General features: G+C 32.9%; 3 protein-coding genes across 5 annotated transcripts; 1 reads left to right on the top strand and 2 right to left on the bottom strand.

Moving 5' to 3' along the window:
- Positions 1-19,812: 19,812 nt before the first annotated feature.
- LOC112292046 (uncharacterized) lies at positions 19,813-24,342 on the bottom strand. The gene is made up of 11 exons (XM_024540144.3): positions 23,550-24,342; positions 23,002-23,162; positions 22,705-22,779; positions 22,424-22,477; positions 22,149-22,227; positions 21,813-21,946; positions 21,563-21,646; positions 21,221-21,304; positions 20,907-21,058; positions 20,603-20,753; positions 19,813-20,435 (listed from the first exon to the last, which is right to left on the bottom strand). Exons 1-11 carry the CDS (start codon positions 23,941-23,943, stop codon positions 19,875-19,877), a joined length of 1,929 nt encoding a protein of 642 aa, XP_024395912.1. The 5' UTR covers positions 23,944-24,342; the 3' UTR covers positions 19,813-19,874.
- Positions 24,343-31,124: 6,782 nt separating this feature from the next.
- Positions 31,125-42,912, bottom strand: LOC112292872 (kinesin-like protein KIN-12D). 3 transcript variants are annotated; one of them, XM_024541793.3, is made up of 27 exons: positions 41,492-42,912; positions 41,129-41,368; positions 40,819-40,938; positions 40,510-40,716; positions 40,268-40,357; positions 40,092-40,162; positions 39,891-39,965; positions 39,695-39,782; positions 39,536-39,594; positions 39,362-39,425; positions 39,211-39,276; positions 38,923-39,105; positions 38,672-38,809; positions 38,424-38,566; positions 38,248-38,329; positions 38,011-38,097; positions 37,805-37,906; positions 36,748-37,677; positions 36,005-36,628; positions 33,842-35,815; positions 33,465-33,748; positions 32,963-33,341; positions 32,807-32,869; positions 32,587-32,645; positions 32,265-32,487; positions 31,800-32,156; positions 31,125-31,661 (listed from the first exon to the last, which is right to left on the bottom strand). In XM_024541793.3, exons 1-27 carry the CDS (start codon positions 42,281-42,283, stop codon positions 31,566-31,568), a joined length of 7,596 nt encoding a protein of 2,531 aa, XP_024397561.1. In that variant the 5' UTR covers positions 42,284-42,912; the 3' UTR covers positions 31,125-31,565. The 3 variants fall into 3 exon arrangements, with proteins under 3 accessions (XP_024397561.1, XP_024397559.1, XP_024397560.1); XM_024541791.3 differs by having other exon boundaries at positions 33,842-36,628; XM_024541792.3 differs by having other exon boundaries at positions 33,842-36,628; positions 38,424-38,563.
- Positions 42,913-43,599: 687 nt separating this feature from the next.
- LOC141046307 (uncharacterized) lies at positions 43,600-44,154 on the top strand. The gene is made up of 2 exons (XM_073539407.2): positions 43,600-43,736; positions 43,930-44,154. The coding sequence occupies exons 1-2, from the start codon at positions 43,659-43,661 to the stop codon at positions 44,152-44,154; spliced, it is 303 nt and encodes a 100-aa protein (XP_073395508.1). The 5' UTR covers positions 43,600-43,658.
- Positions 44,155-72,089: the final 27,935 nt, after the last annotated feature.

Genomic DNA, 72,089 nt, shown 5'->3' with positions numbered 1-72,089 from the left:
ATCACTCCATAGATCCTGAACCCATGCAAATTGATGCGGTACGTTTCAAACCCCTCACAGCTGAGGAAAGGAAGCGACGGTTTGAACAAAACTTGTGTTTATATTGCGGAGAAGCGGGCCATAAAGCTGTAGATTGTCGGAAGAAACAAAAGCCTCAAACAACAAGACTCAGGAGTACAAGCATGCAAGAAAACAAGGACGCCCAGCCGCAATAGGGATCGTGCGGCTGGACATCTCAACATCCAAAATTAATCAAGGTCCCTTTCTCTCAGCTCAACCTTCAGATTGTTTTATGGTACCTTTACATCTGGGTATTCAAGAACTACAAGTCGATGCTTTATTAGACTCGGGTGCATCTGCTTGCTTTATAGATGAAGAGTTTGCCAACCTTCACAATATTTCTCTTGTAAAGAAACTTAAGCCTGTCCATGTAGAAGTCATAGACGGACGATCATTGTCTTCGGGCAATGTTATCCATGAAACTAAACCATTGAAGATTCTCTAGCCCTTGATATCAAGCAACATGCTAGTGATGATAAATTCAAGATGGAAGGAGATCTAGTATATTTCGAAGAGCGGTTGTATATCCCAAAAGGGCCAACACGACTCCGAGTTCTTCAATCTCGTCATGACTTTCCAGCTGCGGGACATTTTGGATTCAATAAGACCTTGGAACTTATTTCCCGCGATTTCTGGTGGCCTCAAATGTGGAAGGATGTGAAAGATTTTGTTGTATCTTGTGACATTTGTTCAAGATCCAAAAACCCTCGACATCGGCCTTATGGACTTCTACAGCCATTGCCTATTCCGTGCCGACCATGGTCTTCGGTTTCCATGGACTTTATTACGGATCTACCACCATCGAATTCATTTGACAGCATTTTTGTTGTCGTAGACCGGCTTACAAAGATGGCACATTTTGTCCCTTGTAAAAAGACATCGTCAAGCGAAGACACAGCAAGACTCTTTCTTGATAATATGTATCGATATCATGGTCTACCAGATGATATCGTATCGGATCGAGGAACCCAGTTTGTGTCAAAGTTTTGGAAATCTCTTTTTGAAATATTGAAGGTGGATATCAAGCTTTCTTCGGCATTTCATCCTCAAACGGACGGCCAAACAGAACGGATGAATCAAGTTTTAGAGCAATATTTACGTTGCACCATCAACTATCAACAAGATGATTGGGTCGCATATCTACCGCTAGCCGAGTTTGCATATAACAACACCCTTCATGCGTCAACTCAACAAACGCCATTCTTTTCCAATTATGGATACCATCCGAAGCTTGACTTATGGAGTTCGTCAACGATTAATAATCCGGCAGCTGAAGGATTGGTGAAGGAGCTTTCGCAGCTTCAAACTACATTGAAGCTTTCAATTGCAAACTGCCCAAGAATCTTACAAGGCGTCCGCGGACAAATTTTAGAATCAGGCACCTAAATTCACGATTAGAGATAAAGTTTGGCTACTTCGACGAAATATTAAGACCAAGCGGCCATGTGACAAATTGGACTATCGGAGATTGGGACCATTTGTTATCCAGAAGCAGATCAATCCTGTAGCGTATCGTTTGGAGTTACCAGCTACTATGAAGGTACATCCTGTCTTTCATGTTTCTTTGTTGGAGCCTTATCGAGAATCGTCTTTTCCTGGAAGAGTACAATGTCCACCACCTAGCATAGAAATAGAGAACCACGAAGAATACGAGGTGGAAAAGGTCCTGGATTCACGGCAAAGACGGGATAAATTAGAATACTTTGTGCATTGGAGCGGTTACGATATTAATGAACGAACATGGGAGCCGGCCGAAAATCTCGCGAATGCGCCGCAAAAGGTACAGGAGTTTCATCGACGATATCCTGAGAAACCCAAGCCGGTTCGACGAAAGCTTCTTATTGAAGCTTGCTCATCCAGAAAACAGAAAAGAGGAGAGAGTACCACCAAAATCCATAGTCGATGTAGTCATTCTCTCCAAGATAGCGTAGAACTTTGTTAGTAGCCCAAGTTTGTTCTTATTGTTTTAGCCTTTGAATATGGATAGCCAAGATACTACACTTGTCATGTCATCTCAAGCAACTAGCTCACAAAGACGACCGCGACATGAAGAACCGCTTGCACCACGACGACGTCGAAGGATTCTGAGCAACAGATCGCTGGTGATTGTATTTGAGGTCGAGCCTGCCTACAATGGTCAGCCAGAAGGAGTGTTTGTAGGACAATTTCACAATGAAGACACGGAGGTTCATGCTTGGTCAGAAGTTGAAGGCGTGGGCCACTACCGTTGGCTTCAAGGACCATTGAATCACTTGCCTCGTGAACAACAATTGGAATTCATAGCAGAGGTTATGCGACAGATCTTCATTTTCTTACGTTGGTATTGACTGACGATAACATTGCTTCTCGGAGACCTCGAAGCTAAAGGAGGAGGTGATGTTAGGGACATAGTCCTTAGACCTTTCTAGAGACAAGTTTCTAGAACCTTCTAAAAAGAAGTCTCTAGAAACTTCCAGAAGATTCCTTGAATATTCTCTTAGAATATTCTTTAAAGATTCCCTAAAGATTCTTTGAAAATTCCCTAAAGATTCCCTTAGAAGGCTCTAGAAGATTCTTAGAATATTCTAGTAGATTCTACGAAGTTACTTGAGAAGCTTCCTAGCTCTTGGGTAGTTGCTCGAGAAGCTTCATAGTTCTTGGGAAGCTTCTTGATGCGCTTCCTTAGAACCATAGGCCAGTAGTATATATAGGAGTTGAGGCTGAAGAGTTCTTCAGTCTCGACAACACATCTCTTGAAGCTCTAGCTCAATTCTCTTGGCATTGCTCTTGTACTCATCTGATAATGTAGTTCTTGTCATTTCTTCTTGAACTTCTTGTTTAGATTTCTTGTTTGTATTTTTGGTCCGTGACACAATGTTTCACACAAAAAATTAGACTCATTCTCTCTGCTGAACCACAATCAGATTTCAGCATTCAATCTTTCTTCTTTCCATTTAATAACAATCATACTTCCATTCCATAATTCACTTTCACAATATTCAGAAACTCTTAATCTTCTTATTCAAAGAAAATAACAAACAAAAGAAAAGAGATAGCACCAAACTTACCCCGGTTCACACTATCACAGTCTAGCCCTTACTTCCTCTCTCCCATCCTCCTTATGCTACCACGAGATACCAACTGCTACATCTCTAATGAAAACTGCTTTTCCTAACTATTCATCCATTTTACCTACTGAACTACCTTTTCAATAGTCATCTATCCTTGTTTACACTATAAACTAAGTATCTACAATTCAACAAATAACTACTTATTCTACATAGCCCCACTTCCATCTGTGCAGCATCCTCGCAAACATAGAACCGATACATAACTAAAAAAAACTTCTCCAAAATTTCTATTTATTTGATACACTCAATTGATCAATTTCTACATTATCCGTTATTAGTTCCACCGATTTTGGCTCTAGTGGTATGTCTTCATCCTCTTTCAATATTTCAAGTGACTCCTTTCTCAACTCGGCTAAAAGATCTTCATTGTATTCTTCCAATTCACGGACCTGAGCTTCCAGTTTCAGGATCTGGGCATCGCGAAGTTCCAACTGATGTTGCTACGGACTCATCCTTTCTGGGACATCTTCAATCGACACTTGAGATTGGCTCCTCATAGTTAACTCTTCCGTCAGTTTTGACACCTCATTTTATAAAACTTCAATTTCAGACCTCATTTTTCCCGTTTCACATCTCAATTGGTCACACAATAACGCTTTCTTTGTCGCTGATAACTCTGTCTTATCCACTTCCGCTTGCAACTGGCATTTGAACTTCTACCATTCCAAATCCCATGACTTCCTATTCTGAATCAATTCGTCCCGTTGTCCTTCCACAATCCGTGAAATCTGTTCTTTTTCCTTTGTCCAAGCCTCATATTGGAGAACCAATTTCCGCTCCAAGACCAACTTGGCTTCTTCAATTTCTTAAATCCTCAGTTCTTGTTCTCTAATTTTTTGATTTTGATCCGATATCCCTTTTTTACTATCCTCCCAATCCCGTTTACTTCTATCTTCTATATCCAATGCTCGTACCATGCAATGTATTTGAGAAATGTGCTTCAATACGATATTTTTAAGAGATACTCCTTCAGGTAATCGACCTTTTGGAAATGCCAATTGATTGATATCTATCAATAATGGGACTTGATTCTCCTCTTCCACCGCAACACCACTTGGAACTCGTCTCGCTTCGATAATCGGAGCTACCCCTTGAACCACTGTATGACTTGATTCTCCAATTTTGTGTATTACATCCGCTGCATTGTGATTCTGTGCCAACAAATTTTGTTCTCTCTGCAAAGGTGCTGACACAGGTATAGGATTTTCCTCGTCTGACGGTGGTTGACGCAATGTGTGCACGATGACAACATACACATAATTTGAACAAAACAACGATGTGAACTTTCTCAATTTGAACTTCGCTCCTATCTCTGCATGAATACGAGTAGCTACGTAAGCCACCCAGTTGAACACCATCCCTTCAAACGCCTTTACTGCTGCATACAATAATCGTTTTGACACATATGTGGGGTGTTGGTACAATCCTAAGCGCCTTAGCATAAACTGCAACCATTCCACATATTCTGGTGTAATCGCCTCCTGAGTCCGCCATCCTTGGCTCTTTTCAAAGGATGACATTCCTCTCTTGAAATATCTACCTGGGCTGAAATCGCTTGACTCATCAGTCCCTATTGCCACCTCTACAATGGGAAGAAACAATACCTTTTCCAGGATTATTTCATCAATCCAAATAATTCGCCCTTGAACGACACTCGATCCATCCTCGGGGTCGTAATTCTCAATATATTCTTCCACTAATGACACATTGATTGATGGTAAACGCTCTGAATGGTGCAAAAATTGGAATAGCTTCGCAGTCCAAAAATCCCTTATTTTTCTCTGTGTCCAACAGATTTCTAACTTCATCGGCTCCATATTGATAACGATTATCATAGCCGATGGTTTTGCTGTACGTTTAGCTCTCACATTCTGGCCACTTTCATCTCTGTCTATAGCTCTCTTGGTACTTTCAATCGCCATGACTCAAACGCTTACAGGTCCTAACCGTCAATGCGACTCTTCAGTATGCCTGAAACACTAAAATGAAACACAAATAAGCAACAACAGAATATAACACGACAGAATAACCCTTAATAGGAGCCCCACTCTTATTCTATTACCTAGTGATGAGAACGATAACATGGTACCCATACTGTCCATTTCTCACTTCCTTTGCATTTGACACAATAGTGATAACTAAATATCCTTGCAGCCGCCTCTACGCCTTATACCATAATTAGGTCCCTCCTGAGTCCATTCGAAGTCCCCTTCCCTCAAATGAAATAAAACCCGTCCCGGGTTTTAGGTATTATATAACCATAAATGATTCCCATTAATGCGAGTACTAAAACGATGGCTCGTGAAATCTTCCAATTGAACAGACCCATTGGAAAATCCTTCAATTACGCGATATGGCCCATGCCAGCGAACTTGAAATTTTTTCGGAAAATGATTGAATCGGCTGTCATACAGCAATACCAAATCATTGGGCATAAAACACTTTGGTCGTAGTTTACTATCATAGTAACTCTTCCTCCATTTTTGAGTGGCTTCCATGTGGAATAGAGCGACAGCCCGTATTTCATTCAATTCCTCCAATTTCATCAATCGAGAGTGTAATGACTCGGTGTCATTGAGACGTTCATCTAAGGCAATACGTAAACTGGGAACCTCCAATTTGATAGATAAAATTGTCTCTTGACCGTAAACTAATTGAAACGGAGTAGAATGGGTAGTTACTTTATAGGCGGTATGATAAGCCCACAAAGCTGCAAAGAGTTTGGTCTCCCAATCAGTACCGGCCCCTGAAATTGTTTTAGTCAAGACTTTGCACAAAATGTCGTTGGTCTTTTCCGTTTGCCCATTGGCACGAGGATGATAGGGAGTGGTCTTACGATGCTTGATCTCATATGTGGTCGTCAAGGCGGCGATGGTAGCATTGATGAAATGGGTGCCTCGATCGCTGACCAATTCCTTGGAACACCCAAAGCGAGTGATAATATTCTCATACAGAAAAGTTGCCACCGTACTGGCATTATCGGTGTGAGTAGCAATCGCCTCTGCCCATTTGGTGACATAATCTGTGGCGACTAAGATATACCGCTTTTGACCAGGTTTTGACGCAGGTGCAATGGGACCAACAAAATCAAGAACCCCATTTTTCAAACGGGACCTGGGCCAAGATTGGTACTAACGGCATGGCAAAAATACCCGTAGGTCGACCAATTCGTTGACAAGGATCACAACGACGAACAAACTGGTGGGCATCAGAAAACATTGTGGGCCACCAATATCCGGCCATTAAAGCCTTGCGAGCAGTACTGTCTCCTGCAAAATGACCACCACAACTATCTAAATTACAACCTATAAGTATCGACTGTACTTCACTGGGAAAGATATAGCGCAGTAAAAGACCATCTCGGCATTGTTTATACAAAGCATCACGAATCATCATGTATGGGGCACTCTTCAGAATAAGGTGCTTCTTAAGCTTGTCCGTGAAAGTCGGAGGAAAAGTATGGAAGGTCAGAAACTGAATAATTTCGATATACTCGGGGGATATCACATCCACTACAAATAATGCGGCATCAGAGAGATCATCCGGAAAAAGCTTATTGCCGAGAATATTAGACAACCGCGATAAATGATCCGCGTTCGCATGTTGCTTCCCAGGTCTGACAACCACCATAAAATTGAACTCCTGGAAGAGTAAGACCCAGCGATGTCGTACTGTAATTACTTACAGTATGTAAAAATTAGTGAAAACATGTAATATGTTTATAAGTCTTAATGTGAGTTAGAATAGTTAGTATGTTAATTTAAAATGAATTGAAATAAGAAAAACTATTTGGAAGTTAATCTAGTTTGATCATAGAGTTTATATTATATAGGATTTAGATAGTTAGTATAAAGATTAAGGGAAGGGAGGAGTTAAAAGATGAAAATATAACTAGAAGGAGGCTTATTGGGAAGGATGAAAGTAAGGCATGGTTGGATGAAGGCAAGGGGTGAAGAACTTCATCCCTATTGGTCGAATACCATGCCCAATGGGCTTTGAGGAGGCTGCCCGAGGCCATATTAGGAATTAGGGTTCCTTTTTCGAGGCCATTCGAGCTTTTGAGGCTAGGGTCAGAAGGTTTTGGGTTTTGGGTATAATTTGGGTGAAGATTTTGTGTGATTTCGAGTTTTTATGGAAAAGATATGAATGTTCAAAGATAAGGTGTCAATTTCGTACCTACTGTCACTTCTTTTGGGCATCACATACGAATACGGAGAGCAACGGAAGATCAGCGACTGGATTTGGAGGGAGCATTTTCTCGGCTACACATTCTATTTACTGTATAGTGAATTCTAAGATTGGGTGAAGGAGTTATGAGGCGTTGAAGACAGCACTTGTAATTTGAAGGCAGTAAGTATATCGTTTTGTTGCTAGTTATGGATGAAGCCATATCTTGAGTTTCTGGACGAATTTTTAGCTCAAAATTTCCACAAGTGTGTGTAATTGGGTTCAAAAGCTTTAGATTAAAGTTTCATAGTATTTGAATAATTACTTTGTGAGATATGAAGGAAGTTCTACACGGGTGTAAAAAAGCTAGGGTTTGAAGCTATAGTTAGGGTTTTCAAGATATCACAAGATCCAAGACGAATTTACGGTTGAATTTTGGTGTGGTAGTTGCTAAAGATATATCAGTACTCCATGTAAAATTTGGAGTTGTTTAGACGGTTAGATCGTAAGTTATGAGCTGTTGAACTTCGGGAAAAATTCCTCATAAGGATATATAAGTTTTTTATAACACCTTATCAAGTATTTTGGTGTTCTTTGGATTTTAAGGCTTGTATATTGATGTAATTGCTCCAAAGGAGAGGAGTTTATATATATAAAATTTTTACCCTTATATTTCAAACTTGATTGAGTATTTAGTGACAGCTAGAAGCCCAGCGCTTTCTTGAAGCAAACTCTCTCTACCCCGACAGCGAGCAATGCGTCCATTCAATTGAGGCTTATTAATCAGATATTTGAGAGCATCATGATCCACATAAAATAAAAACGGATACCCAAGCAAATAGTGTCGAAATTTTTGAACCGAGTATATCATACCCAACGCCTCTCGTTCAGTAGTAGTATAGTTGTATTCGGCAGCCACCAATTGTCGACTGGCATAATATATAGAGTGATCTAATCTCTTATCATCCTTCTGGCTTAACATCGAGCCAATAGCAGCATTGGATGCATCAACATACACATGAAATGGCTTTATCCAACAAGGACCCACCAATATTGGTGCAGAGACCAATTTTGACTTTAAGACCTCAAAGGCTACGGTACACTCCTTAGTCCAGAGGGGACTAGTACCATCGGACGGAGGTTTCTTTAGTAAGTTCATTAAAGGTTGACAAATAACCGCAAACAAACTTATAAATCTTCGATAATAACTGACATGACCAACGAATCCTCAAACATCGGAGACTGTCTCCGATCTGGGCAAGTTCATGATATGCTGCACTTTGTCAAGATCCGTAGTAATACCACGACTGAAAACAATATGGCCCAATAATTTTCTAGACGGAACAGTAAATTGGTACTTCTCCGAATTCATCAATATCCCAAATTTGGCACATTGAGCCAAACATTTGCCTAAACAATGAAGATGATCTTGTTTGGTACTGAATGTACAAAAACCATCTAAAAAGATCTCCATAAACATCCGGAGATAGTCTTGAAAAGCCTGAGTCATCACGCGTTGGAACATGGCTGGGGCGTTACATAACCCAAAAGGCATCACATGATAAGCAAATGTGCCCCAATCCGTAGTGAAGGTTGTCTTGAGCTGGTCTTCTTTTGCAATTTGAACTTGATTATACCCGGAGAAACCATCGAGAAATGAATAGCATTCGTGATCGGCGATGGCGTTCAATATACTATCCGTGAATGGTAACGAAAAGTAATCTTTCTTAGTGGCTGCATTAAGTTTCCAGAAATCTTGACAAATTCGGATTTTTTCATTCTTTTTCGGCACCATCACAATTGGAGAAACCCACTCACTATTCGATACCGGGTAAATGAAATCCACCGCAAGAAGCTTGTCTAATTCTTCCTTCACCATAAGGGAATATTTAGGATTAAGGCGATGTTGCCTCTGGGGTACCGGTTTAGCGTTTTCTTTCAATATGATACGATGTTCACAGACATCAGCGGAGATACTTTGTAGATCATCATAAGTCCAAGCAAAAGCGGATTTATAATGTAAGAAAAAGTCTGTCCAACAGGTCAACTCTTATTCCTTAATACCTTCGTAGATCTTAATTAGCCGAGGTTCGGCCGTGGTCGCTAAGTTAATAGTTTGACATACAGGTTCAGCAACAATACTTTGTTTCAATTCTCGCAATGATTTAAAGTTACTCGATATGTCCGACATATGCAAAGTAACGAATGCCGTCTCGAGGGCAGTAACATGGTGCACATCGTGCGGAGGTTTCCAGTCAATATTAACATAAGCAGAGTTTTCCAAAACCTTCGGGTATATCAAGTACTCCTCCGGACCTCCACATTAGTACACCACCTCAGGGTGCTATGTTGCCTCCACATTGGCCTCCGTACTCGGTGCTTCTGTGTCATCCTTGGAGCTAAGCTCTTCGTCCGATGTCAATTCAGATACTGGTAACTGAGACTCCCCGTGATAGTGTACTGGGTACATTTGTAACACCAATTTATCTACGCCCTTACCAATTGTCAAAGTACCCCGACCCCAATCGTTCTTGGCCTTTGCTTGATACAGCCAAGGTCGTCCCAATAAAATAGGGTACGATAAAGTCGAACGTTGTAAGCGAAAGACAATGTAGTCAATTTCATATGCAATACCTGTAATTATAGTTTGAACACTCCGTAAAATATCCATTGGCTTAACTCGGCTATGATCTACCATCCGTAATACCAATGTCGTGGGGACTAATTGTTCTAGATCTAAAGCATCCATTGTATCAGCGTTCATTAAATTGATGCTGGAACCTCCATCTACCTGGACGCCAGAGATCAGAACACCATCAATCGAAACATCAATGGTTGGTGCACCTGGATCAGGGTTCAAACTAACTTCACAAACTTCCATATTACGATGTCGATGTCTTGTTAGGGATGAATTCAAGGTGGAACGATACTCTGGTGCGACTGCTAGAAGTTGCTTCATAGAAATTGAAGGCCAAATAGCATCCAAATCCTTTAAAATGTCATAGGGTTCCATATTTAGGATAATTCTCAATGCCCTCTTCCGTTTCATGGGTTTGAGTTTAACTCCATGAGGTAAATTATTCTGCCGCCCTGGACTTGGAATTGGAACAGCAGCTTGAGCTTCCTTGGGACTACCTTTCCCAAGGGGATCTTTCAATGAGTATGATGCTTCTTAGAACTGCGATAGGAATAGACCGGCTCGAGACAGAACTGAAGACTCCGTAATTGGGACCTCATTGGGCTTCGCAATCAAATCAGGGCTCAAGACTTTTCTAGTGTCAGGACCTGAATGGGATGGATCCGTAATTGGGTGTGATTGGCCCTTCCCTTTTTGCTGACTCCTAGTAAGAATGGTATGGATACATTCCACCTGATTTACTGGAGAGTCTTGAGGACCTCGATTTATCCCCTCCATTTTTCCTGGACTCTGGATCTGCTGATCTCGATTATTGAAATTGAATGGAGCATTACATTGCTGATACATATGCCCTGACTGCTTGCAATTCCCACAAACTGGTGCATAATCGTCACTGGCTCTTGGATTGGGACATTCATTGGCATAATGATCAATCTGTCTACAACGGAAACAATGCAATGGCCTTTTTGTACCCCCATCAGGCATATTGGGTGTCTCCACTGGTATATACCTACTAGGTTTGTTCCATGTAGGTTGAGAAAATGATCCTAGTTGTCCCGATTGTACTTGGTTCAATGGCATCGATGGAGCATATGGCTGATACCCATGCTGCTCTTTACCATAGTTCTGAGGATTTGATATAAACCCCTGATTATAAGTGGAATTCTGAAAATGATTGACTGCTCGATTTTGTCAGTTAGATCGATTTCCATGCCATCCAAACATATTTCCTATTTGAACTTGATTGACATCCCATGGAGTTGGTGGAATCATGGTCGGATTACTGAATTGTTGTTGTCTTTGCAAATTCCAACAATTAGCGGTAAGTGCTTGCCTCCACAAAATGTACATTTACCCAACACTTGTGAAGGTGACGGGCATTCCGTTACCAAATGATAGTGGCCCTGATAATTACTGCACCATACATTGGTCCTAGTATTGGTTGGCTTTTGCCTCTTCTCCTTATCTTTGGCCATATTAACGGCCATTTTCTCCATTTTCTTCGTCAAGTTCAATAACAAGGCTTCATTGGAATCTTTTGAAGCTGGTATTATTTTTTTTTCTGCCAAAGTTGACTCTTATGTTTGATATGGAAAATATGGAGCATACGCTGTTGTGACTTGCGGTGGTAAAGCTTGCAATGGGGTAACATTAACTAGCCCCTGAGTATTGGCACTTGAATAGGCCACTGTTTCGATCATCTGTGGATAACTACCCACTGATCCGTTCAAAGCCGGATATTGATAATTGCTTTGAAGTGGTATCATCGTAGCACTCACAGTTAAAAACTGATCATAATGGCATTCCTCCCAAACCTTGGCTCTATCAAGGGATACAGATATCGTAACTGGTTGAGCTTCTTTTACAAAAAAATTTAGCTCTGGTGGATGCAAACCATTTATTAATATAGATAATATAAATGCCTCCGGCATTTGGTGGTTCGGCCACTTACTAAGTATATCAGCCACTCGGCCATAGTACGATTCCATCGCCTCTCCTAGGATCATTTTGCTGTTCACTAACCTTCCTCAAAGACGGTCTTCAAAACCAATTGGTCAAAAATGGGTCAAAAATGTATTCTTCAATGCTTAACAGTTCGAAAATTGACCAACTGGTTGACGATTATACCATTCAAACGTCGTATCCTTTAAGGTTGTTGGCAACCATCGTAACCAAATATCCTCGGTTCTCTCATTATTGGCGACACATGCTGTCAAAAACTGCGACAAATGTTGATCTGGATCCGCACCCGGAAAGCCCTTAAAGGTAGGTAATAGAACCACGCTAGTTGTGCGATCACTCATAGTACCCATTTGTACTGCTATGGGAACCGCTGGACCTCTCGTCATCATTGAATTTGACAATGTGATACTTAATCGTTTGTTAATATAGTCTGCGTCTCTCCTAAATATATTTTCTGAACTTTCCATCCTGCTCAATTTATTATTATTATCCTTGAACAAGTTTATTGGTTGAATAGGAGGTGAGAATGACGGATTTTGAAACACACTGAATTGGCCCTTATTGACCAATAATTTATGCCACTCTATGGAACCAGTTTTGACGGAATCGACAGTTTCTGCTATTGGAAACGTACCCAATGGAGTACCCAACTCTTCTGTGATTCCCCCACTCTTAGTTAATGGTCTCAGAAGAAACCGTGGCCTATTGACCAAATTTTTCGCAAGTGCTCTTGGCAATTTTTCTAACGGTATATACTTCTGAAATATTAGATGTCAATTAGCTTCTGGGTATGCTTGAATATGACGACAGGCATGCAACCATGGCTTAATCCAGCTTTGTCTATGATTCTTTTTTAACTTTCTTTGTTGCTCGTTTCGCAACAAATTTCTTGCTTGCGATCTCTCTATTCTTTTTCTTGACTGTCGTATTTTCTTTACTGTTAAGTTCTCATTCTTAATAACCATACTCTTTCATTATATTCTTCTGCGACTGCTACCTATTTCCCATCTACTTCAACCGACAGTTAATACCTAATACTCCATGCTATTATCAATTTCCCCGGCAACGGCGCCAAAATGTGATTGTCATTTTACTTACTCTAACTAATCTAATCAGAGTAAACCTATATAGGGGAATTTGAACACAGGAAAAGAATACCGCATGAGCTTACACGTTAGGGTCATACAATTAACTATATTCCGCACTACTTAAAACACCCAGAAAACACTACAATGCTTTCCACTTCCTAATAATATTCCACCATCACTGATAACAACAACGTGTAATCCCGTACTATCCTAAATGACAGGACATAATCATACTATAATCCAAACTCTAGAGTTCTTCACCATTAACTGCCTTCACATTACAGTGTTTCACACAAACACAGACTCATTCTCTCTGCTGAACTACAATCAGATTTCAGCATTCAATCTTTCTTCTTTCCTTTTAATAACAATCATACTTCCATTCCATAATTCACTTTCACAATATTCAGAAACTCTTAATCTTCTTATTCAAAGAAAATAACAAACAAAAGAAAAGAGGTAGCACCAAGCTTACCCCAGTTAACACTATCACAGTCTGGCCCTTACTTCCTCTCTCCCATCCTCCTTATGCTACCACGAGATACCAACTGCTACATCTCTAATGAAAACTGCTTTTCCTAACTATTCATCTATTTTACCTACTGAACTACCTTTTCAACAGTCATCTATCCTTGTTTACACTATAAACTAAGTATCTACAATTCAGCAAATAACTACTTATTCTACAACTTCACACACACAAAATCTGTTGATTTGGTTGTGTCTCGTATACAAGAAGAGAGAAGATAAGAGGATGAACAATACTTCTCTACTAGATTCTAAATACTGTAGCTATGGTAATTACTATAGTCTACAGTAAATATTATGGAGAGCGTCGGCTACATTTAATGATCTCAATACTCCTCCTCGCTTATCATAATATTTACATAATATAAAATTTATATAGATTTATGATCTATACTTTTCTGTAATCTTGCAAGATCAAGAATTGTTGCCTCATTAAAACCTTATCTAGGAAAACCTTATTTCATTTAAGGACAAAACCATAGATGAAGGAAAAAGAGTACAACATCATTTTCTTTAATTATTTAAAGAGCTCATTAACTTTCTTATTCAAGAAAAGTAAGTTGCCGCATACCAATGCCATAGGTAAGTCGACGATGATTGCTTAATGGGAGAGCTTTGGTGAAGAGATCAGCAAGATTATTTATAGATTCAATTTTCTTAATTATAAGTGCTTGATCAGTAATCAAGTCATGAGTATAATTAAAATACTTTGGATCAATATGCTTTGTCCTGTCACTTTAAATCAAACCAACTTGCATCTGTGTAATATAAGCACTATTATCTTCATGCAAGATAGTTGGAGAATCATCATATGAAAATCCTCAGGTTGTTTAAATGAATTTATCAATTGATTGCAACTAAATACATTCTCGAGATGCTTCATGTAAGGCAATAATTTTTGCATAGTTAGATGAAGTTCCAGTTATTGTTTGTTTCACTGATTTTTATGATATTGCAGCTCTATGTCTTAAAAATACATATCTTGTTTGAGATTTAGCTATTGCAATATCAGATTTATATCTTGCGTTACAATATCCAACTAATTTTGGATGTGCAGATTTTGTATAATATAATCCCAAGTCTTCAATATTTTTTAAATAACGTAATAAATATTTGATGCCATTCCAATGTCATAGTGTTGGACGTGTACTATGTCTTGCAAGAACACTAACTACAAATGCAATATCTAGTCTTATAGATGTAGCTAAATACAAAAGTGCTCCAACCGCTGCGAGGTATGGATATTGGTCTCCCAATATTTCCTCTTCCTCCTCGCATGGACGGTATGGATCATGACCATCACGACCACGTCCAACTATTGGAGTGGACAATGGATAAGCATCATTCATATTAAATCTTTGCAAAATTCGTCTAATATACGTTAGTTGGTAGAGAAAAATGCTACCATCTGTAAGATGCATAATCTGAAAACCAATGCAGAAAGTTATTTTTCCTAGCATTTTCATCTCAAATTCATATATAAGTAGGTTTATAGCTGTAACACATGCAGATGTAGTGCCCACTAGGTTAAGATCATCAACATATACAGCGATGATCACAAAACCAGTTTTATCTCATTTGATAAACAAACAAGGGATTAGTGGATCACTTATAAAATTATTTGTAATTAAATAATCTCGAAGACATTGATACCACATTTTTTCGGATTATTTTAAACCATATAAGGCCTTACATAATTTAATATTATGATATTTTCTTGGAGCGGGTTGATTTGGAGTTCCTATTTCTAAGCCAGGTGGAACTTTCATAAAAATATGTGCATCAAGAGAACCATATAGATATGCAGTAACTACATCCATCAGATGCATCTCAAGGGTGGCATGAACTATCAATCCAATAATATATCAAAATATAATTGAATCCATGACTAGAGAATATGTAGATTCATAATCAATGCCAAATCGTTGAGTAAATCCTTAAGCAATAAGATGAGCTTTATAGTGGGTTTTTTGGCCTTAAGCATCTCGCTTGCATATTAATATCATTTTATATCCCACATGGCGAGATATAAGAGTGTCTATAATTGGACCAAAGACTTTCCTCTTATGCAAAGAGGCATACTCCTCTTCAATAGCAATTTTCTATTTTGACCAATCAAAGCGATGCATCGCCTCTTCGATGGTTTGAGGTTCAAGATCGTCTTCGTCGCAAAAAAGGGCTTCTATAATCATATATGCAAATGATTCATCTACCGTAATAGATGGTCTATCCCAAATATCATCTGTAGCACAATATAGAATAGATAATTCTTTACTCAACTTGTTCTTATTCCTTCCAATTCCAAGATTATTTTTCATAGGAATTGAAGGTACATTATGCATGGATATATCATCATGAATTGATAGTCTTGCAAGATGAGTGGCAATTTCTTGAGAAATAATACCAGGATTAGTTAATTTTATAGCTTTCTTCTTACGTAGTTGCTTACCTAGTCCACGAGTTCTTTTAGTTGTTGTTGTTATAACTTGAGGTATTATAGTCAATAGCACTGCAATCTGAGCAGGTGCATTCTGAGCCTCATTAATAGGAACTCTTATAATTCTAGGTGCATCATTGAAGCCATTACGTATTTCATCCGCGATCCATTTTAAATGCAAAATCTTAGCAACTTCAGTTTCTGCCAAAGATGTCCTAGGATCGGGATTCATTGTAAACGTTTCTTGTGCTTCAAATATGAGTACTTTATTTCTTTGTTGATTGGATACTCTTCCTTGAAGAGATGGGAATACAGTTTCTTCAAAACGGCAATTTTGCAAACGTGCACATAATAATGTGCAAGTTGATGGATCAACAATACGAATAATGCTTGATAAATCAAAACCAACATATATGCCTTCTTGTCGATGAGCTCCAATGGTACGCTGTTGAGGTTCTGGTACTGGAATCCAAGTATGGCAACCAAATATTCGTAAGTGAGATACATTTGAAACATGACCCGAAATGAGCTCATGTGGTGAAACAATTTCAAGAGAAGAAGGGTGGAGGCATATTAATGTTGTAGCATGTAAAAGTACATGAACCCACATAGATGCAGGTAGATTTGCATGGAGGAGGAGTGGCCGTGTAATGAATTGTATACGCTTTATAAATGACTCTACAAGTCCATTTTGAGTATGTTCATATGGAACACAATATGTCAACTCGATTCTTGTTGGAGTACAATAGTCTTCAAAAGACTTTGATGCAAATTATTTTGCATTATCCATACGCAATGTTTTTATAGGATAATCAGGAAAATGTACCCGAAAGCGAATAAGCATAAATATAAGATTGGCAAACACCATGTTTCGAGTTGATAATAATGAAACATGTGATTGTTTACCTGATGCATCAACAAGGACCAAAAAATAATGAAATGGTCCTGATATTGGATTAATAGGACCACAAATATTACCATGCAATCTTTCAAGCATTGGTGGTAATTCTTGTGGAAGTTTCCAAATTGAAGGTCGAGTAATCATTTTATCTTGTACGCATGCACGACATAATTCCATAGAATCTACATCTGCAGGCTTTAAATTATGCCCAATTATATATGGAATGATTTTTTTAAATAATGTGGATCCTAAATATCCCAATCGTCCATGCCAGAGAGAAACACGACTCTCTGAGATAGATGATGCAAAATTAAATATAATGGGAGGCCGAATCACAATTTGGTATAAACCATTTTTTGTAGCAAAAGCTTTTTCAACAACTTTATGGTTCTTCGTAAGAACCAAAACTTATTTTCTATTTAAAGTAGCGGTCGAGAGGTGATAACCATTAATATGTACATCTCGGTAGTTGATCAGACTCCAAGGTGTTGAGGGTGCAAACATCGCATGTTTACATTTTATGATGGAACTCGCAAGTAATTTTACCATCGTTGTGCCCTCTTAGAAACAAAATGCATTTGCTCGAGCCATGGTCATCATATTTTTAGTTTGCCAAGTTGAAGATTTTTCAATAAAAAATCATCTATCTCGCAAGATAATATGTGTTATTGCAGAATCAATGAGCGCATCATTTGATTCATCATTAGAGGTTCTATCATTCATATAAGCCTCTAAGTCATCAACACCAATTGAATCCATGGATGCATCCATGGTATGAACTTCACGAGCCTCAGTTCGTAATTTCTTATATTCTTGGAATATTTTAATAAAATATTCTGAAGTACGGCATGCATGTGCTAAATGTCCAATCATTCCACACTTATGGCAAGAATGCATCTCTGATTTTTATTTTCTACTATAATTAATAGTAGAACGTTTATTCTTTCCATATAGGTAGAAATGGTCTTGACTATGACTACCCTGATACTTATGAGCACGTTTCTCATATTTATATAATTTCCGCTTAGACTTTGAAATATTAAGTGCATGAGATTCTGGAATTGTAGTTCCAATAAGACGAGCTTCTGCATTGTGCAAGAGTAGCTCATTTTCCTTCTCCGTAAGAAGTAGATAGGACATGAGATCAGAATGACTCTGAAATTTCATGTTCCTATATTGTTGTGCAAGCACATTAGATGCAGGAGGAAATGTAGAGAGAGTTTTCTCAATCATTTCTTCTTCAGAAATACTTTGTCCACATAATCGTAATTGTGAGACAATACTATACATTTCACTATTGAAAGCATTTAAATTTAGAAAATCCAAGACACGTAAATGTGTCCAATTATGACGTGCACGTGGAAGAAAAATAGTCTTTTGATGATCAAACCTAGATTTAAGATTCTTCCAAAGTTCTGCAGGGTCTTCCATTTCCAAATATTGATGTTGTAATATGGCTACAAGATGACGACAAAGAAGAAGAAGTGTTTTCCAACGAATAGCAAGAAATATAGAAATACTTATTGTAAGAGATTCTTCAAACATAATGGCATCCGAGAGTTATTTTGCAAATAAATTTGCTTTTGCCATTTTTGCCCATAATAGATAATTGTTTCCATCCACAGTCAATGGTGGAAATAAAAGAACTTGAAAATGTTGGGATGCATTGGTAATAGTTGGAACCATAGTAGAAGCAATTGAAGATGTTGAAGCACTCATTATAAATAAATTTGTAAAGAAAATACAAGATCAAGTAGAAAAGTTGAGTAAAACGTACCTTAAAATATAAAGTCAAATAAAATGATAAACTTGAACTTGAAAAAACTAAAATATATAATTTTTTATTTTTTTTTATTTTATTTTTTTTAAGGAGAAAGAGTTGTTGATTAAGGCAGCAAAACAGCAATAAGATGGCAGTAGCAGGCAGCAGTAGGACAGTAGGGTAGCAGCGGCGGGCAGCAGCGGACAGCAGCGACATGGTGGCAACGGCGGATTTGGCGGCAGTTCGGCATGTGTTCGGCGGTAGTTTGGGGCGTAGCAGGGAGCAGGGAGCGAGTAGAGGGTGGAGTTGGGTTGGATCAAGTATTCAGAGCAAGCAAGGCAGAGAGTGGAACAAGTGCTCTAAACAAGCAACTAATGTGTGAGGGGCCAGCAAGAAGAACAAGATCATGACCCAGACACTAAACAAGGGTAGCAACAGGTTTGAAGAGTCAAAGACTAGAGCAAAAAAAAAAAAAAAAAAAAAAAAAAATTGTGATAGCGTGTAGAAGAGAATCGTGCTGATAACGTGTTGAGAATGTTTAGAAAGACATAAGAGTAATAGTAAGTCATACACACACACAAGAGTAGTAGTAAGTCATACACACACAAGAGTAGTAGTAAGTCATACACACAAGAGGGTTTCTAAGGAGAGAGACCTTCACACACACAAAATTTGTTGATCTGGTTGTGTCTCGTATACAAGAAGAGAGAAGATAAGAGGATGAACAGTACTTCTCCACTAGACTCTAAATACTGTAGCTACAATAATTACTATAGTCTACAGTAAATATTATGGAGAGCGTCGGCTACATTTAATGATCTCAACAGAAGTAAATAAATAAATTATTAGCCACTACTATTGCTTAACACCAAACTATCGTGTCAATTTGTGTGAGTGCAGCCAAGGCTGCACCTAATAACTCCCTTTATCTCAACCCTCCAGATCCGAGAATCCCGAATCACCCTCCATTGCCCAAGTCGGCAGTCCACCCAAGTGGGTCCAATTGATAACAATTCAGAAGGCCAACTTATTCAGATATCTTGAACTTGATGTGTTTATCCAGATAGGTGGAGATTGATCCAGACACAGGAGTTCATGATAAGTTGTGAGGTGGAGATAGCACAACAAAGAACAATTCAAAATTTGGCAAATGAAAGAATAAGAGCAAATCGATATCATTACTGATTTTTTTTTCGCTGTTTGCAAAAAAAAGAACTGTAGTTATGGAATCCTCTTCAACAGGTCTGCAAAAAATCGTCTAAAATCTAGAAAACCGTGGCTATTTGGCTCAGCTGGATTTCTACGATCCACTCCTGGACTTGCAGGAGCGTTATCATGGTTCTCCACTGCTGTAGTTACTTGCGTCTTTGAAGTCTGGTTGTGTGATTCAATCAATGGACCACTACTTTTCGATTCAGTGTTCGATTCACCAGTACGGATGTTTGGTTTGCTTGAGCTGCTTACCCTAAGAGAGTTACTTATTTTTGGTCTGGACTTTTTGTACGCCTCAACATCAAAAGGTTGTTGGGCAATTCCCAAGGCTTTTGCAGAAACGTTCGAGTTGACAGCACCCCCTAACGTCTCAGTTATGACAGCAGATCCTAAACAAACACCATTTTGATAAAACGCGGCATACTGTCCAGGTGCCAATCCTTGATCATCTTCATTTAGATTCACTACCGCTGAAGTGAGAGATTTACTCTCCTTGGTTACTGCTTCAGAATCTGTCGAATCTGTCTGTATGTCCAGACTACAAGTATAAAATCTCGGACCATGTCGCACCTGCATCAACGCTCCTTCGAACGAGGTAAGTGATGATCATGATCCCACAAGTTACACGCAAGACCATGAGAGCATTTTGAAAGAGTTAGAGCTAAAACAGTACTGATCAAGGATTAAGCTTATGCAAGCTAAAATCCTACGAACATACATGGACAGGAGAACCAGACCTTGCATTGTAGACCAGAATTGTCTGCAGGGGGAAATCCTGAAAACCAGTTGAACGAGTCCACACGGAACGATCGCCTGCGTTTATCCTCTGAAAAGTAATGCCGTGATACGAAAACTACATTGTTCACGATGTCTTTTGCAACAACAAACCTGGTATTCATCAACGATTAACATGTCAGACACCAAAACTAGAATGTGCTGAAGCTTCCAAAAACAAAGAAATATAAGAGGTAGATTTACAGGGCTTCCCAGCGGAATACAGTAATGTTTGCAAGCAACAGAAAACATCAAAAGTATACATACCAGGGTCCGTTAGAGAAGCGAAGGCCTTTACGCTGCCCCATTGTGTAAAACCAGAATCCTTTGTGGAGGCCAAGAAGTTCCCCTGTCTCAGCCTCCAACATACGACCTTCACTCTCGCCAAGGTGTTTCGCAATAAAATCACTGAACTTGACCTGTTGCAGAATACCTTCTGAGTACTAGGTTCCCAAGTTTTCCACATTTTACAAGTTGTAATATTGATAAGTCAGGAATACGCTCACTGTTGTCCTAGCACAATAATTTACTAACACAATAATTTACTGAAAAATACTTTACGTGCATACGAATTGGAGCACCTTGCCAAGAAAGCAAATGCCTTGAGAGTCTTTTCGATTTTTGTTGTACAGCCCCATAACCTCTGCCAGCTGTCGCACCTCTGCCTGCTCAACCACAAATTACTTCTAGAAATTAATAGTCAAGAGTACTACACGTAACAAAGCATTAGTGGTTCAATTGTAATCTACTAGAAACTTCCACAGTTGGACAGGAGATTGTAAAAGGTTAAGGACATCAAACATCACTTCTAACAAGCGTTACATATAAAATCAACAGAACAGCTACGTCAAATTTCTACTTCGTCTGTGTAAACATATAATTCCTTTGTGTACTGTGCATAAGGATTCAACTGAAACACTAACCTTGGTAAAGCCACCAAGAGGAAAGATCAGACGTGACAGCTGTTCCTGCGTCAAATGTGATAGAAAATAGGTCTGGTCTTTCACCTGTTCGCACATCACAGATGTATGACATGAGCCTTACAAGAAGCAATACAATCAAAGCAATTCCACCCAAAAAAGAAGAGAAAGTATACAGATTTTCACATCTGGTATTACAAGTATTCAAAGACTCAAGTGCTCTTGCAGAGGGGACAGAATAAGACAGAAATACCTCATCTGGGCACAATAACAATTCAGTCCTCTCTTCTGCTCCAGTATCACAGTTGTAAATTTTCCTGATCCTTGCATAATGTCCAGAAGCCACCCTATCAAATTGTTCATCCTTAATGTGGTCTAGAAAAGCTCCTGCAACATTCCACTTGTAAACCATTGTGAGAACACTCTGACATAGAGGCAGCAAAGAACAGTATACGACACTCCTAGTCGAGAGTACTTGCTAGAAGACTTTCTCAACCAAGTAGAAAGATGCATTTCTTAATCCTAGCTACCGGTAGTATATTCCTACCCTAAAAATTATCAACCTGGTGTCATTTACCAGGCGACTCACCAAATTTTACACACGTGTTGCACAGAATATCCGGGTTTGGTGTGCGACCTGCCTGGATCTCAGAAATACTATGAGACACCTGCAACATGCAACGAACTTACCCTGCAAGTTAATGTCCAGAACAACTAAAACCAAAGCAATTGCACATCTGAATAACAAAATAGATCCGCTGCTTTTTTACGAAATTCTCAATTGTATGATCAAAACAATGGTGAATTTGCCCTGTAACATTGAACAAAATATTGTTACCTACAAGGACCTCGTTGGAAACTCACCACAAGATTCCAGTACTCATCTGTGAAATGCACCACCCGGAGCTCCACTCCGACCTGACCTAACAACATCACAAGGTCCATGGGATCAGACATATTCTCACTCCATTGTATTCACGAGAAAAAAACTTCAGCAACAATGCCTGACAATGCGATGTAATCCTGTGCTTACCGCCGATTAAACAAAAGAGTCAGGGGCAGGACTAGTGGGGAGGTACTATTGACATCAAAACAACGATACATCCACGCTAAGAAGGGACACAAGAAAGAAAAGAAACATTCACCTCATCACACACTGCTTGGGCGTTCTTCAAATCATCTTCCCAAGGACACTCTGACCAGAAATTCTCAAAATCCTCCTGCAGTAAAATTAGATAAATATGTTACGAGTTTCTCAGGAACTGATTAATCCTGTACCCGAGACAGCGCCAATAAATTCCAGAACATTCTAAAATCATTCCAGCTTAAACCATGATACTAATTACCTGTTTTATAATAGGTTACAATCCTTTGAAACATCCTAGAGTACTTTCAACCTAATCAGCACATCCTTGAGAACATCAGGCAGTGCGATATCAGACCTGGAACCAGATTTTAAGGTAATATGCAGTACAAGAATGGCCAGCTGCACATAACAACCGCAATGCTACGCTGCTGTCCACACCTCCGCTCAGCAGCACTGCTATGTTCAACTTATTGCCAGCTTCGCAGCACTCTAGAACCCTTTCATTACTCTGCCAATCTGCACAAACAATATTTCAGGATGCTGCATCAGAATAGTCACATAAGACTTAGTTACTGAATGGCAACCACTAACTCTCATCAAATCCGTAATCAAAGCCATAACCATGCAAGAGTTTGAATCGTTATGGATTACGCGTGAGAAACCCACTTAAACCCTGAACCCTGAATCATTGATTTGAAATTGATAGCTCAATTGGCCAAAGCAATCTTTACCCACACAACTCGCGATAAACAATTATCTTTCTGGTGTCCTACGACGATATGCTAGTGATGAGGTTTTTGCTAGAAATGCAAAACCAGTTCACAATTACCAATTCCATATTCGAAACAATGTGGGCAGTAACCGAAACGTAGAATTCCGAGGACGGAGGAAGACAAAGCTCACCAGCTGCAGTAGAGGGACCCAAATTTTCATCAGCCTCATCGTCACGTGCATCAAGGCGGTTGAGCGTGCGGCTATTGCCAAGCACCTCGAGCGCCCGCTCAAATCTCAATTCGCCGCTCGCAGCCTCATCTCCTCCAGGAGCAACTGAGGCTTCGGCCTCTTCAACTGAAGCTCCCGCTCGCAAAACACGCTGAGAAGCATCGCCTCGGACGCAACACCCATTGAAGTAAATCTCGCCATGAGATTTTAAACACCTAAGTTGATGCGAATTGTGCAAATTGATCCTCGAGGAAGGAGTGACAGGGAAAGGGATCAGCTGGCGCGGCAGAAACGCCATGGGTATAGCGGAGCCGGAACCAGCCATGGCCGCCATAGTCACAGCAGGACATAGCATCAAACAACAAAATCAACAGCACACTCTGGGCACCTTTAGTATTCCAAACACATACTTAAAATAAGCATCCACTAGTGCTAACTATCACTAATCTGGCGTTAATAATGTATTATCAAAAACTGACAAACCCAACAAGACCAAAAGAATTTCTGTCTCTTCAGCGGGCGGCGTGAAGAAGAATTCTTCATGGGATCATGCAAACTCTTTGCATCAAATTGCAACTAGGTTACAAGAGACGGCATGAAACCCCCTTGTGAGAATCAGTCTGACAGCAAATTGTCAAACAATTTGTTTACAGCTGCATGAGACATGTAGGACTGCGAAAATCAGGCAAAATTCGCTCTACAACATGAGGCGGTGTGTGTTAGCTAGCATTTGTACTTGTTGCCTCTCAATTCTTACTTGCCCGCGTTTGAATGCGGTGGAATGGATGAGAACAACAAGTTTTGTCTTTGGATTCAACACCGAAGGATTAAACACAAGACTTTTTAAGGATCTCGTATTTATTTTGTTATTTTCTTTCGTTTTTCACTTCAGGGCGACGAGTGTGGTGTTCTTGCCGATGCCATCTTCGAGGCCAAGCTATTCATCAATACACACCCCTCTCGAAAACAAATGGAATTGACATTGAGAATCCAGATTTGAAATTTAGGGCTTAATTACATCGAAGTGGTGCTGTGAAACCACGTTGTCCACGGATTTAAGACAACCAATTGGGTGTGTCTGGCTTGCAGTTGTCCCAAGTGATAGAAGGATTAGGATGAGCTCTCCAAACCACCTCAAGCATGTTCTCTTATGTATTTTACAAAGCTTGTGCTACAGAGATAACAAGCACTATACTTGACGAGAAATTTTTATATCATAATTTCAGAATAAAATAATAAATTTTAAAGAAGATATATATATATATATATATATATATATGTATATATTAACTTTTTTCAAATAACAACTTGACCAATAACAAAAAAATATTACCAAATTATATAATAAAACTAGCCAAACTAGCAAAATATGAATTTATTTATAGGAGAATAACAAATAAAATATATATTTATACAATAAAAAATTATAGTTTGTTAAGAAACTATTGTTTAACAGAATATCAGGTAATGATGTAAGAAGTTATTTTACTTTTTTAAATGCACAACTATATTTATGTCAAAGAATATAATATATCTTAATCTTTTTTTAATGAATTTAAAATGTATGTCAAATAATATCAAATTAATGAAAAAAATACATAAATATAGATTTGTACTTCTTTTATAGGAATTGTATACTAAATAATATGCCATATTATTGAATATTTTATTGAATATAAAAGAAAATAAAAAATTGGTGCATATTGTAAATTTACTTATTTTAGAATTATAAATATTTGAAATTTCATAGTTTAATACATGAAATCTACACATAATGTATGTTTAATAATTTGAACATTTTAATATACAATTTGTAAACAACTTATTAAACTTGTATATGTAGTATTTTTTTAATTATTATTTCTATATTAATGATTATTATTAAAATTAATTATTATTTTATTAAATACAATTATACTATAAATCATAATATATAAAATTCTTTTGTAATTAATTTAATAATATCTTTATTTATAACTCAAAATTAAATATTTTTTGAAGATCTTATATATTTTTGTTATTTAAAATTTTATTATATTCTTGATATAATATTTATTAAATTTTTATGGATACAATGCTTAATGTTTTTATACATGTCTTAAAATAAAATTGCACTACCTTTTTTTTTGAAATGTTTGAATTTTTGTTATTGAGTCAATGAATCCATAAATTTTAATATATATATATATATATATATATATATTGTATTGATTGGAAGTCATAATATTTTGGAGAAAATCAAAGATAAGACTATTTTATGTTAAAAAACCTTTATTTTAGTCCTATTAATTACAATGAGTTAATTTATACTATTCAAATGATGTAAAATAATTATTTCATCGTCTACTATAGTAATTATAATATTTTATATTTTAGAGAATAAAATTATTGATGATTAGTATTAGTGATGAAAGATGGATCTCATATTTCAAATATAATTGAAGTTATTGTCAAGGAAAATTTAATTAAAAATATTTTACAACTAAATTCATCAATAGTATAAATATTTTATTGCTTTTACAAAATTTGTGAATATTATTATCAATACTATTATTTATTAAAATTAAAAATAATAAAATTTTTAATTTATCAAATTAAGTGTTTTAATATTAATAAATTTTATAAATAATAAATTAAATAATGAGCCATATAATTAACTATATTTTAAGAAATATTCTTTGCTTCATGTATAAATATTATTGTACAATTAGACCAAATAATTAGAAAAAATATTATTTTGAATATAATATTTTAAAATAGAGATGCCTTATAAGATTAAAAATTTCATAATTAATATTGTATTATTATACTATTAAGATAATATACTATTACAAATTATATATTATAAATATATTCTAAAACTAATAGAATCATTATAGATAGATTTATAAATGATTATTTCAAAGAAAAATAATAAATTTTATTTATGTTTCTTTATAGAAAATATGTATATATATTTTTATATATACAAACTTATATTTGAAGTGGTTTATTATCAAAAAAAAAAAAAAAATGAAAAAAGAATATAATCAAATAATTGAATTAAAATAAAATTTATTTATTAGTAATATTTTAATCTTGAATTACATTAAATACTACCAAAATTAAAATATTTAATTCATAATATAGATAAATAAATATTCATTAAAAAATAATACTAAAAATAGTATGGAAAAGTTTTAATTTATTATTTTTAAAATTATGATGTCAAATTTATTGTATATTTTATTATTTATGTTTAATCTCCATAAAAAATTAAAATGCTTTTAAAATGTTTTATTATACTTTGTTGCCAACTATAGCATGTGCACATATGTTTAAAAATCTTAAAAACATAGTTGCTATGTGGGACACAATCTTAGATGTGTTAAAATCAAATTGGTAGATTTGGTAACTAAGACTTGTTGAGATTGCATATATTTTAAATATAATTAATCTGTTTTAAAGTCATTTGTGTATATAGTATATTTAAAAAGTAGTCTAAATATGATATATTTGAACCACAAAATATAAATATAATTATATAAGCCACCAATTTCATTGTCATAGTATATAAAAGTCTATAGTTGTTGTTATTGTTGTGTTTTTATTTTAATTTTTTTATACATATTTTATAAAATGGTATTTAGAAATTTTTAAAATCTTATATTTTTTAAAATATAGAATTATTAAAGATTTTAAATATACCATTAGAATCAACAACATCACAAATAGGAGGTAGATCTAGTAATTTTTTTAAAAAGACAAAGTAAATTAAAAGTCAACAAAAGAAATCAAATCAAAGGTTCTATATCTGAAACTTAAAAAACTTGTAGAGCATTCTAAGCCTACGATTAGCTTGAGGACCTCTAAAATAGAAGAATAGATCAAATTAAAAGTTACCAAAGTCTACCTATTTGAAAAATTAATTAAAATTTTAAAATAATCAAACCTTCGATATCTATAAATCTATGCATTTTTAGAAAAATTAAATGATATATTTAGAATTAAAAATTTACAAATGTATCTATTAATATTTTCAAACTTCTAAAAAAAAATTCTATTATTAAAGTCAAAATCCTAAAAACCAAGATAAAATTACTATACCTTATAAATTAATAACTCCTAGAGCAAGTTATTTAGATAATTCAAATTATAGACAACAAAAATAGGGAGATAAATTAAGTTGAAATCCAAAAATAAGAAGGTCAAAAAAATCAAGGACACTCATTGTAGAGTGGTACTTATAAATTATACAATAGTCTTGCCAATGTGATACAAAAGATTTGTCCCAAGGATGAACAATAGTCAAATTATGCTTGAAAATGTGGATTTATTTGCAAAATAGCTCTAATTGTCAAAACATACTAAGTTCAAAGGTACAACCTTTGAAAGCTATGATTCAGGAAGTGGCTTCTTTGGGACTACCCTCTCAACTTATCTTTTCTTTTTTAGTAATTAGTAATGTTGGGATCAAATTGGAGTCATAATTTCTCCCTTAAGACAAAGTGGAGGTGCTTTTGGATGTACTATAATGTAGGCAAGCTCCTACTTAGCTAGGCTTTCAATTTAATCAGGCCTATATGGTTGTAGTAACCTTTCAAGGGCAAATCCCTCAATCTGCAAAGGCTAAGCAAAATAAAGCAAACAACAAAAAAATACCAAAATCTGCTTCTAAAGTATCTTCACTATGCCTAAGTTTAAATTTACATATTAACTTTAGATTAAGATCTCTAATAAGACTCTTGTAACTCATAAATCCTTCTAAATTCTAATAAATATTCTAAAAATAAAACAGAGTATCTAGTACTAATATCTTTTTATCTAAATGACTTAAAATCTTATTTTTAAAAATTCTATTAATTAAGATATATTGGTGGACTTACATTTTTATAGTTGCTTAGAACTCCTATCAAAATAATCAAGTACATTGGTATTATAACCAATATTTATACTTTATATTCATCACAAAAACTAACATTAGTTTGTGTAGGAAAGCTTTTTCCATATAATATTTTGAATTGGATTAAATTATTATTAAAGATTTAATTTGATAATATATGGTTATGTCTAAAGAACATCAAATTTGGCTAGAAATTTTAGTTTTCTAGCATCTTGGACTATCACCCACATCTTTGAAGTAACAATATATATATATATATATATATATATATATATAAATTTTGTTTATTATTATCAAAGATTTTCTTTGTTTTCCACATATTAGATGTAAATCCCACCAATACATTTTAATTCGTAGAATTATTAAAAGTAGGAATTTAAATTATTTAGATACAAAAATATTAAAACAAAAAAATCTTTTTTATTTCTTGAGTATTTATTAGACTTTAAAAGAATATATGAGTTACAAGAATCTTATTATAAAAAAATAATTTTATTAAGACTTGGAGGCAATTATCTAGTTAATCTAGTATATTTTCTTAATAGTGAGAATAATTATTTAGTTACTAAAATTAATATCTATTATGGCCAACTATTTACATATATTATTCATTCAAAAGGTATAAATATTAATTTGTAGGTAGAAAAAGCATAAAAAATAAACTTATGTCTTTATGGCAAAAATTAAAGATGTGGATAAATAGTCTATAAACTATAATTTTTTTTTTTAAAAAAAAATCACCATATTTTTCTAGTCTACACTCTAACCATTGTAATTTCTAATGCTTTACAACAGCATTTAAGCTTTTAATATATAGCTTCTTGTAAAGTAGAAGCTTTGACATAGCATCCTCTTGAACTTACTAAGCATAGTTGTTTACCATTGTAATGCCATACTCACACCAAATGTTGTTTACAATCTCTTTTGATAAATACCTAGGAGTATTACACCAAAGCTTTGATGTGATTAGTTACCTTTGTAACAAATAATACAAATACATATTTGTTGTGAAGATGCTCAATGCTTGTACTAGTATGATGTGCTCATATGATTTTGAATATACATACATGCACAACATGGCTCTACATTACTATTTTTCAAAGATGCATGCAAGTATTACAAACATTTTTTTATAAAAACAAGCAATAAAAAATTATGTTGAATCTATTGCAGTAGCATATATTTCATAGTTGCAAGAAATTTCTACACTTAGCACATGGTTGCAAAAATCTTACAATAAACCAAATTTGATATTTATGAAAAGTGCAACACAGTGTTCCATGTAGCAATGTGAAAGGAAGGAGAGATGAGGGCAACTAAGAAAGGATGAGGAAAAAAAAGAGTGATATTAAGAAGAAGGCAGCAAAAGAGAAGGTGTATATGTCTAAGCTCTCTAAAATCCTTGCCTACACTTTCAAGGATATTTGTGCAATTTTTAAAAATCAAGGATATTCATCAAAACATTGCAAAATATAAGGGTATCTATTAAAAAAATCTATTTAAAAATATATGTTAAAAGGAATATAAAAAAAAATATATTTTAGATCTACTTAGTTGTAGATAGTTATAATTATGTTATATTATGTATAAGAATCCATAGATATAATACAGCTTACATTCATGCCAACAGATGGCTCTAACTAGTAGCCACTCTATATTCATCAATAGAACATGTTTGTTTAATATAAAATATTTTTATTATTGTTTATGTGATAAAAACTATAGTTCTGACTAAAATTAGGTTTAGTAAATAATTGAAGCGCTTATTTTTAGTAGTAATTAATGTTAAGTGTTGTATCTTAAATTCAACTTCTTGTATATTTGATACTCATCGTATTTATTATTATTATTATTATTATTATTATATAATTTATTAAAATAGCCAGTTGCAATACTACAAGTTTTGAAAAAAATAATTAAAGTACTAAATTAAAATTGACTTGGATTTTTTTATTTTTTATTTTTTTTGTATATTTAAGTTAAATTTTATTTTTATTTTTGTAGAAATACAGCTTTATATTTTAATAATTATTGACAAAATTATAAATAATTGTCAAACAATTGTTTAATAAATTTATAAAACAAAACTTAGTAACATTGGAATAAATTGGTTTCTTAAGCATTTGTTAACTTTACAAACAAGTTGCTATTTAAACCAAAATTGAAAACATGTTAGATTGAGTGCACACAAAAGTAAACATGTTTATGTAAAAGAAATTTTATGCAGATTACGAAATCAATTGCTATTAATAAATTCTTAAACTCTTAACAATTTTTAACTTTATTTAACTTATATCTAGTATACCTAATTATTTTCGGTGCAGTATTTTCAAAACACATCATTTTCATTCACTCACATATAATAGGAATCTTTGTTCCAAGAACGCTTTTTTGAAATAATTTTAATTACATTAATAAAAAATCATTAAAAAAACATGATATACTAGCATGTATAGACATAAACTAGTGTACAAACCCCAGAGGATAAGCATTGTTTTAAACATGTTGAATTATCAAAGTACATAATAAAAATTGAATATAACATGCCTACTCATTGCAACAAATATTTCATAACATGTAAATTTTTGAAATAATGCTTAAATGAAAGCTCACATTTAAGACCTCCAATCACGAAGGTTGTTGAATACTCAACATTGCCAATAAATCTTGGAAAAAATTGTCCAAGTATAAAATGAATTAAACAAATTCAACAGGTGCAGCACAAGATCATCTTTCTCACTTGGGATCACGCAATCAGCGTCGATCCAAACAAAATCAGGAAATATAACTTGACTGCAAAAATAATGTAAGATACTCCACTAGCTTTAAGCTTTTAGGGTTTAGGAAAAAGTGCGAGCTCTAGAAGCGGAAAGTCCCTCACAAATGGGGGACGAGAGGGCTCCGACGCCGGGCAAACCATCGCATCGAGGCTGGTTAAAAAATAAGGGTCATATCGATGATCCAGCAAAAAAATACGAGACTGATGTACATTCTATAACATCGGCAATTATGCTAAGCTCCCTAGTGCGGTGACTGTACACAAGAATCTGCACAAACCTACGAACACCAACGCAACGAGGTAGTGGCATTGAGGGTCATCTGGGTGTCACACTTTGCGCATCCATGCCTCGCAAGGGTGAGTGTGCAGTCCGTAATTCGTTCAACCTCTGCCTTTCTTCCGAGATTCTAGTCTGCCAATCCAGACACACAGTGGTTAACAGTTGTCCATTAGAAGGAAGGAAGATTCGGTCACTGTCAACAAGGACACTGTTCCTGAATTGGGTGGGTAAGGTTATCAAGTAGTGAGGCTCATAGAGTTGGCGGTATACCTTCAGCTTGACGTCCTCCAGCTCCTGAAGTGTGGATTTTAAGTGATGCTTCATTTTCTCAATAGCTTCCAAAGCCGTGGCTGGATCGGTCTCAGTGCCGCGGTCTGTCATTCCAGCAGCATTCATGACTCTGGAACTTAGGGTGGCGAGCTTTTGAGCCTCTTGGTCCCGCTGCTGCTCAGTTTCCTGCAGCATGGTGCGAAGACGCTGCTCCTCTTCGATATTCAATGCAGATGGCTTGCCATGCGCAGCGCGGTACTTGGCCAACTCCTCGCTGATACGCGTGTTGAGGAGCTCGACACGTCTGAGCCTGGCATTCAGTTCGTTGTTTTGGATCCGCAGGGAGTTGTTTTCTTCCTGCTCGGAAAATGAGAGAAACCAGTCAACGAGAATGCACTGAGGCGCCAGTAAAATGAAAGGACGCGGCTAATGTGGCTCAGGTTTTGTGTGAGAAGAACAATTTACCTTGATTCTGGCGTGGTGTTTGATCCGCTGCTGAAGGTTCTGTTGTCCAGAGAGAGACTTCACCTCCTGCTCCAGGTGCCCAATCTTCTTCAGCTGGTTTCGATTGTCAGTGACCAGCTTTTTATTTTCGGCAACGAGAGCTTTTTCTCGTTCTCTAAGGTTTTCCACAGATTCTTGGGCAGCAAGTAACTCAAGCTGCTTTCGACTGATCATCTCCAACCAACTGAAGCAAATGTCTCACAGATGAGCAATCAGAAGCAGATCAAGACAGTAAAAATCCGACATTGCAAACGACTTATCATGCTCAGGCACTAGACCATACCTTTCCCGCTCTTCGATGAAATCGTTCAGTTGGGTGAGGATTTGCTCAATTTCCTCGTCCTGCAAGAACCCGATCGTATGCATCAGTAACACACAAAACGGCTGATGCAACGAAAACCTGTTAGAGACAAAATGAAAGAATTCAAAGAAGGGAGAGAAGAAGGAACGAGTGAAAGACAACAATAAGAAAATGAAGAAGAAGAAAATAAACTATAAGCGACCTTTTGGAGCGTCTGTCTATCACTCTTCACGCCTTCTTCCACCTGTTGTTCGTCTAAGAGAGTCTGCAGCAAAGATATAGCAATGTCAAAATCGTTGTAGAATACATATTGCCAAAAATCAATAGATCAGTTAGAGAAGGGACTTGGTTGCCTTACAGCAACGTTGGACATGTCCAGTTTGATGCAACGCAGAACATGGAGGACATCGCGTGTCATTCTCTCGGCATCGGCCAGCTTTCCATGCAACGTCGTGACCTCATTTTGGTGACTGCCAAGAACATCTTCCAACTCCTGGATGCGACGCTCATAGGCCTTCCTCTCCTCGTCAAGCTCCAAGTGAACCTGGTGGTTTAATTTGATGCATGCGAAGGCTGAAGCCGCTCCCTTGGGAAGTTTTTGCCCCTTTTGGATTGGAATCTGCGCTGGAGGCAGCGCTTGTACCCATTCCACTGGTTTGCTTTCTTCTAACTGCATTTCGAGTTTCTCCAGCTTTTTCCGCAGCAGTTGCAGTTCAGCCTCGCGTTCCTCCAGCATACTGTGAAACACCATTGTTCAGCATTGTTAATATTACACCTCCTGGTTCGCAACGGCATTTCGAGAAAGGCCCAATTAAGGAAAAAGGGTAAAAAAGCTGAAAAGCATGCAGAAGAAAAATTACCTTTCCGCATTTTCTCTCCGTATCTTTGTTTCAAGGCGCTCATCACTGCTCCGAGTACTTGCTTCGTGTAGTGCAGCATGCATTATAGAGATCTGGTTTTTGAGACCTTGAATCTCACTTTCCATTTCTTCCCGCATTAAGCGTTGCCTCTCGCACTCCCTCTTCAAAAGCCCGACCTGAGACTCTAGAGCATAAACTGTATTTTCCAGCTCCTCTACAGACTTCCCAAGGATGTCCACCTCAACCTGTTTCTCTTCTGCTCGTATCTTGTTTAGCTCCGCCACCTGCTCATTTAATCATTCACGGTAAGAACACGAGTATATGAAAGAGAGCTAATTGCAAACAAACCAACGAAGCAGAGAGACTCAGAAGCATACCTGGCGAGCTTCGGATGCAGCAATGTCTCGTTGATCAGCCAACTTTTGGATCTCCTCCAACTGCCCCATGAAGAGATGAAGATCATCTTGGAACTTGTCCCGCTCTGCTTCGAGCTGTTCTACTTTCAAGATGCTGGCATCTGTTGAGTATTGAAGTTGCTCTTCTAACCGAGATCTACTGCTTTTAAAATCCTCCACTAGGTCTCTTAGGATTTTCGTCTCTCTTTCAGAAAATTCTACTACACCTCTCAGTTGATCAAGTTCCTCATTGATCCGAACAGTTTCGACTGTCTTCAATGCCAGATCTGACTTCAGAGCTTCCACTTGTGTTTTCAATTGCTTCGATTCCACTTGATGAGCCATTATCTCCGTGTCTAGCCGCTCAACCATAGTTTTGAGCTCAGCCTTCTCCTGCTCTAGCATTTGCAAGACATACTTGTTCTCATCGGCTCTGCCTTCATTGGCTCTCTCTGCTTCCGCCAAACTCTCCTGCTTCTGGAGCTGCTCATAGAGCTCGGCAAATAACACCGCTTGACGTTGCATTTCCTCTCGAAGGTCCGTCCTCTGAACCTCCAAGTCACAGATATGGCGAGTGCTTTCCTGGAGCTGCTCAACAAGCGCGTCCACATCCTCGCACCGCCGGCGGTTACTATCATGTAGCTCCCTCTCCAAGTTGGCTATGGTGGACCTCAAAGCAGTAGCATCAGCTTCCAAGTCCAGCAACTGTTGTTGCAACTCGGATTTCTCCGTGTCGAGACTGAACACCATCGTCTTCAGATACTCTTGCTCTTCTTTGAGTACGTTCAACGTCATCTCCTTCTCCTCAATCAACTTACAAGAAAAGGATCTCCTCAGAGGAGTATGTCCGAGCTCAGCCTCCTTCGTCACACTCTGCCGCAACGCATTTTGATTGAGAGGCGTGCCAAGTCCAAGTTCCATTGGCTGTTTAAGAGGTGTATGATATCCTCCGAATTCTGTGATGCTCTGCAGAAGAGACATGTCTCGGTCTGCGCTTTCCTTAAGATGGTTCACTTCGTTCAGATGTTTTACGATCGTCTCTTCTTTCTCTTGAGAAGCCTCCACCGCCGACACTTTCTCGGTTTGCACACACCACATCTGCTTGACAGCTTTGGCTACTTCAGTTTGGAGGTTCCGGATTGTCAACTCTTTCTCAGCCAGCACTGCATTAGCTGCCTTGCATTGCAGCTCCCAAGACCGCCGTTCGCTTTCTAGACACTTCACTGAGGGCAGTGTTTCTATAGACCTCATCATGTCGTCCACTACAATCAGCTGCGTTTCCCTTAATCTCATAATGTCGCTCTTGAAATGAGCTTTGAGCAGATGGGATTCCTCGATCAATGCACGGAACTCTCTCTCTGTGTGGCTCATGGTGGCATGAAGCTGCTCCCTCGACAGCGCCACGGTCTCCAGCAGTTCCAGAATTAGGTTGTTCGTCATCTCGGCTTCCATCGATCTCTGACTACATTCCTGCCTCAATTTCTCGTTGGCTTCCACCAGCATGTTTATGAGCTGGTCCGCTTCGCTCAGCCGCTGCTGCCATTTATCAAGCTTAGCGAACCTCGCGGGAAGTTTGAGTTTTTTTGTGGCAGCCTCCAGCTGTGCCTCATGTCTCTGACTTTGGAGCTCGGTCTTCTCCTTCACCCAAGCTTGCTCGGCTTGCCTCTGCCGCTCTTCGGTATCCAGCAGTAACATGGTCAATCTCTCCAACTCGGCTTCAGATTTTTGCGCAAGTGATTTGTAATTCTTAGCTTCATTTTCGACATTTTGGAGTTTTTCTGTTAATGAATTCAGCTGATGACATAGTTTCTTTTCCTTGCTTGCGGCAATGACTTCCATTTCCGTGCACTTCGCTTCCGCAGATGACAGCTGCATCCAGAAACTGAGGGTTGCGTTCTCCTTCTCGCGGACCTCGGAGATCAGCTTCGCATTTTCAGCCTTGGTCTTCGCAAGGCCCTGCCGCAACTTTTCTACAAGTTTAGTGTTGTTGATTTTGCTATCACTCGACGAGATCCGACTTCGATTCTCGGAAAGCCTTCGCAGAGGACGATCCGCACTCTTGACCAAATCAAACTCCAGTTCAGTTTCAAATGTTTCACTTCGGGAACTCTGCATTCTAACGACCATTTCAGAGAGTAGCCTAACCTTGCCTTCGGACCCCGCCAGGAGAATTTGTGTTCTCGCAAGTTCAAGCTCAGCTTCACCAGAGGAGTATCCCACATATGATTGCAACCCTGAAATCATTGAAGTCAGGATCTCTCTCGCAGCAACCCAGCTCGCTTCTGAGCTTCCAGCTTCAGTTATTAACAATGAAATTGCCTCGATTTTGAAAGTCTCCTGCTCCATAAGGTCTTCTGTATCAGCCAGTTTCCTCTGAGCCATAGTGAGTTCCTCTTCTTTCTGCTCCACCAGTCGTCGTGCACTGTCGGAATCCTTTCTAAGGAGTTCGATGTCTCTCTGTAGCTGTATATTTTCTGTAGTAATTTGGACCATAGCTTGTGCCATGTTCTCGAGGTTCTTCTCTAGCATCACCATTGTTTCATTCCTAGAGAGGCTTCTGAGTCCTACGACTTCTACGCTTTCTAATGCACCGTTGTTGAGACTGGCAATCTTTTTCTTCAAGTTTCCAATAACGTAATCTTTCTCCATACAACGAGCTTCGAAATCTCGCACTGCCAAGAGAAGGTCTGATTTTTCGAGAACCCAATCCTCCGGCTCTTGTATCGTCTGATCCTTTACATTCACAGATCCCTCCAGTGTCATCTCAATCTGCAACAGTTCGACATCATATTAGGAATTATCGAAAGTCTAATCGTGTTTGAACATCGGAAGTTGACAGCAGATTCTTCACTGTGACTGGTGACATTGGCTTCAGGCGACGTCCATACCTGGTTTGGCAAGTCATCGCTGAGTATATGAACAGCTCCTAGGTGCTTCTTCAACTCCTCAAGCTTCTTGCTGTCAGCCTGAACAACAAGCTCACGAGATTCGACATCTCTGGTCCGATCTGCAAGGCCTTGGAACTGATAGTGGATTGACTCAAGCTCCTTCTTCACAGATACGTACCGTTTTTCGGCTTCAGCAACCGCTGCAACCAAAGTCTGCATCTCCAAGTTGAAGTGCTCTTTCGTTACTAAAAGAGCCTCTTGCATCTTGACCAATTGCATTTCTTCGTTCTCCGCTTCATGAAGCTGGCCCTCAACCTTCTTAAGATATTGGTTCCTTGTTAGAGCTTCCACTTTACTCTTCTCTGCATTAAGCTTGACTTTTGTCTCCTCAAATTCCTGTCGCAAAAGTTCAGAGGAAGACCTCGCCTCCGCTAGGTTTCGACGCTCCTCGGCAAGTACACTTTCCAGCGCTTCCATATCCAACTGAAGCTGCATAATGGTCATCGTGTGCTTCACCTCAACCTCCTCGTCTACAGTACCTGACTCCCATCTGTATCCTTTTATAGGATCTGATCTACCAGGTGATCCACCGTCTATGGACTCTAGCTCCATTTGCAATTGCAATATTGCATCGTGATGCCTAACCCTCTTCCTCCCTGTGATGTCAGGGCACTCCGTGTGAATGTTACTTTTGTGATTGGGTTCATGTACAAAATCCCTCGCAGCTTTATTACCGACCTGATTCTCTAATTCTCTTCCACGGTCGCGCTCATCCTCTAATCTTTTATTCAATTCGGTTATCTCGTTTCGTAACTGCTTGATCATGGCACTTTCATATGAAGCTTCCGAGTCTCCAATTTCCAGTCCTGATCCACGTCCCCGCAATGTTTCGACCAGCGCTTCAGCTTCCTTCAGTGAAGCTCGTGTTGACTGGATTGGGGCAAAACATGTATTGTGAGTCACTGTGCATTATCTGAAAAAAGGTTGATACTAAAAACAAAAGGGCATGCAGGAGAATTGATACTTCTTTGACGAGAGAATGTTCGAGTTTGGAAACCTGAAGCTCTGCATGCAAGTTGGTGGACTCCTGCAGCTCCTCTTGCAGCCGGTGCTCCAGCTGACGTTGCCTCTTCATTTCATACGCGGCCCTCTCTTCGCTCTGATCATTGCAAGCAGAAGACATGAGCACACAAGTCTTTGGGTCGATGGTTCCGGAGTATTGGCTTCTCATTAAAAAAGTCCATCCCATGAAAAAAGAATTACCTTCTGAAGCTGCGTCTTCAGCTCGAACATGAACTGTTCGTGTTGCGCTTGCTTCAACTCCAAACAGTCGAACTGTTGTACTTTGCCCTGCAGGTCACATCTTTCAGTGCATGCCGGCACGTAGAAGAAACTAATGAAACATTTAGTCTTTTTAAAGTGGGATTTGCAAGCGGAGTGATCCATGTTTATTAGTTGAAAATTAAACATGAAAATTGATGTGGAAAAATATGGAGGTACCTGAAGGATCCCAAGCTTATGTTTCTGCATCCTGCATTCCTCCTGCGAGTTCTCAAGTTCTTTTCGCAATGCATCCAACTCACTGCAAAATGGTGCAATTAGCCCAAGTGTAGACAAACCAGCGACCACAATATCAAAACGATTTCAGGAAATGAATTGGGGTGAAGCTAGCAAACCTTGTCATTCTCTCATTGGACTCCAGGCTGATCTGAAGCTTCACTCGATAATCAGCAAGGTCTCGTTGACAGGATTCAACCTCATATCGAAGAAGCTCTGTTGCTCGTCTCTCAGACGAAAGTTCAGCTATCGATGTTTCCTGCTGTGATTGGCATGGCAGTTCATGTGTGGGTCGATAGTCATCAATAGTAATACATCAAAAATCCCAAATCAAAAGAGAAGAATTAGAAGGGGGTCGTTGGCAAACCTGGACAATGGCAGCAGATTCGGAATTAGTGTTTCTATCCACCAAGCGTGTCAGGTCCTGAATTTCAGCAGCTGATGTCTTTTGAAGAATCTTTTCTCTTCGTAGTGCGGCTGCCAGCAGGTCTTCCAGTTCTTTTATCTGAACCCCGATAAACGGTGAGAGCGAGAGTAGGAATCTACTCGAAAATTAGTCCAATTCAAAGTTTCAGAATCTATTCCTAACAGTGTAGGAGTAAAGTTCCCGATAGTCACCTTTTGATTCAATGCGGTTGGTCCTAATACAGCTCTACCAAACTGCAGAAAGGAGCCCTCAGTGAAGCTCCGCATAGGATCAAATCCGGACTCGTTGGACATATCCGTGGCATTGTCATCTTCTACCACAGGCATGGACGGTATCCTTGATATGCTCTGTCTACGAATACGAGCGAGCTCATCCTATTTCAGGAAGAACAAGAGCCACCGTAAGCAACTCAACAGCATAATATTGCATTTAGTAAGTATGGTTATGTTTGCTAGAAGAAGGAATGGAACAACGCAAACCTTAAGCTGTTGAATCTGTTCTTGCAGCTCTTTCACGTTTCCGGTGGATTGTTCGTTGATCACAGCCTGGACATTCATGGAAATAGAAATTAGCACGGAGAGCTCAGCAACAAAGTACCAAGAAAGAATTCACGTAATGCAGACGTCTTACATTGTTCTGAATGAATTTCGCGCGCTGAGCAAACTTGAGGGTACTAAGAGTCTCCGACGCAGCACTACGCACGGAACAGAAAAAGTGAGTGAATAACCGATGCGATACAGGTTACTGCCTCAACCAAATGATATTAAGAATTGAACTGACAGTGTGGTTGAGTTGGAGAAATACCAGCTGGAAGGGCTGATATTAGCGATGATTGTTGTCTTAGAGTTGCCTCCAAGCGAATCCTGGAAACCATTCACGTATTCTCAGCGATCGACACGGGAAGATCACACTCAAGCCTCAGCAAAGTGATGCTACAATTTGATCAAACATTGAATCGCTTACCTGAAGGAGGAAGGTGAGCTTCGAATCTCGATACGGGACGTGCCGTTGCTTCCCATTGGCAATGTCCACCAAGACCATAATGACAAGCCTTTTCACACAAATCCAATGCGTTACGTATAAGTCACATGAGCATTTGGGTATCGCTTAGTTCTAAAACACAAAACACAGGAAACTGTCAGGTTGAGCTGTAGCTTACCCAAGGGTTGACAAAGACTTGTTTATACTGGCCGCTTCTCGCAGACGCTCTCCATCCTCGCCAGTGGCTTTCTGACTGTTCCAATGAAAAAAGATCATCGCGCAGGAACTCAGTCAGACAATTAGATATGTATGTTGACAATATTAGAATGCCTCGTGTGAATTGTGCCACTTTCAGTGATAAAGAGGTGTGCTTGCGTACCGTTCTGAACCAGCAAGATCGACGAGGTTCAGCCGTCCGTACCGGAAGTTGATCATTGAATCGCACTCCCACTGCAAGAATCCCAGAACGAAGCTTTAAAATCACAAGTTACAACCACGAATTCGCGTACTTCAGCTCGCTGAAATGACCGTAGTATCCAGCAGCTGTTTCTGTACCTGACTCTCGATGATACAAGTGAAAACACTGTGTGACCTACTGCTCTCCTTGTTCATGTTGGTAGCAGCCACTTTCCTGTTGGTCGCACCCTACAACCCAAGAGACAAAGCAGACCCACAATGGACTTCAGATTTGAGGATGATCTCACAGTATCCAAGTTCTTCACGATAATGCGAACAACTTCTCCCAATTATAAAGGAAATATGTTTCCGGACTTCTAATTAAAGTCGTGTGCACGTACCAACAGCAGCAGATGCAACACATCTTGCACATTCTGCACTTCCACTTCCAATAAACCCTCAACATAAACGCCTTTGTTCAAATCCTCCCTCATCTGTAAGTTTGTTAAGGAGGGCTCAAGCAAGTCCGATATCTGCTCATTGTAGATCTCCAAGAAGGAGCACCTACATTTGTACTTCAACTTCCTGTGTTTTTGGGCTTCTTCTTCCTGCATCATCCACGCATAAGGTATAGAGTTGTAAGGCTCAAAACTCTTGATCACTTCTGCGTGCTGCGGATCATACGATGCTGCAGGGTGTGACATCTATACCTTCTGAATCTTAGCAAACAGGTACGCAAACACTCGTGGTGTCATCCCACAATTCTCATTAGGTTGCTGATCGAAGTCCCCAATGTCTCCAAGCATGGTATGCGTCTTGCCACTACCCGTCTGTTCAATGTCCAACATAGCGCTTGCACATGTTAGAGTTAAGCGATGGAACCTTCAAAATTAACATAGGAAAGTTGCAGAAGAATGCAAATTCTTTCTTTTTTGAAGGATTGATTCGCTCGTTTTTGTGTCAAATTTTCCTTCGACCATCGTAATGTAGACATGCTCGAGGTCAAAATAGAAGACTAACCTGGCCATATGCAAACATGCAACTGTTGTATCCGGCCATACAATTTTCCACCATCGGTAATCCCGCCACTCGGAATAACTCTTCCTGGGTGACGAATTCACCTGCCACATGGTCGAACGTAAATCTCGTCTCCGGTTGCCCCAGCCACGAAATTGTATGAGCGTTCTCTTGCTTCACGCATCTGGCAATCCCCTGTTGAGCGATCTCGGCGCTACTAATCGGACGCGCACGAATCAAAACCTGAAAAAACGTTGTGCACATCATACCCTTGGTGCCAAATGGCATCAATCTCGAAATTCAATCCCGACAATCGACTCGACAAATTTTGTGAAAGATTCCTCTAACTTGCCTACAGCGACTGACCTGCACACTGTGATCCATCCAAAAAGTGGGATCCTCCACGCGCTCAGTCCGGTCGGGTTCCTCTTCGTGCTGACCGAGAGCCTTAGGCAACCGAGTGCCAGCTGCAGCATTGACGCCACACTTCGCCCACTTTCCAGCGCTTCGTGGGGCGGTACCGGCACTTCCTAAGAGAGGAGTGTTCAGTTCTGCGTTCGTGGGCGGACGGCCACCTCGCGGCGTCGTAGTTCCCGAGAACGAGGCAGACTGCCGCAGGGTTCGAGTTGCTGGAGCTATTGAAGACTCTGTGCTGGTAGTCGAATTGTTGTCCGAGCGAGGGGTGTTGCTCAAAGATCGACGATGATGGCTACTCTTTCCGTTCGTGCTTCCATAGGCCTGCAGCCCCCGTCCCTGAGTCAGGGCAGTTTTTTTCCCGCGGCCAGGTGTAGGCACCCTGGAAGATTCAGTTTTCACGGCTACCGGACTGGCACCTTCCGTACACCCAGGCTCAAGAGCTAGAATTTGCCCATGCTTCCTGGCACCTCTGGTGACCCTGTCAATGCGCGGCGGAGAGGCGTCGAAGTCAGTGGTCGCCGGAGGTAAAACGATGGAACCCTCTCGCGAACATTCGACTTCAAGACTCAGGAGATCCGCAGACGCTATCATATCACTGGGATTTGGATCTCCGCGAGTAGTTACCACGAATGAGCTGTGAGATGAGTCAGCCCGCGCTGGTCCGAGTCCATCGCACACATCGAAGGAGAGCTTCTTCGGTGACGTTGAAGCCACTTTCGAGAATAACCGTAAAGGATTCATTTCAGCCGACGTTCTCTGGTCTTCCTTGAAATGTGATCACAGTCCTTCGAAATTATCCCAAAACCTAGTTCTCTTTTGCTCTTACGCTCTGAATTCACCCTCACTCGTTACCTGCATGACCTACTTGAAATTCCGTTATACCGTGTTATTTCCTTCATCGACTAGCTTCTGTCCCAGCACAGCTACTAGATTCGACGTCGCTAGAATTATCAGAAGTCACACCAACATTTTCTCTAGCATTAGATTTCCCTTCATGCAGCTCATCCATAACGACGCAAAGCACCACTAAAGAATCACGCTAGTTAGCTAGCAGTGCGTACTCCCACCGGTTCGATCAGTCCCTGGCATCCAGCGCCAATGCGACCTCAATCAACATTCAATCGTTCTGCAGGCAAAATTCCCTTGAAGTTGACCAAGCTATGCTGACACTGCAGACTCGACAAATTAGAACAAGACCGCCTTGGTGATCCACTTACCCTACAATCGACGATCACGCCCTACACTACTGATGACCACCAAATTCTAGATCTCCACACAAGATGTGTAAAGGTGGACGATCAGTTGATGCAAACTGAAACAGCCTCTCCACCCTAACTCCTACCTGGCGTTCGGCATTTCGACCGAGCTAAACAGATGAGGATCGTCAGACTACGGGCCACCCCGAATGGCTCCTTGCGGCTGGCGTGTTCCACGGTTTCGGAACACAACACTGCAGGAGCTGTAACGAACATGCAGTGCGTCCATTAGTGAATATAAAAAAAGCATCGAAAATGGAATGGCTGCTTGACGTACGGATGTCTTCACTAAACTTGGATCCTCAGTCATTGGGAGGCACCCAAAGACTCCTCCGAAACTGCGGGCGACTTGACAATCCAATAGCTGGAGCAGAATAATCATGTTTGAAGAAACCTAAAAGAACGATGGGTCCTGTGCGTTTGATTATAATATCTTGTAAATCTTAGTTCTTCATTTTAATCTCAACTAAAACAAAATGGCTAAATATTTACTATGACTGGGATCTCATTGTTTTTAATTGAAATATATGTAAAACTTAGTGCAATGCAAAGGTAGATGGTGCAATTTTAACAAGTACTTAGAGCAGATTAGAAAAAGTAATACTAATACTGAGATTGGAGTGGAATTTCGATCTTGAATTTCACTAAATTATGCAGTGGAACTTAAAAAAGAAACTGCTAGTGAACGAACAAACTCCAATAGCACCCGAAACTACATTTACTTGTCCAGTAACTCCAAAATTTCACGCGAGAGGCGTGCCGACATGGTACTGGGACCCGCCAACTGGTTCAACTTGACCTCGGCAAGGTCTAATCGCCTGATAGAGTTTCACGGATCCCTTCATTTTTCCTAATGCTCAATGGAGTTGATATTCAAATCAGTCGTTAAAGCTAAGGGATCCGGCGCAAAGCATCGTGCGAACGGGTCCAAACGAACGGTAACATCATGCAAACTTCATTTTCTCCCATTGCTTTAAAAGATGCAAATCACTGATACATATCTCTTTTCTGGTGGCTCTCGGAAAGAGCCTCCTTTCTACCTCTTTATCCTTCACTTTTTCGCACTATGGGAAAGAAACAAAGGAATATGTGCAGTTCTAACAAGTCCATGACATCAATGAACGCTGTCAGAGAAAGCTCATGAGAATGCCAACGACGCAACTGGGCTCGGCAAGGAGCTCATCAATCGCTTCCTCCAATTCTCGGCGAATCATTTTGGCAGCACCCACCCCCATCCACCATTCACGCCTGCACTGCCCTCCTCGTGACGGCACGCACGGAACGCGGAAGATTGTGGCATGTCCGCGCTGTTTGGGACTTAACGCACGCCGAAATGTCGGCCCCCCTGAACTCTAGCGTCAGAGCGATGCATCTCTCTTGGGCACCTCCAGGAGGAACCATCCCAGCGCTGTCGATGCGAAAGTGGGGCTCTAAACTGGGTACTGAACCTGTTGCGGCTCTGATGCTCGCCCTCCTGAGGCCCCCGCTAGGTCATGACCAGTGCTGTGGGGTGGGTAGTTCCGCACCTCCGGCCTGATTTCTATTCGAAGGCGAAATTTGAATGGGTGGCGATGGTGGCAGTTGCTATTCAGCCCCCACGCCAGCGGAAACCATGAGGACGACGACGACGACGGTTGAATCTCCAACGGGAAGGCCTTGAACAGGTTTTGTAATCGTAGGCGGGGCCCCTTTATTGATTGATGAATGTATCTGGATGGATAGATTGATGGATTGATGGACGAATGAATATGGTGGTGACGTCTGGAGGTGTGGATGCCTCTCCGGAACCCAACTCACTCTTTTGTTGATCTCTCCTTTACCTTTAAGGGTCTTGTAAAGATAAACTATAGTGAATTTTCCCCTTCTTTCAAAAAATTGTTTGGATGTTAGAATATATTCATTTTTTGGATATAATTTAATAATATGATATTATAGGGGGAATGACAAAACGATCCAAATTTTTACTAAAGCAACCCACTCTATCTTAAGCATCATTGCACCCTTGGAGCCTCCATTCTTATTCCCAACTGTTTCTTGTTGTCAACCATTGCTAAAGACGAGGGTAGGGGGCTGGGAACTTTGGGAATTGGAGTGACAATTGGGAACAGGGGAATTGAGGAACAATTAAGAATGGTTGGGAATAGTTGGGAATAGAGCATATAGGTCAATTTAGTAAAAATTTAGATTGCTTCATCATTTCCCTATTATAGATATGTATATATAATTGTGTAAAGTATTGCAGATGATTCATTTACTTATTTTTCTTATGAATAATAGACTTATAGGCAACATCCCATCATGCTTTTAAAAGAAAAAATTATATATTATAATTTTTTAAATAAAAATAAAAATAAAAATATTATTTGATTTTTGTACTTAAAGTGCATTCAAATAGACCTATTTGTATACAATTCAAATGATATATTTTAATTAGGATTATAAAATAGGTCAAATATTATTTTAAAATTAACATTTTTATTTATAGGAAGATTTTATAAAATTTTATAATAAATTTATTCTATTAGAAATTTAGTAGAAAAAGATAGAAAGTAGAAAAGTAGTAAGAAATTTAGGCATGAGCTTTTAGTAATCTAATTATTTTAAAGAATTATTATGCTGGATAAAGTAAATAAATTTGTCTTGTTACTTTAAAATAAAAATTCACTTTAGAAGACATATTTACATTCATAGTAGATAGAACATTTTATTATCTATTTAATTTAATAAATTCTTTTTTCAGAATGTATTTTCTTTATTACTTTATGTTTTACATATTTATTTAATTTAAAAAATAAATGAATTAACTTCTAAATTAAAAAAAACTATAACTTAAACTAAGGTAATTTTTTATATAAATTTTGCAAATATTATTCTAAATATAACTTAAATTTATTGTTTAACCATAACTAATAAATACATCAATCCTTTATTTGTTTTCATTTCTTTCTTAAGGTCTTTAAACATACATACATACATATAGTTTTTAATTTAAATAAATTAAAATATACATTATTAAGAAAAAATTAAATATGTAATAAAAACTTATAACTAAAATCATGAGTAATTTATTTAAGTTTATTTGGAGCATATAATTATAACACATAATATTTCTATAAACTCTAAAAAAAATTATTACAAAAATCTTAAATTATTATTCCTACAGATATGTAAAAATTTATAAAATATTCTTTAAGTTTTATAATACATTTTTGTAAAAACATTTTGTAAGTAGAATCAATATGATAGTTTTATGATATTATTTGAATTTAAATGTTTAATTAATTTTATATAATATTTTAGAGTTTCAAAATTTTAAAACTCTTAAAACATCTTAAACGTATTTTAAAATAATTTAAGAATTATACCTATCATAAATTTTATTAAAAATTAATCATAGATTCTAATAAGTTTTTAAAGAAAATAGTTGCTACACTTTAGAAAACAATTATACCTTAAAATTAATTTATATTTTTATTAGTTACTTTATTTATTCTTTTTCACGTATAAATACTAAATATTATATTTTTATATTTTTTTATATGTTTTAAATCAAAATATAAAATTATTTTTATATAGAAAAGAATAGAACTAGAAAATTTGATTAATCTATCAAAAGTATTACTTTTGATTTAAAAAAAATTAAAATCCATTAAATTCTTAAAAGATATATTTAAATTCATAAACTTTTATTTGATAGTTATAAAGTATCAAAATAAATTACGATATTTATAAAAAAATAATTAAAAAATCAAAAAATTAAATATTTATATTTTATATTATAAATTTTTTTCAATCTAAATCTCTTTTTATAATATGTCAAGGACTTACAATACATTTTAACCTTAGGTCCTCCTTAGAAACTTCTAAATATTTGCACTACTTTATTTTGGTTTTAGATGCATTTTGAACTTTCTACAATTATTCTTATTTTTAGAAGTAGTCAAGAAGTATTTTTGATCTTTGAAAAGTTCTTAAATAAAACTTATAATCTTCTATAGTCTTTTATATTTAAAAAAAAAATTAAGATAGACTTTATAAAAGTCTTCAAAAATTCTAAAAGATGTTATATCTATAGTAATAATAAAAGAAAAATTCAAATTATATCTCAAGCTTATACATATAATTTAAAATATAATTACATTATTGTAATTTATTTTAGTCATTTATCCATCTTTGCTCCTAATGCAATATAATTATTCTTATTAAATTTTAATCTCTTAATCCTTTATCTTTGTATTCTTGGAAACTTGAGAATATTATTCATATATATATATATATATATATTTGAATACTTAAATACTTATATTTCTTTACAAAGACTTGTATATCTTAAATCTACGGATTTTTGAGTCTTGTGATTAAAGTACTATAATTTAATATAAAGGCTATAAAAGAAGTAAAAATCTATTATATAATATTTTTATATAAATCAACCATATTTAACAAAAAATTTGTGTACTTTCTATCATAAATAAAATATAAATATATTAAATCACTTAATTATCTTTAAAAAGATCTAATATAAATTGACAAGTATTGATGCAAAATCAAATGATAAAAATAAACTTCTACAACTATTAACTCTGTTGCTTCTATGACTTTAGTATTTAGTGAGAACTTTTTGGTATAGAAAGATATAATAGTGGATAAAGAGGTCACTACTTCTTTATCAACTTGTATGTCCAACTTGTATTAAAAGTAGCCAACATGTGTGACATGAGGCCAACTTATGAGCCAAGTTTTCAACCTATCAATCACCTATAGACATGTATAAAAACAAAATCATGTCTATGAAGCTTCTAAGAAGCTACTCCATAAGATATTATCAAATTTATCTACTTTTATCTTTTTCTACCTATTTATATCATCTAAATGATTATTAGAGTAAATATATATATGTTTATGGCAAAGAATGAATTATTATTTTTTTTTAATAATGAAGCATTATATTTCATTTCTTTTGAAAATATGGACTTGAGAAGATGTAAGTATATATAATGAAAAAAAAAAAATATATATTTTATATCTTTTATATAAAATAGTATAGTAAATATTTTTTTAAAAAAGATAAACTATTTAAGTTTTAACAATAAATGAAAATATAAATAAAAATAATTATACAAATTATTTTTAAAATAAAAGAATTATTTATTTTATTACTATCTTAAAAATTCCTATTATTATAGAATAATAATATTATTAGATTTCATGTGAAAATAACATAAAGAATATTTAATAATTTTGAATTAGAAAAGAATTTTTAAGTTAAAATTATCAACATAGTTTGTGATTTACTAAATCTTATTTAATTGATTGTTATTAAATATAAGATACATAAAAAGATTAAAATAGTTGACTTAAAAATTACTTGATACTTAAATTTTTTAAATTTCAATTGTATTTTTATATTTAATAGAATTTTTTTTAATTTTAAATCTCAAAATTATGATAAAAGAATTATCTTATAAAAGTTTTTTGAAAAAAAATAGAATAATAGATTTAAATAGAAATAAACTTATTAAGAATAAAAATATAAAAATTAATATAATTTCCATATTGAAAGTTAGTAATTTATATATATATATATATATATATATATATATATTATGTGATATATTTGAAATAGAGGTTGATTCTTTTAAATCTTTATTTAGCTTTGAAAAAAATCCTAAATGCCATCATACTTTAGTTAATTGATGATGAAGATAGATCAAGCTAAGAGTTATAAAGATGAAAATCAATGAATAGAATTAGTAAAATATTTTTTTATTTAATTACAATTAATTTTTTCTAATTATAAAATATTATCAGATTTTTATATTTTAAGAAAATAAAAAAAAATATATAAAAAATATAAATAGAAGAGACCAACATATAAAGAGAGGGTCTTTCTTAATAAAATTGGATGTGAAATTTTATATAATAGCTAAACTAAAAGAAAATAGCTAAAACAAATGTATAGATAAATGTTTTTAATAAAAATTCATAAAATAATATTTGAAGCCAAATTAGATAGCAAGATAATATGCTTATTAAATAGACATTTTTTTAAATAAAATATTTACTCTTATAGTCAATATTACTCTTATTAGCAATATTTGCACAATATGATACAAAATTAAAAAATTAGTTGTTATTAATATTTTTTTATACAAAAATTTAGAATAAGAAATATATATATATATATATATATATATATATATACATATGAATTAGGTTGAAGGTTTTAAAAGATTTATAATAGAAAAACTTATATTTAGGTTGAAAACTTACTATATAAATTAAAAGAAAATTCTAAGTAATAGTATAAGTAATTGATATTTTTATAATAAAAAAAAATACATTAGCAATGATTTTAATTCTTGTGTATATTTCAAATTATATTATATATTATTTTAAAATATCATCAAAGTGTAAAAAAAATAAAATATTACAATACCTAAAAATGCTCCTGAGTATAAGTAAAAATAAAGATAGAAAAAAATGATTAGTATATTGATTTTTATATCTTTTTGAATTTCAAGAACCAATTTTAAATGGCCTTCCATACTAACTCAAATCTCCTCGACTTGTACTTCAACATTATAGCATTTGTTACTTCTCCTAAACTAACATACTTTACTATAACTACAATCACAAAAAAATAACTTAGATCCTTATCAGTGGAACCTAAAATAATTTAATATTTAGTATAAAAGTTGTAATCAAAATAATATCTTTATTTCATTAATGAATTTTTTTCAGAGAGATCTAAAAGAAAATTAAAAATAACCCTTAATGAATTCTTCTCTTAAACTAATAATGATCTGTAATATATAATTTGGAAGTTAAATTATGTTGTTGCAAGTCTCAACAAAGAAACTTGTGCTTGGACTAAAGTCACTTAATACCTTTCCTTAATCTTTCTTTCTAAAATATTAAAATAATGCTTTTCTTTTGGAAAAATTGTACATTAAAAACAAAAGACGGGCCTTACTAACATTTTAATTTTCTTAATTGATTTACTATTTTTATTTATTATTTTTACAATTCCAAGGATATATATTTTTTGCTCATGGAAGTATATCTTTTGGTTAGTGAATACAACTATTGCTACAATGAAGAAACTATCACTTCTATCATATGGACTTCTAAATTTGAATCTTTTCAACTCTTTTATTTATGCATTTTTTTCTACTTTGATCTTATGAGTGAGGGCTGTCCATCATTTTTTTGTATCCCTTAAAATTAAGAATTGACCTTTCCTAAGTTAGATACCTACTTACTAGATTGTCTAGTAGTCTTATAAATATCTACTTCATTTTATTCTTTTTGATTTATAAATATTAAAATAAATCATTAATTTTACTTCTTGGCTATAATGTTCAATATTTTTGATTTAATAAGAGATGCTTCTAATGAAATCTTTTGACACACATAAGCTACTTGTCCACAAAGCATATAAGATCATCTATTGCTAATAGGATATCTCAATGTCAAACCTTTTTGGGTCCGCCCATCATCTCTAATTGGTTTATTCTTTCAATATTTATACTCAAGGGAACAAATTTCATACATTAATTTTATAAAAAGTGGTTCCATTCTTATATACCGAAATGCCAATAATCAATCTATATTTTATTGACTCGTTCTTTTAGGATATATATTAGATGCAATATCTTACACATTTATTGCTTAGAATACTTGTTAATTTATCCAAAGATTTTGTAAAGTTAACACCTTCATTGTTTTTCTGAAAAAACTAGTTTTTACAATTTTCTTAATACTATTGATTATTAAACAAACACTTCAAGAAGATCAAAATTAATAAGTAAATTTTTTGTCTTCTAACTCTTTCTCAGACCATTGCATATTTATTGCTTCTCAAAACCTTGACATCATTACTCTCAATATGACATAAGTAGCACATTGGCAATCAATGTTAACACACTTGCTTATGTTATTTGCATGACATTGTCAAACTTGAGAGAACTAAATACAAGCTATCACTTCTATCATGGCTAATTTTAAAAGTTCTATAATAAATCAATAACTATATAATAATCATAATATTTTAAATCTCTAGGTATTTCTATTATTTATTCTATTACCATTCCTTCCATAACAACTATTGATATTAGTTGTCAAAGTTGTTACTATCCACCTTAACTACCTCCAAATGCTAGAAGTTAATAATTTGATTGAGTACATTTTTAATTGTTGTTGTTGTTGTTATTGTTGTTGTTTTTTTTTTTTTTTTTTTTTTTTTGTTTTTTTTGTTTTTTTAATTATATAGCTTGTTTCTTTTTCTAACAAAGCTTCAATTTTTTAGTACTTATTTTGATTATAGGCACAAGTCTCCTATCTTTGGCATAACCACAATCGCAATAGAAATTCCAACCATCTTATAATCCTTACAACCTGTCTCTTTTTCTTTTTCCATGAACTAATTCAAAAATATCATTTTTTTTTTTAATATTTTGATTAATCCATGAGATTTGTATAATAGATACTTATGTTGTCCTTTGGCATCGAGCTATCTCCAATTAATAACTTGTTGACTATCATTTCCTTTATTGAGATGAAAAAAATCCTTCAATCAAATTGCCCCTCCACTTCTTGGCTTCTTAAGAGAAAAAAAAAAAATACTACATTGGCATTTTCGGTAATTGTAAATTTTTCCTATTGCTTTGCATCTTTGAACTATTTCCATGCTCAACATTTTTTTCTAATATGGTCATAAAGTTGAGCTATTGTCTATTTTATTCAATAATTAGACTGTTTAAGTTCATTGTAGGTTGTCTTTTAAAGAAGCATAGTCTTTGTTACCATGTTTGCAATGAAGTTGAGGTTAACATATTTGGATAGTCCACCCTTGTCTTTTTTTTACTTTCTTTACTTAGGATCCTGAAGCAATCCCACTTGATAGCAATTATATAGTTGAATCCATCTTTTGTATTTTTTTTAATTTAATATATAGTATATTATTGTGAATTTTATTAGAGACCTACATTTGGGCCATGATGCAATAGAACTAACTATTTTAGAAGATCTTTTCAATGGATTTTTATTTTTTTGTTCCAATTATCTACAAAGATTGACAATTATTAATCATCATATGTAGCTATCTTTCTTTCTTAGTAGGAATATAGGCTTAATCAATAAAGACATTTATCAACTAAAATCGTACCTAATTATTTCATCAAGTATGTTTCAAATTGAAAGTGATAAATTAAATATAGTTATAAGAAAAAATCAAAAATTTGTCGACGTCTAGTTTAATTAAGCCATTAGTAGCCTCAAAACCTTGTAATAGTATTGCTTTAATACTTTGAAGAATTAATAATATGACATCATCTTCTCTTCTATCTTAAAATTTATTATATCAAGACTATTTTTAAGACATTATTTAATTAGATATGGATCATTAAAGAGGCTTGTAGTGAAGAAATCTTTATAAGACAATGATCAAAATAATTTTATTATAATATCTTGTCTATTGGACAAAAAAAATTACCATTGAATCAAGTAGCTTTAAGTACAAGTTGGATCCTATACTTCTTTAATTTTTAGAACCTTAAATAAAAGTTTTTTTTATCTTAAGAATTCTATCTCGATTGCAAGAGGTTAAATTTAATTAACAAAAGAAGCAACTTATTTGACCTTTAAAACCACTAGATTTCAAAGACAAGAACTTAAAGAATGTACATAAATAATATAAAATTAATATTAAAGAAAGATGGAAAAATAGAAAAGAAAATATGTATATTTAAAAAAAAAAAAACTATTACCAAAGACAAGAAGATTAGAGATTCTTAGAATTAGACTTAAAGCAAAAAAGTTGTTGATAAGAATGAGTAGTGTTTTATTTCTTCATTTACATATACTACTTAATTATAGACTTATATGACAACACCATATAGGCTACATGGCACATATTCAAGTTTCTTCTAAGATTGTAGTATTAAACTTAATTTTTGTATCTATTTGAAAAAGAACATGTCTTTCTTAAGAAACTTCTTCACAATTGTAATGTTATCCATATTAAGACAATTAAAGTGCTTCATTTGAAAATTTTCAAATAACAATCTATAAAATAAAAATATTAGCATTCTATTTTTTATATTTATAAAAATATTCTAAAAGTTAATCTTTTAATTTTTTTTCTTCTTGACTTATATCATCTTGTTATCAATAATTAATTTTTTATTTTGATGGATATTATTAAATTAAAAAAATCAAATTTTAATTTATTTATTGAATTCTTGATATATTTACTATCTAATATGACTTTAAAAAGAGATATATAAGAAATATAATGAATTCTTATTGACTTTGGAAGATATAATCAATATATAATCAAATTGATATATTCACTAATAGAAAATGATTAAAGTCTATAATAATTCAACTTATTATATAGACAATCAATTTTAATATTACTACAAAATAACATCTTATTATCATGTTAATATTGAGGTTGTTCTTTTTAATAAACATTCATATTAATCATTTTTTTTCTTGAACTTCTTTTAATTATACCATTATTATTGTATATAACTTTGATGAATGGTTTGTTGAATTTATTGTTATAAATATATTATTTTAATTATAAGAACTAAAAATATAAAGATTTATAATAAAATTTATAAAAAAAATGACTATGGTTTTTTTAATAAAAGTAATGAATAAAAAATTTCTTAAGCTCAATAACAAAAGATCTTTTCTCTTAAATTAATATCTCATTATTTACATTTGAGGCCACCAAAATTCTTTAAAATTAACTCCTAAATCTTTTTATGACCAAAATATCTTATTTTAAGAAATTTGTAATAAGAATACATAATTGTGCTTTATATTTTGGAAAAAATAAGAATCTTTTAAGTAAAAAAGATTGACTTTGAGTTTAAACTAAGAAGTACCATAAGACTTAGAAATATTTGTTTTAATATCATACACAAGAAGGTCTAAGGACATGCTTGAAGATTCTTGATTAAAAAATTTTAAATCAATTTTCATCGTTAATTTAATAGCTTAAAGATGAAATTAATTTGATTTCAAAAAATATATTATTTATATATATATTTAAGTTAATAATTTTTAAACAAGCATTCTACAAACCTTATATTTTCATAGCCAATGAATAATTTCAAATACAAAACTTGATAAAGACATGTTCTATTAAACTTTGCAAGAATTTAAAACACATGCTTACATATAATATTTAAGATTCTTATAATTAATATAAATTATTCTTAAATTAGAAGTTTCTTCTAGATAAAATATCATTCTTGAAATAAATAAATAAAAATATAAAATTTCTACATCAAAGATTAATTAATCTTAGTTTCTAAAAAAACTTAAATAAAAATTTATAAAATAAAATTTGATCTATAATTTTATTTATAAAAATAATGCATCTAAAATAAAATATGATGTAACTCTTTTTATATTAATAGATATAAAATTGGTGCTATAGTAAATTATTTTATAAAAACTTGAAATACTCTTTTGGTTTCTTTGCTTTACTTAATTTTGTCTTCATAAAAAAATTATATGAGTAGAATTGCAACTTCAAAAATAATTAGAAAATTCCAATAAACATCAAACTTTTCTTATTATTTTAGAAAAAAATTAATTTATGATAGTATAGTTTTTTTTGTGAGTCCATATTATTTATCCAAAATAACCACACTTGATTGAAAAACTTCGACGCATCCAAAGAGCCAGTACCTACTACAAATAACATTTGCCAAAGTATTCCAATGACACAACATCAAAAGAGCAATAAGCAAGGAGATAAGGTATTATTATAAGATTGTCAAAATTAATTAGGGATGTAGTAAGATAGAAGCATACTTAAGACTTAGGAAAAGGTCTTAGCAGACAATTAAAAAGTAGTATGATATGTAGTGGGTCTTATGCAGTAGTACTACAAGTCAAGCTAGTTTTGGATCTAAGATTATATAATTCCGATTGAAATTTGAAATAATCTTTATTTTTTCTTTAATTATTATGTATATCAAGTCCAATCTTGCAAGATTGTAACTTAAGCTTACTATTAATCTCAAAAGTTCAAAAAAAAAATCCTCATAAGACCATCATTTGAAATAATATATTTAAAATAATTGATTTGAATTACAATTTCTTTTTTCATTTTAGCTTATGATTTTGCATCTCGAAGTTTTTATAATAGATAATAAATATGTTATTTGTATTTTTTTATATTCATCAGTATAGATCAAAATATAATATAAATAATAAACAAAGAAATATTTTAAAAATTTCAAAAAATATCATTACATATTAAAAATAATTGGATTACTTGTAAGTTCAAAAGGCATGATATCATATTCAAAAAATTCATACTTAGTTTAAAAAACAATCTTCTATTCATTTTATATATATATATATATATATTGAAATTATGTTTTTTGCAAATAGATTTTGATATATATTTTTGTGTAATTTAATTGATCTAAAAGTTTAGATATCCATTCTTTATAGTTATGTTTTTTAGTTCTTGATAATCCACACACATCTATAATAATTTAATTTTTTTCTTCACAAATAAGATTAGATATCTTGGTAGAGATTTTGAATGGCTTATAAAATTCTTTGTCAAATTCTTATTAATATATTATCTTATTAAAGCCATTTTATTATGCAATAAGCTATAGATTTGTCCAAATGGCAATTGAGTTGCTTCTTTAAGATCAATTCAATAATCATAAAAATAATAGTCTAATCAAATATTTTTATTTTTCTTTTCAATAACCTCTTCATATTTTTTATATTATATTAGATTTTTTTTATATCTTTTATTATAAAAAATAATTTTTATATAAATAATAAATAACAATGGTTAATTTATAATATTTTTATATTTTAAGAAATTTAGTCCAAAAATTCATTAAATATTTAATTACAAAATAATTTCAACTTATCTTAAAGTTCTTCTTGTAATAAAAAAATATATAAAAAGTATTTAAGAATACTTGACTTATCAATTATAACTCTTTTAAAATCTTTAAGTCAATAAATTTTTATTAATTAATTAATATTTATTAATTATCTAATTTAGATGACTTTTAAAATTATTTAAATATCTTTTTTTACTTCTAAAAGAATTGAGTGTATTTAAGCCTGTAGATATGAACTTTACTAACACTCTTTAAGCTACAACCAATCTTAATTAAATATTTAATAACTCCCAAGAAAATCCTAAATAAACTTAAAAAATCCTTATAAATTTTTTAAAATAAACCTATTGATATTCAAAGTATTTTTAACCGAATCATAAACAAATATCAAGGACATATATATTTATTCTAATATTTATCTACATGATTAAATAAAAATAGATAAAAGTAGATTTATTTTATAATATTTTTTAGAAAAGCTTTTTAGAAGCTTCATAGATGTTTCTTTGACTTTACATGTGTTTATAGTTGATTGGTAGGTTAGAAACTTGGTCAACAAGTTAATCACATATTAATAGCTTGCAAAACAAGCTAACTATGTGGCGTACCTATAGAAAACTTGCCTTGCAAGTTAAGATACATGTCTTATAAACTCAACATGTTTTAGGACACCACCACATAGCTCCTAATTAAGAATATATATGAAAGTAAGAGTAAAGCCTTCTTCACTCTTGTCAATGCCTTTGTAGTCTTTAGTCTTATTTCAGGACTTTTTAGTTTTGTCTTTAGTAATAGTCATTCTAGTTTAATACTATAGCATCTTTGAGTGATTTTCTAGTTCTTTTGAATGAGACAAGAGTGTATTAAAGATTTCTTTCTTCAAGCTTCATATCATTGATAATTTGACAAGAATGTTAATTCATTGCTCTTATTTTGTTTTAAAAATGAGTGGATTTTTTCACTTCTATCGTTGTGTTTTGAAGGTTGTGGATTATCTACCTTTAAAAAAATTATTTAGTCTTCTAACAATGATCTTCTTTAAAGAGAGAAAATTATTTCTTTTTGTAGAAATTTTCATTAGATATTAAAAATTGTGGATTTTTCTCTTTTAATTTGAATTATGGATTTTTTAAGTTGTTTGAAAGGAAAGGAAACATCATAGATGCTACACTTGGTAGAAGTAAGAATAGATTTGTAACTATTGATGAACTTCAAGAACTTCTCAATATTTTTAGGCTAAAAATTTTGTGCATCACGAGTGCCAACTATGGAAATATTAATCCTATATCTATAGAAGAAATTCAAAGTCTACATCAAAAAGTTCTACACTTAAAGAAAGAAAGTAAATCAATCTCAGAACTAAATTTAAGAAGTTTTGATTCTACAAATACAATAAGGATAAGGATTAGTATGCTTAAGAAGTTTGATGGAACAAGATCAAAATTTTGAAGATTTTTGTAATAAGTCTAGCTCTATCTAAGGTTGCATTCCTTCCAATACTCTTATGGATTTATTCAAATTGGATTTATAAGTGCACTTCTATATGAAAGTGCTTTCTTTTTATTTATATCTTTGATAGGAAATGATTCAAAATTCTTTTATGATTTAAATTCATTTTTAGAAGTATTTATGGCCATATTCAAAGAGAAGGATTGAAAAAGAATAACACAGATCAAACTCTTATTTTATAAATCACAAATAGCTACTATATATATTGATGAATTCTAAAATCTCATCTGCAATGTGGATTTAAATGACAAAGTGCTCATCAATCAATTTTAATATGAATTGAAGGATTACATCAAAGATTTTTTTATTAACAATACCAAAAGCAAAATCTTTGGAACAATTTATTACTCAAGTCATTGCATGCAACAATTGATTATTTGAAAGGTGTTAAGAAGAAATATTTGATTGAAGAGGAATAAGTCAAGTAATGATGGAATCTTCTAAGTTTTTATTAACTTATTTATCAAGGCAAAAACTAATATAAATTAATATGATACGTTTTAAATCCTTCACTAAGTTATAGATGGTTATTTATTATCTTTTAAAGATGTTACTTATCAAATTATTTCTTTAAATATAAAAATTAAAGATCATAATAGTATAGTAATATTTAATATGATAAAATTTCGATTTAATCTATATATTTTATGATTATCATGGTTAAAAAAATACAATCTTCTAATAGATTGGATTTCTTGTAATCTTAGCTTTTTTTATAGTTTAATCCAAAATTTTGATAGTGAAGTAGAAATAGATAAGCCTTGTATATCCAAACCCTTATTAATAAGTGTAAGAGCTTTAATACATACAGCAAAAAAAGGCCCATCTTTTGCTATATATGCCACATCCATTTTTGATGGTGGAAAGACATGAAGTGGTATTTTTAGCCAATATTAAGATTTTTAGAATTTTTTTAAAAGAAAAATGTAGATATTCTTTTAGAGCATTGATCCTATCATTATTTAATTGATCTATAAGAAATAACTCAACCACCATTCAAATCAATCTAGAGCTTATTGCAAAATGAGTTGACTGCATTAAAGGAATATATTGACAAAAACTTGGCTAAGAATTTTATACACCATTTGAAATCTCCAACAAGAGCTCCTATCTTATGTATAAAGAAAAAAGATAGATCTCTGCAAATGTGCATAGACTATTAAGAACTTAACAAAATCACTATGAAGAATAAGTATCCCGTATCTTTGATTTTATGACTTCTTTATCAATTCAATTAAAAAAAGATCTGTATAAAAATAAATCTACAAAGAGCATACAACTTAGTTTGTATTAAAGAAAGAGATGAATAAAAGATTACTTTTCAAACTAGATATTGACATTTCAAATATAATGTCATGCCTTTTGGACTCACAAATGCACCAATTATTTTTTAATGTCTCAAAAATGATGTCTTTTATGAGTTTTTTTGATGATTTTGTTGTCTATTATTTAAACAATATTCTAATCTAATCTAAAAATATAAAAAAATATGAACTTTAAGTTTGTCATGTGTTACAAAAATTTAGAGATACAAGATTATATGCAAAGATGAAAAAGTATATATTCTACACTACTCAAGTGGATTTTTTAGGATATATCATTTCCAACAAAATATTAATAATGGATCTTAAGAATGTTTAGTCTATCATACATTGGAAGGTCCCAAAAATAGTCAAAGATGTGTAATATTTTTTAGGATTTGCTAATTATTATTAAATCTTCATCAAAAACTTTTCTCAAGTTATGGCTCCTCTTATATATTTGACATGTAAAGACAAACTTGAGTGGAGCAAAGAAGCAAAAATATTTTTTGAAGCCTTTAAGAGAACATTTATTTCTATACCAATTTTGTATCACATTGATTTTTTTAAGGTATTTTTTATAGAAAAAAATACAATAGATTTTCTTATGGATTTTATTTTATTACAAATGGAAGCAAATAATAAGCTCTACCAAGTTGTTTTTTATTCTAAGAAATTTTTAGTAACTAAGATTAACTAATGGATTTACAACAAAGAGCTTCTTGCAATTTTAGATTCATTTCAAGAATGGCATTATTATCTAAAAGATGCTTCTAATCTAGTTATTGTATATAAAAATCACAAGAACCTTGAGTACTTCATTTCGGCACATATTTTGAATCATTGCCAAGTTCATTGGAGTATGTCTTTACAAAGATTTGATTTCAAAATCACCTATAGACTTGAACAATAACAAGGTTTATTAGATGTCTTTTTTGTATATTCTTATCTTGTACCAAAAAAAAATATATATATATATTATTTTTGATTAACAAAGAATGATTTTCTTCACGTCGAAGCATTTTCATCTTTAAGAAATAAAATCAACATTAACTATTGATTCAACCTTTGTCAAGCAAATTTAATCAAGTATGTCTTTTGATTCTCTTATTTATGATATCAAGAATAATTCTTCTAAGTCTCATAATACTTTGAAGTTTGATTTCAAGAATAATCTACTTTATTTTAAAGGATGATTATACATACCAAAAGATAAAGCACAATTATGTATTCTTCAAGTTTATCATGACTTTTCAATAGCCAAATATTTTGGATACAATAAGACTTTGAAGCTAATACCTAGAGATTTTTGGTGGATTCAAATAAAGAAGGCAGTTAAAAACTTTGTACAATCATATGATATTTGTTCAAGATCCAAAAATCCTTGTTATTGACCTTATGGACTTCTTTAGCCATTACTAATTCCAAAATAATTATAGTCTTTTGTTTCTATGGATTTTATTATGGATCTTCTAGTCTCAGACTTATATGATTCTATATTCATGATAGTAATTTATTTTACTAAAATGGTATGTGAGTGGATTTTTCTATCGTCACTTAAATTTGATTTAATTAGATTATAACTTAGATTAGAGCTCAATATTAATTGATGTGGAGATGCAAATCATATATAAGATAGGAAAAAAATGATATAATAATCAAAATTAATCCAACAACACAACAAGTTAGTTACACATTTTATGATTTAATTTTTAGCATTTGTAATTCATTTAATTAAGTACCTTCCAAGATTTATCCCATCAAATTTAAACTCTAAAATTATGAATTAGAATAAAATAAAATAAAAAATAATGAATACCATGCTAGAGTGCTAGTCTAGGACTTTCTAAGATGGTATTAACTATGTAAATAAGAGTTCTATATAGGAAGTTATCTACAAATGAAGTTTTGATGATAAAATTTCATTTAGAATTAGAAATTCAATAATAAATAGCCTTAAATATTTAAGTTCAGTACTAATATGATGTTAAGATTTTTAAGATAAAAGATGAAAGTTGAAAGATTATAAAATAAAAAATTAAAATTAAAATTAAAATTAAAGTTAGAATTAATAATTAAAAGTTAAGTGAAAGTTCAAAAGTAAGGAAAGTAAAAGTTGAAGGTTAAAAGAAAAAATTTAAAGATTAAGGTTAAAAGAAACAAGAAAATAATAAAAGATCATATTAATTTTTATTTTATTTTATTTTTTATTTTATCTTTAAAGAGTAAAAATGAATAGAAAGATAAGAATCTAAGATTAATTTCTAGAGTGAGGTAAAAAGTTCTTTAAAATTATTAAACAACATTAATTAATGATAATAAGAAAAATGAGTGATAATATAGAAATTTAGGTACTAAAGGATGTGATTAGAGGGTGATTAGGGAAGGAAAACTTACTTAGAACATGTTAAGTTGAAGGCAGTAGATCCCTTGTCGTTCGGAAATTTGTCAACATTGTCCTACAACTCTTATGTACTTGAATTTTTTGTGGTTAAGGTTGACTTAGAGTTGTTCCTATCTACCAAATTTCATGGTGCTCCGAGATTTGACGTCCGAGATATGTGTTTTCAAAGCAAGGTGATTTGAGCTACCTAAGCAGCACATCTTCTTCTATTGAAAAATTTACTAAAAATCGGTTAATAGTTTAAAATTGAAAAATATAATTTTTCCTAAAACCGCACTTAGTAGAGTTTATTTTTTTATAAATTTCAATACAAAAATGTAGGTAAATACTAAGATAAATTTTTTCAAATCTAATTATTCAAAACTACCAATGTAGCAGATTCTTTTGCATTTAAAAATTCATTAAAATTTTTATATAGCTTGAAAATTAGTGATTTAAATTTTTTAATAAACTAAACTTTTGATTGCATTCATTTCAAAAATCCAAAATAAAGTTGAGTCAGAGGTCACCGAGTTATAGATTTTTTAAGCCAATGCTTCTACTCTGCCAAGGCAATAGATCCCTGCCATCTTGAAAACTTGCCAAAAATTCGTCACAACTTCAAATCAAACATGCCTTATGGTGTTACAAAACTAAGAGTGAGTAGAATTTTCTTACAAAGTTTCACAAAAATAAAATAAAAAGAGATAGATTGAGTGAGTTAAAATCGAGACCGTACAAGTTTAAAGAAGAAGATTTGCATTCATAAGATGGGGGGACATTTTTCCATGGCTTTGCTATAAGAAGATGAAAAGAGAGAGGGAGTTCAACCACCTAAGCCCTCTTAATTAGGTGAGAGGAGGCCCAAAAGTAACACTATCATGAATATAGAATCATACTATTATATCTATTTTATAGATTTTTTTTTTTTTTTTTTTTTTTTTTTTTTTTCCCATGAATCTACAATAAGATAGTACCAATCTGTAAAGTCATAGGATTTGGATTCATTCTCAGACTCAATTGGCTTTTTGTATGTACAAGTCGATGTTATTAGAAACTATTTTAAACTATTTGATAGTAGTAGGTTGTTGGTCAACTTTAAATGTCAAAACTTCTAAATTCTTTACGATCATGGTGAATGTCTACATGGAGAAATTCCAACATTTAAGTTTAGAAATTGGTTAGTAAATACAAGACAATAGTAAAATTCTAATTTTTAAGTTTTGTACTCCTTGCTTCTGTTCTTAGAAGTATGAGTTAGAAAGTCCTCTCCATTTAAGGTTTGTAATTAGACATAATTATTCAGAAAGACTTTCTTGACTAGATAGGGACCTAGCCAAAGCCCATCAAACTTACCCAAAAAGTCAAGCTTTCTAGCATCTTGAAGTAGGACCAACATGTTATGTTGAAGAACTTGATTTTTGTATCTTTTATCAAAGAAAATTTTGTGCCTCTTTTGAATAGCCTCTATATATTGGGCACTTATTTTATGTATTTTATTTAAATATTCTTACCATTCTAAGTATTCTTTTAAGGATTCATTGTAGGAAAGTTTCTCATTGATAGCAATCTTGAGAGATAGAATTTCCAACTCAATTGGCAAGATGGATTCTAATCCATAGACTAAAGAAAAAGGTGTAGCTTGGGTAGTAACCTTAAAGGTGGTTCTATAAGCCCATAAGATAGCAGAGAGTTTAATATCCTAATCTTGTTTTGCATCCACCACGGTTTTCTTCAAGATATTCATAAGAATCTGATTTACTCTTTTCGTATGGCTATTGGTTTGAAGGTAATAGGATGTTGTCTTTTGATGGTTAATTTTGAACCACTTTGTAACCCCTTCCATTACTTTGTTCAAAAAGTATTGACCTCTATCACTAATCAATATCTTGAGACAACCAAATTGAGTGAAAATCTCTTTAAAGAGGAAGTTAGCTGCAATCTTAGCAACATTTGTTGTTACTACCTTGGTCTCAGTCTATTTGGTTAGATATTCGATAGCTACAATGATGTATTTTTTACAACTAGAAGAACTATGATAAATTTCTTGAATATAATAAATTATCCATTTTTCAAAGGGAACTAATAGCAATGACACTTTGAGGAGTAAATTCATATGAAGGTCATCTCTTGTATATTATTGACATATATCACATCATTTTGTATAGTCATGGATATCTCCAAACATATTAAGCCAGTAATAACTAGCCCGAAGCACCTTTTCGCCTGTTAACATGCCTAAAAAGTGACCTGTCCATACATTATCATGGCATGCATTTAGAATGGTTGATATTTCTTTAATTATTATACAACATTAAAGAATTCCATCTATTCTTCTTTAATAAAACTTGTTTCCTATCATTGCAAAGTGTCTACTATTCACCTTAATCTTTCGTCGTTTATTTTTGAATAAGTTTTCTGGTAATTGTAGCATTGTCAAGAATTGGATGATATCAAAATATCAAATTGGGATTGATGAGATGGTATAGAGATGTTCATCTATAAGGCTATCATTCAAGGATGTGGAATTAAGATTCTTGAACAACCATGACAAATGATCTGCTCAATTATGTATTCTACTAGGCTTGTATTCTATAGTAAAGTCAAATTCTTTTAAGAGTAAAATCGATCGAGCTATGCTTCCACTCAAATCTGCCTTGTTTATTAAGTATTTAATGGCCATATGGTCTATAAAGAAGACTATTGGATTCAACAAGAGATAATAGCAAATTTTTTTTTACTGAGAAAACCATAGTCAAACACTCCTTCTCAATTATACTATAGTTTCTTTTAGTTGCATTCAGTTGCTTGCTTACATAAGTAATTGGATAGTCTTTCCTTTTCTCCTTTGATGATTGACATAAAGTACTACCTACCATAATAAATGAAGCATCATAATATACATGGAATGTTTCATCCCAGTTTGGTGGTCTCAATATCGGGTAAGAACTTAGATCCCTTTTCAGTTGATCAAATGCATGTTGGCATTCTTGAGTGCACTCAAACTTGACTGTTTATTGTTGAAGTTTAGTTATAGATAGGGCTTTAGTAGAATAATCATGAATAATATCAAGGTATCAATCCATGTGACCTAAGATCCTTTATACTTCTTTTACAATTAACAGAGGTTGAAGATTCATAATTACTTCTACTTTCTCCGAATCAAATTCTCTTTTGTTCTTGAAAACCACATAGCCTAGTAAAACTCCACGTTGCATTGCAACAAAGATCTTATCCAAATTGAGAGCTACTTTAGCAGATTGTGTACTAAAGTCATCGATAAAAAATGATCATTGATTTGTGTAACAAATTAAAAAAGGCATAGATCATTGCTTGTTGAAATGCGGACGAAGCATTACAAAGTCCAAAAGGCATGACTACATAGACAAAGGTTCTCCAAGGAATTGTAAATGTTATTTTATGGTAGTCTTTTAGAGAGATGGAAATTTGATTGTATCTTGAGTATCCATCTATAAATATATAAAGTTTATGGCTAGCTACCTCCTTTAAAATAATATTTATAAGGGATAAAAGAAAGTGTTTTTTTTTTAAAGCATTGGTTTAATTTTCTATAGTCTATGCAAAATCAAAGCTTTCTATTTTTTTCTTCACTAATACCATAGGAAAAATCCAATTAGTTATTTCTATTGGTTTGATGAAACCAGCTTACAAATTTTTTTCCAATTTGGCCTTGACTATTAGTTGCAAAGTAGGATTCATTCAACATTTCTTTTGCCTTACTAGGATGGAATTAGGTAGTAGAAGAATTCTATATGGGACTACTTCTAGAGGAATTTCCTTGAGATCTTTATAAGATCAAGGAAAAATATCTCGATATTGCATAATCAGAGACTTATAATGGCTTATCTCTTTGTCTGTTAATTGAGAACCAATCTTAGTAAGTCTTTGTTTTTCATTATTATAAGAGACATCCAAAGTTTTTCAATCTATCTCTTGAATATGCGGTTGTTCAGTAGGTCCTCTGCACCAATCCTTTAGAATTGGTGGATAGAGTATTCTTTCATTACAAGCAATTATTTTGGTTGAGGTTTTTTTAAAATAAATAGATGGATTCAATTCTTCTTTGTCCAATAACATTTTTAGAACATTGACTTGGGTACCATCCATGTCTAATTAAAAAACATCTTTATATTAGATTTCATCTACTAATGTGGCTAAATTTAAGTCCTCTTCTTCTTCTTGATAGGTTACAAATCCTTCTAAAAAGTTTATCGAATATTCTCTAGTAGAATCAAGGTGGTTTATTAACCATTGGATAAATTCTCCATTGTCCTTCCAATCATACAACCATGGGCCTAAACAATCTATAGTAGTTTTTTGTAAATTAAAGAAAAGATTTTTAGGCATTGATAATATGTCAATCAAGTCAATATTGATTTTTTGAGGGATTTCTAAAGTTAATTATGTTCTTGGTTGATTTAGATTTTTATGAAATAAAAATATGTTTATAAATTTGAGGGTTTCTTGAATTGGATGGTGTAAATATGGATGAATTTTGAATAGTGTATTGATGTTTTAATTATTAATATATATGCAAATTTTGAAGTCAACTAAATGGTTAAATTGATGTGTATAAAGGTTTTTGTAGATTGAAGTGTCAAAAATTGGAGTTTAAAAGTCAGTGAATATTTTTAAGATCTTCAGCAATCTATCAATTAGATTGAAGTGAAATATTTTTATGTGGAAGTTCAACATTCAGATTGGAGTAGGAGGCCATCTAATATCCAATTAGATTATCTTTTTTTTTTTCTTAATTGGTCATGTGATTGATTTCATCTTTTTTGTGCTTGTTCTTAACTAAGATATTAAAAAGTGTGCAAAATTTGAGTTGATATCAATGGTTCGATTATTAATTATTGATGTTCTATTTGCTATAGAGTTTGTTAAGACTTTGTTTAAAATCTAAGATTTGATTAAGATTGGTTTCGGATTTGGTATAGGATTTTCTTAGGATTTGGTTTAGAACTAGTATAGGATTTGTCTAAGATTTAGGATTTCATTAGGGTTTTAATTAAAATTTGACTTAGAATTTAGTTAAAGATTAATTAAGATTTGACGTAAGATTTGACCTAGGATTTGATTAAGATTTAATTAAGGTTTTAATTAGGATTATATTAAGGTTTTTATTTTTAGTATTTTTTGAGATTCTTTTTATTTCTTTATAGATTTATTTTTATATTTTTAAAGATTTCTTGTTATTATTCATTGGAATTAATTTGGAACTTCTTTGTATTTCTTTTATAACTTCTTTTAAAATTTATTATTGATTGGTCAAGTTTTGATTAAGATTATTAAGGTCTATTTAAGGTTATTTAAGATTCTATTAGAATTGGTAGGATTGTTCTTATATTTTTACTTACCTTCCATAGCTAGGCGCCTGGTGCGTTCTCAAGCAAGAATACACACAATACGACAATGCACATATAGAAAACTTACCTTGCAAGTCAAAATATGTGTCTTACAAACTCAATACATTTTGGAGGTCCTATAAGACACCGCCACATAGCTCCTAATTAAGAGTATATATGGAAGCAAGAGTGAAGTCTTCTTTACTCTTGTCAATGCCTTTCGAGTCTTTAGTCTTGTTTTAAAACTTTTTAGTCTTCTTGTCTTTGGCTATAGCTATTCTAGTTTAATACTATAGCATCTTTGAGTGACTTTTAAGTTCTTTGAATGACAAAAGAGTGTATTGAAGATTCCTCTCTTCAAGCTTCATATCTTTGATACTAAAATCTAATCAAAACCTAACTAAATCTTAATCAATTCTAAAAATAAAAATAAAAAAATCTAAATAAATTTTAACTAAATTCTAAAGAAATCCTATCTAAATTCTAATAAAATATTCACCAAATCTCAAATAAATCCTAGAAAGTCCTTAACTAAATCCTAAATAAATCCAACAAGAAAATAAAACCGTAGAAACTTCTTATTTAATTATTGATTTTACCTAAGATTTTTTTATAATTTTAAAATCCTAATCTACAACATATGCAAGAAATTTATATAAAAATTATACATGCAAATTTAGAAAAAGATGAAATATTTTTCTTAAGAATTGAAGGGCCTTAACATTAAGCTCTTAAATCCAATATCTTTGTCTTGAAAAATTATTTATTTACTCTCAAAATTTTTACAATTTTTTTTATTTATGGTTTTTTCTATTATACTGATTTTTACTTAAATCTAGCTAATAAATTATTTTAGATCTTAAAGAATCCTTACTTGGCCTTAAATCTCTAATTCTAAAAACATGTATCTACTTTAATTCTAATAATTTTTAATTTGATTGTTTATTTTTATTCAAAATTTATTATATATATTTAGCACAATTAATTTCACAAATCTAAAAAATATTATTTTTAGATATGTACCAAAACTTACAAATTTATTTGAAATATAATTCTAACTTTAATTTTTATTGGTCAATTTTATTAAATCTCATCCTAATTTTGCATAAAGTTATTATAAATTCAAAACCTCCCAAATTAATGCTCTTTTAACAAAAAAAAATATAGACTAAAATTTCTACTACTTCTCTATTATTTATCTATAATTCTTAAATTAAATTTCATAATATTTTCAATAAATCTTATTTAGATTATTAACTTTCATGAATTCAATTATTTTATAGCCATGTTATAACACAATAATGCTAATAAATGTTCTTACTTCTATAAATAAAGATTTAATTATTTAAGACTTATTTCTTATTATTTTTTAAAAAATATCCTTAAATATACTATGAAAAAAAACTAAGGTTATAAGAAATCCAATCTATTTAAAGATTATACTTTTGCAATCAAAATTAATCCAAACATACTAAATTAATAAAAGATATTTTGATATTAAATATTGTTAAGATATTATGGCCATTTTTTGTTACATGTGTAGAAATGATTTCATTAAAAGTATCTCTAAAAGACAAAAATCAACTATCTATAACTTCTATATGTACTAATTTAGTTTTTTTTATTAATAATATTTTAAGATTTTTAATAAATACTTCATTTAAAAAATAAGTTAAGACTCATGATTCTAATAAGAAAAAGACTTTATAATTTTTAATTCCTAACAAATATCTATTGTAAATCAAGAAGAAGGTTTAAAAATAGAATATGATTATTATAAGATATATAAGAATCTAGCTTTTTAATTTCTATTCTAACTAAGAAAACTTATTTTTTGACACATTATTATTTTTTAATAGATATACTTCTTATTCTATGGTTGCATTTTTTTTATAAAAATATTAAGTATTATATTTAGGTACTCCACAATATAAATACAATCTTTCTTGATGGCACAAAGATTTTTCTTATTCAATTAGAAATTTAGAATATATTGTATCTATTTGCATATCTTTTACTTTAAAATGTATGTATTAAGGAGATATTGGTGTAGTACAAAAATCATAATGATGTTTTGGTGTACTTATATAATTCTTTGATCAAAACTCAAAAAGTCAATTATCACATATTACAACAAATTGAATTGCTTGATCCAATATTTAAAGATCAAATAAGTTTAATATCAACTTTTTGAACTTATATTATAATCTATAGAAAAATTATGATAAGAAATAATTTAAAAGTAATATTTTAGTAAATCCGGCTAGTAATCTTAATTTAGGTAGATTTAAATTTGAAGCTAAAACATCAATTTCATTCAATTGATAAATCCTCACAACTTTGATTTTATACCATTAAACTTTATAAGAACACAATTTTTGATTTTTTGACAATACTTGTGATGCTTGTAAGATGCTCTACTATAAGAGGAGCTACTTTTATAAAAGTAGATATTGAAATAGCTCCAACCATCTTTACATCTTTTTTCTAACCAATCTTAATATTTTTTTTTATAATAAAGTGAGTTGATGTATTTCAAACAACAATTCTTTAATTTATTCTAAAATTTCTACTTATATATCTTTTAATTCTTTAAACTTTGCCATAAGTATATAATAGAATAAATATATATATCACTAATAATAAGATGCATCAAGAATAAAAAACTACTTCTAAAAACAACATTGGTTTAGAAGTAAAAAATCTACAATCTCTAACAAACTTACATTTTTTATAGAAAAAAGATAAATCTATTTTAATTAAGAAAGATAAAATTCTAATAATATAAGCATATTCTAATTAATCTATTAAGCACAAGAAGTTAAAGAATATACACAAAAAAAAATATACATCAAAGAAGTAAAAAAGAAAGAAAAAGAAAAAAAAGAAAAAAATCAATATTCAAGAAGTAAATATAATATCTATTAAAAAGAAAAAAAGATTAGAGACTCTTTAAATATTACTAGTCTTCATTAATTATTCATAGTAAATTGGATTTTTATTTTTCTTACGTCATTGAAAATATAATATTCTTAGAATATAACTTCTTAGAAAGAAAGAACAATGAAGACAGAAAGATGACATTCCATTATTTAAACATATTCATAGAATTTATTTTAATCTATTTTGTAAGAAAACTTAATAGAGTGAAGAAATATTAATATACATCAGTTGAAAGAATAAAGAAATAATTTCTTATATTTTTTGATTACTTATATCTTAATATTTAATCTAGTGACAATTTAATCTATATATTAGTGCATAATAAAGTCTTTATTTAATATTAATTTCTAATGTTAAATTAAAAATTTATTTAAATATTATAAATTATAATTCTATTTTTTTAATTTTAATCTATTTTACATAAATTAAAATCTTTAATTAATTGGAGATTGAATTGTACTAGCAGTTTGTGCTTTAAAGAATTTTCACTTACCATTCAAATAATTTTTAACTTCTCCATTGTCTTATTTCTTTTGTTAATGTAGTCTAGTTCTATTGTTAATCCATCCATAATTCTTACAACTTGAGTGGCTTCTTCTACCTCTTTGTAGAAATTATTATCTTTTTAATCAAAGAATAATACTTTATAGAAGCATCTCAAGTCCTTCTAAACTTTAACCACAACTTTCTTATAAGTCAAATGAAGAGCATGTATTATTCTTTTAGTTAGAACTGGCATTATTTTTTAGACTTTCTTTTTGCTAATTACAAAGTTGGCTAATACCTTAGGAATAATCATCTCTAATAGGAGTAAATCTCAGATAAATAAATAAACTATCCTAAAGAAATAATAAGAAATCCTAAATAAATTATAAATAAATTATAAATAAATCCTAATTAAATATTTAAAAAATCCTAATATAATTTCAATTAATTTTTTATTGAATCCTAATACGATCATAAAAAAATCCTAAAAATATCAAACAAAGCTTAAATAAACTCTAATAAATTTTAATAAAATTATAATTAAATATTTTAGTAGATTTCAATTTTTAATGATTATTATATTAACCATTGATCTTAATTCAAACTTCTATATAACTTAATTTACTAGTTAAGAAATAACTTATAAATTTTGAAGGAAATCTAATTTACACAATGGAAGAAAATACTCCTAAATCCCTTGCATGACAATAGTTTTTCTCTAATCTCAAAGCAAAACCTCTAGCTTTAATATCTCACTTTTGAGGTATTAATTTTTTTTTATTATTTTGCGATAATGTAAAAATATTAGTCAAATACTAGCATACAAAGATTTTTTTCTAATTTGACTTGCAAACTTTTCAAAATCTAAAAAACCCTCATTGACCTTCAAAATCCAATTTTTGAAATCCTAGAGCAATTAAATTTCACTTAAATTTGATTTAACCATCCAATTAAGCTAAAATTTATAATACATATTCAACACAAATAAATTCACAAATATACCAAATTTCACTTAAATTTTTGCTACAAAAACTATACAATGTACTAAAATAAAATTTCATTTTTATTCAACATAAAAAAAAGTTAACCAAAACAATCATGACTTTGCAAAGCTCTCACAAAGTGAATATGCTTTTAAATCCATCAAAAGTAATTCTCATAAAAACTTTATCAAGTCTAATCTTAATTCTACTTTGATTGACAAAAGAAAGCCGTATTTGCTATAGGCGTGCACTTTTGTGCCTCAAAGTCTTGTTTTGACTTTGGTTCATAACAAGTCCTTTGTAGGTATCAACCTAAGTTTTAGCTAATTAGTTTTTTTTTTATTGCTATTTTTTACTTCTATCTAAAGATTCCTATAATATTAATATTACTTATCTACCTTGTTTTGCCTTATTTATGGTCTTACAAAATAAGTATAAGCTCTTTTTAAAAAAGACAAGATTGGCACTTATTAGTTTTACTTCCTTTTTAATTATTATTTATGGTTCTAAAGTAATTTTCTACTATGTTTTAAAATAAGCTCTTTTATAATATAGAATTCTTTTTTTTATTAAATAGTCTTATTATAACATAATAAGATAAGTCTACCTTCCAATATTTAGCTAGACTAATATTGATTTGGTATTTGACTTAAGTATCAAATATATAGTATTGGAGGTAGAATTGGTTCAACACCAAAGTGGATTTATGTCTTAGTACAAATTTGCTTTTAACATTTAGAACATAATAAGGTTTTTTCTACATATACTATTATTATTATAAATTATATGTTAATATATATATATATGTTCAAATCTTAAAAATAAAAAATAAAATATATCCTTATTTAGCTATATAGACAAACTAAATATTACATAAGTCAAATTAGACTCATTAAACAAACAATTGCATAAAGCTAATTTGTAAGACTATAATACAATTGTATTGTGCATTAATAATATGTTAGTTATAACAAAAGAAAATAAATGATATAGATATGTCAAACATTTGATTTAATAGATAATTTGATATAGAACATTTAGAAGTTTTTAAGAGAGTTTTAGATATTGATGTTAATACATATCAAATAAAATATATACTCTAGATTTTGTATAGAAGATGTATTAATATATATATTGCATCTTAGCATGATAAAAGAAAAATAAATAAATACTTGTTTAGTATCTCATTTTATATTATTTCCAAAAATAATTTTATTATTAAAGTTAAAATATTAAAAAAAAAAAACTAATATTACATATGTAAGCATAATAGACAATTTCTTAGATGCAATGATGCAAATTAGATCTAATATCCTATATGTTAGAAATAAATTAATAAATGTATAAAAAATCTATAGAAAAAATATTAAAATAGATATTTTGCTTTTTTAAAGGATTTAGAAATATTTGTATCA

The sequence above is a fragment of the Physcomitrium patens genome, chromosome 15, assembly GCF_059467195.1.
Source record: "Physcomitrium patens ecotype Gransden chromosome 15, ASM5946719v1, whole genome shotgun sequence".
In the NCBI taxonomy this organism is placed as follows: Eukaryota; Viridiplantae; Streptophyta; class Bryopsida; order Funariales; family Funariaceae; genus Physcomitrium; species Physcomitrium patens.
This window is presented reverse-complemented; position numbering and strand designations above follow the sequence as displayed.

Bases quoted from the DNA above. Each gene is read 5' to 3' on its own strand.
- LOC141046307 (XM_073539407.2), top strand. From the start codon at position 43,659: ATGGAGTTGATATTCAAATCAGTCGTTAAAGCTAAGGGATCCGGCGCA. The intron at 43,737-43,929 runs GTAACATCATGC...GAACGCTGTCAG, and splicing joins CGAACGGGTCCAAACGAACG to AGAAAGCTCATGAGAATGCC.
- LOC112292046 (XM_024540144.3), bottom strand. From the start codon at position 23,943: ATGCTATGTCCTGCTGTGACTATGGCGGCCATGGCTGGTTCCGGCTCC. The intron at 22,228-22,423 runs GTGAGTTTCCAA...TGCATGTTGCAG, and splicing joins ATGAGTACTGGAATCTTGTG to GTGTCTCATAGTATTTCTGA. The intron at 21,305-21,562 runs GTTAGTGTTTCA...GTGGTTGAGCAG, and splicing joins CTCTTGGTGGCTTTACCAAG to GCAGAGGTGCGACAGCTGGC.
- LOC112292872 (XM_024541791.3), bottom strand. From the start codon at position 42,283: ATGAATCCTTTACGGTTATTCTCGAAAGTGGCTTCAACGTCACCGAAG. The intron at 40,163-40,267 runs GTACAGAAACAG...GGATTCTTGCAG, and splicing joins CTTGTATCATCGAGAGTCAG to TGGGAGTGCGATTCAATGAT. The intron at 39,966-40,091 runs GTACGCAAGCAC...TCATTGGAACAG, and splicing joins GATCTTGCTGGTTCAGAACG to TCAGAAAGCCACTGGCGAGG.